Source organism: Cetorhinus maximus, chromosome 2 (genome assembly GCF_964194155.1).
Source record: "Cetorhinus maximus chromosome 2, sCetMax3.hap1.1, whole genome shotgun sequence".
NCBI lineage: Eukaryota > Metazoa > Chordata > Chondrichthyes > Lamniformes > Cetorhinidae > Cetorhinus > Cetorhinus maximus.
Window position 1 is genome coordinate 3,565,784 of NC_135880.1, and position 72,089 is coordinate 3,637,872.

General features: G+C 46.9%; 1 protein-coding gene across 2 annotated transcripts; it reads right to left on the reverse strand.

The window, feature by feature from the left end:
* Nucleotides 1-13,510: 13,510 nt before the first annotated feature.
* fbxo4 (F-box protein 4) lies at nt 13,511-45,808 on the reverse strand. Of its 2 annotated transcripts, none has more exons than XM_078560231.1 (7): nt 45,208-45,808; nt 42,280-42,506; nt 37,413-37,633; nt 30,538-30,613; nt 29,314-29,513; nt 27,172-27,347; nt 13,511-14,593 (listed from the first exon to the last, which is right to left on the reverse strand). In XM_078560231.1, the coding sequence occupies exons 1-7, from the start codon at nt 45,382-45,384 to the stop codon at nt 14,513-14,515; spliced, it is 1,158 nt and encodes a 385-aa protein (XP_078416357.1). In that variant the 5' UTR covers nt 45,385-45,808; the 3' UTR covers nt 13,511-14,512. The 2 variants fall into 2 exon arrangements, with proteins under 2 accessions (XP_078416357.1, XP_078416347.1); XM_078560221.1 differs by having other exon boundaries at nt 37,380-37,633.
* Between the last annotated feature and the right edge of the window lie 26,281 nt (nt 45,809-72,089).

Sequence of the window (72,089 nt, forward strand, 5' to 3'; positions counted from 1 at the left end):
ATAGCTCGGGAGGGAATAAACAAGCTGAGGCTTGGCTGGGCCACCAAACTACCCCACCTCCTGGATCTCAGCTTGAAACCAATTCAACCAACCAGGCGGAAGGGTTGACAGGGCCCAAGGTGAAATGAGTTTGGGGCAGCCTTGTAAGCCTAAGGGGTGGGAGACAGGAATGTGGACTTAAGGCCATAACCAGGTCAGCCATGATCTCATCCAATGGTGGAGCAGGCTCGAGGGGCTGAATGACCTACTTCTGCTCCTCGGTTTTATGTTCTTAACCAAATGCTTGTGACTGAAAACCTAAAATTGCCCTTAATTCAACTGTAATTGGCACTAAATTATCAATCAGCAGGGCTCTTGGGGGGTGGCTCATTATAGGATTGGAAATGGCACTCAAGTGTGGAAGGAAAGGGAGGGAGAAGCTCCTGAGGCTGTGGTTTATAGAGTCTTTGCAAAGGAACTTCAATGAAGTTGGAACAGCATGTCCAAAATTCTGAGCACTATTCCCTGTCTGCTCAGGCTGGGAGAGAATTGGAAACAGCTGCCAACAGCTCATAATCCAGTTTTACTCCCAGTTCACACAACCAAGACAGACGGATAATTTTTGCTGGTTTGCTCCCCAGGAGCAGTTTTTTTTTGTAATTTCATCAGGACCAAAATCAGCTCAACTGAAAGGAAAAACATTCATTGTTGTGCCAACAGGGGCAAATGAGGCCCTGGGTTTAATCACAGCTCACAGCCGATACCTGCAATGTTGCACAGAGTCACATGAGGGGACTTGTGTAATGACATTTTTCTTTTCTTTATTATTTTTTTACCAGCGCTTGGTCTCCCTGAGGCAGCTCTGTGGCTCGGGGAGATTAGGATGCTCTCACTCACTCACTCACTCACTCGCACTCGGCCCGCTCCCCCCCTCCACACCCCCCCTATCCCCGCCCGCACAGGCAGCACTCAGCACTGCCGCTCACGTTCCACACTGGAAGGGCCTTAATTGGCCACCCCCTCCCCCCGCTAAAATCGCAGTGCGGTGCCAATCGCAGTCGACTTCCGAACCACACCTCCCCCCCCCCCCCACCCACCCCTATTCGAATCTGGAAGCCTACCTGCCCTTTTCTTTTCCATTCCTCATGCCAGGATGTCTCAAAGATGGGGAAGTGGGGAAGGAATGGGAGGGGCTGGGCCCTGCTCCAGTGACCAGAGTCTACAGACCCTGGAGATGTCCAGGGGCACCGCAGCACTTATACCCCAGTATGCGGTGGATCCAGCCCACATTGACCAAGAGGACATGGCAGGAGGTAGCCTCCCAGTGAGCACAGCAGGAGCCCATGGCAGATTTTGGATTCAGTGCAGGAAGAGGCTCGACATGGTGAGCACAAGCACACAGAGGTCCCCAAATGATGGTTGACATCTGAATGCTGCATCTATATAGCGGGAGACCCGGCAAATACCCCTCCTATAGCAGGGAGGCGTGTGTGTCTGAGCTGCTCCTGTCGGGGTACACAGTAAAGATGGGGATGTACATTGTGATGCACTGCCACATTCAGGAGATGGTGGCATTATATATTAGGCTAACATCACCCTTTATGTTGTACCTGCAGGAAGAGGGCCCATGATGCCGGGGAACGGCCCAGACTGGGGGTGGGTCGGTGAGGCTCTGAGTGATCAGGAGGATGGAGGAGACGGCCATGGAGTTAGCCAGGGTGCCTGTCTGCCTGGTTATCGGGAATGGAGAATCACCTGTAACAGGTGCTGAAGGCTGTGGCAGAGGCACTTTGCAACATGGTGGTAATGGTGGAGGTGATGCTGTTAGTTTACTGAGCACAAGGGGATGTTGGTATGTGAGGGAGTGCAAAGGAAGGGTTGCATGATAAGGGCAGCACAATTATGGTTAAAGGCAATGATGTATATTAGAGCATACTCCCACAGTGTAAGTAGCCTCAATGACCAGATGGAGTTTAACAGGTGCTTCAGTCATGTTGAAAGCAGTTATCCTCACGCGAGTGCTAAACACTCATTTCTTGGAAGCTCTCTGCATGTCAAGGTGCCATGTATTCTCCAGGGAATTATGCCTGGGCGGTTTCCACACTGCAGCCTTTGTCTTCTAGGTGGTAGAGGCTGTAGTTTCTAAGGGAGCTGAGGTGTCTGGCAGCATTGCACGTTGAAGATGTCGCGCATTGCTGACACTGGATGCCTGTGCTGAATGAATAATTTGGAATGCTGCTAAAAGAGTTGTTTGAACACAGTTGTGGCCTCAGTGTGCAGAATGTGCATTAGCTGCAGTACTGTTAGCACATACAATCATATCTGTAGGGATTGAGTGTAAAGTGCTGCTTCCTATTGGCACTCTCAGCATGGTGGGCATGGTGTGAGTGGGCACAGGATGACGTCTGTGCCAACCCATTAGCAGCCACAAACATACCTGTGCAGGGTCCAACTGGTGAAGGGCTTCTCGAGGTCTATTTGTTCAGTATGTTGAGGCCAAGGGTTCTGATAATCCTAGTTTCAGGCATGAGGATGGTGCTGACTATCTGTATGTGCTGCTAGTTTTCTCTCTTGTTCAGGTTGGGCATTTCCCTAAGGATTTCATGTGAAAAGTTTATTATGTTTTTTTTTTATTCATTCATGGGATGTGGGCTTCGCTGGCTAAGCCAGCATTTATTGCCCATCCCTAATTGCCCTTGAGAAGGTGGTGGTGAGCTGCCTTCTTGAACTGCTGCAGTCCATGTGGTGTAGGTACACCCACAGTGCTGTTAGGGAGGGAGTTCCAGGATTTTGACCCAGCGACAGTGAAGGAACGGCGATATATTTCCAAGTCAGGATGGTGAGTGGCTTGGAGGGGAACTTCCCGGTGGTGGTGTTCCCATCTATCTGCTGCCCTTGTCCTTCTAGATGGTAGTGGACGTGGGTTTGGAAGGTGCTGCCGAAGGAGCCTTGGTGAATTCCTGCAGTGCATCTTGTAGATGGTACACACTGCTGTTACTGTGCGTCGGTGGTGGAGGGAGTGAATGTTTGTGGATGGGGTGCCAATCAAGCTGGCTGCTTTGTTCTGGATGGTATCGAGCTTCTTAAGTGTTGTTGGAGCTGCACTCATCCAGGCAAGTGGAGAGTATTCCATCACACTCCTGACTTGTGCCTTGTAGATGGTGAACAGGTTGATGAGTTGGTGTCCATATGGTGACGTGGGTGCAGTCAATAGCCCCTGTACTTGAGGAAATGAAAACAAAATACTGTGAATGCTGGAAATCTGAAATAAAAATAGAAAATGCTGGAAAAATTCAGCAGGTCTGGCAGAATTTGTGGAGAGAGAAACAGAGTTAACGTTTCGAGTCCGATATGACTCTTCTCCCAACTGGTCAGCTCTTAACTTGTCTTACTGGTCATCACTTTTTTTTTGTATTTTGAAAACAAAGGGAAATCTACTGATCCCAGAAGCATGAAATCCCAATAACACTTTTAGGATTTTAAAATTAAATGATTTATTAACAAGAAGTGAAAAAAACTTAAACACACAAGATTAAAATTACACAATTGAAACAGTCTTGCAAAACATTCCCCTCAAAAACACACGCTTTGTCAGAGCACACAAGTAAACTACTTGACAGCAGCTCCCTTATAGATTTTGAACCACAAAAATCCAGTAATATTACCTAAGGAAAAAACTGCTGCTATTTTAATAAAGTATTCCACACGACTTCTCACTGTCTTCCACTCTGCTATGGAACCGAAGGAAGTTCAGAAACAGACTGCTTTCTGAAAACAAGGACCTTTCTGGCTTGAAACTGGATGGTTGCTTCAAATTCACAATTTTTCTCAGCACAGAGCTGGTCTCAGGACATCTCCCCACACGGCCAACAACTCAACATCTTTCCTTAAATATCCTTTTCCCCTTTAATCTCCCCACACAGCCAACAACTCAACATCTTTCCTTAAATATCCTTTTCCCCTTTCATCCCAGACTCCTTTAGCACCTCTTTGAACTCAACTTTTCAAAAACATAAAAATTTTTCATGTTTCCCTATTGCCTCCCCTTTCGGGTCAAATAAAATTTAATAACCTTCCCTTGTTTGCTTATGAAATATTTGTATGTTATAAAAGTCCCTTAAACTCCCTTTGAAATTTAGCAGCTGAAAAGTCAGGTCCTTACCTATCACCTAATACAAATCTTAAAACCCAACCTATTTACTTGTAATTCCAACTTCACCATAGCCTCTCATTACAAATGCATGCATGTAGCTACCTTTACATTTCATCTCAGTTCCCATAGACAAGCTGTTTCTATCAACCTTCCCCCAGATTAATCAATCATGGGTATATACAAGCACGCACACTCTTCTTTACAGAATACCACCATTTTCCCAAAAATATAAACAAAACATCTATTTTCACAAAACACACACACACACTCACACACACACAAACACTCAAAAAAATACGCTCACACAAGCACTCACAGACGCACATACACACACACTCACAAACACACTCACAAAAACACACTCACAAACAGAACATACACACAAACACACTCATGCTCTCACAAGCACTCATAGACACACACGTAGACATAAAACATACTCACAGACACACACACTCTCTCTCTCACACACTCACTCACACACAGTCACACACACAAACATTCAAATTCAAACACATACAAACATACACACACATATATTCACACACGGACACACACAAACATTTACACACAAACATATGCACACACTCAAAAACACACTCACAAACACAAATTCTCACACACGTACACAAACACACACAGACACAAATGCTCACACACTCACAGACACACAAGCACACACACACATGCACACACAAACACAGACACTCACACTCACAGACATACACACACATGCACACACACACACACACAAACACTCAAAAACACACTCACACGAGCACTCACAGGTACACAAACACTCACAAACACACACACACAAACACACTCACAAACACGGAACATACACGCACACGCTCACACAAGCACTCATAGACATACACGTAGACATAGAACATACTCACAAACACACACACTCTCTCTCTCTCACACACTCACTCACAGTCACACACACAAACACTCAAATTCAAACACACATACAAACATACACACACATGTACTCACACACAGACACACACAGACACGCACACAAACATTCACACACAAACACATGCACACACTCAAAAACACAAAAACACACTCATAAACACACATGCATTCACACAGACGCTTACAAACACAAATGCTCACACACACAAACGCACATGTGCACACACATACAGACACAAATGCTCACACACACACAAACACACTCACAGCCACATATGCTCACACACACATACAGACACTCACAAACACACAGACATACACACACACACAAACACTCAAAAACACACACACACAAACACACTTACAGACACAAATGCTCACACACACACATACAGATACTCACAAACACACAGACATACACACACACTCACACACAAACACTCACACACACACTCACAAACTCACTCACAAAAACACACTCACAAACACAGAACATACCCACAAACACACACACTCTCTCTCTCGCACACTCACACACAGTCACACACACTCACACACTAACACTCAAATTCAAACACACATACAAACATACATACACACACATACTCACACACAGACACTCACACAAACATTCACACATGCACACACTCAAAAACACAACACACAAACACACACGCAATCATACACACACACTCACAAACACAAATGCTCACACAGACAAACACACACACACATGGACACACTCACAGCCACAAATGCTCACACACACACATACTTACAAACACATACACTCACACACACAAACACAAAAACACATTCACAAACACAGAACACACACACACACACTCACACAAGCACTTATAGACACACACATAGACGTAGAACACACTCACAAACACAGACACTCTCTCACACACACACTCTCACTTACATACACACACTCACACACAAACATTCACAAACTCCAACACACACACACACACACGCACACATACTCACGCACAGGCACAGGCAGATAATCACACATACTCTCACACACGCACAAACACATATACGTGCACACACACACACAAACTCACACAAACATTGACAAACTCACACACACAAACACTCACACACACACACAGACGCAGGCACACACAGATTGAAGTTGTTGAAGTTCTGTGGGACTTGCTTAATTTTTTTAACGCTCTCCAAGAGGGTACCTGAGCTCCCTAAAGAGCTCCAGTAAGTTTGGACCTTCTCCTGAAAAGTGTAAAGTCCACAAGTTCTGTTTCAGAAACCTGGGTGACGCAAATCACAACTGACCGAAGGCAGCTGCCAGTTGTCACGATGTCCCTGCCCCTGTGACCTGAGCGTGTCGAAAGTACGACACATCCCCCCTCCACCTCCCCCACAAACCACCCCCCCCGCCCCCTGGTGAAAATGTTGGGTGCCGGGTCCAGGGGCAGGGTTTCTGAAATCAGGGCTCTATTTTGGATAAGGCGCATGCCCTTTCTGAGCGGCGCTATTAATTGTTTACACTGTGGTTTTTATATATAGGCATCAACAAAACCTACAGCTGCTGCATGAAACTTAGTTCCACATAATTCAAAATGGTGCAGAGTCGGGAGTCACTCAGATTCCCCTGCTGACTGGTTAGTTGCCAAGGAGAGTTGTTGTTTCGTTCCTCAGCTGATTTTACTGAAGCCAGTTGCCTCATATTAAATCTCACATCACCATCATGTGGCCTAACATGGTCATAACACACAATTCATACTCCAAAAATTTCACACAACTGTTACAGCGCAGAAGGAGGCCATTCAGCCCATCATGTCTGTGCCAGCTCCTCGAATGAGCAACTCACCTAGTGCCATTCTCCCATCTTCTCCCCGTCACCCTGCTGAGCCCGAAATTCATTGAGATGAGGGCGTAAGGGTATGAAACAAAGTCCTTTGCTGAGCACTGAACGTTCAGCGTTGCAGAGGGGAAGGTCAGGGGGTATAGTGAATACACGGCCGGGGCTGGGATTGGAAGATGGGGTGGGGACGGAGGGACAGGCAGGGGTGGAGGGTCCTAGATGGGTGTTGGTGTCGATGAGTTGTTGGAGCTTGCGCTCCTTAGCACTTGAGAGAAAGAGAAAAAGTTTCTTGTTGAGGCGTCGGATGAGACGAAGAATAAAATGAAACTGGGGGCACGCGCAGCTTTGAAAAAGGGTGCGGCGGTGCTGCTGGAGGGAGAGGTCGAGTGTGTTCATATGGCGGCGCATGGACTGAGTGTGGATCTCAGAATGCGACAGGAATACGATAGGTTTTACGGAATTTTCATGCCAACAATTAAGGATGGGGGATGTGAGATTGCATCAAATGTTCTAGAGGTTTGTTTCAGTTACAGTTTGGACAAAGGGGAGTTGCAATTCTTCCTCTCAGGAGGTGAAAAGGTCAGTAAAGCCCGCGATCTGTGAACCACACGCACGGGCTGTGAAAGCAATTGAAATGAGCGGGTCACCTGTCAGTGTCCAAAAATCAACCCAAAAAACTGAGGGGAAAATCAGATGTTGAGAGTTTCGGACACTCCACTGAATTTCGGACACATATTGGCAGTGTCAATAGCCTCTGAAAATAGAGGCCCTGTGTCTAAAAGCTGCCTCCTCCAATCAGATAATGGTACAGTACTTCCAGGGGATCCCTTCTCTAAGCTACCGCCTTTCTTTGCTCTTCCTGTTTTTCTGTTCTCTCTCAGGTAAATAAGAACCGATAACACAATCCATACACCTGCATGAAACTCCAATCACTCCAACCATATATTACAGACAAAACGGAGGGGTGAACATTTCAAACACAGTTTTTTTTATTTATTGGATGCAGATGTCGCTGGCTAGGCCAGCATTTATTGCCCATCCCTAATTGCCCTTATTCAGAGGTCATTTGAGTGTCAACCACATTGCTGTGGGTCTGGAGTCACATGTAGGCCAGACCAGGTAAGGGCTGCAGATTTCCTTCCCTAAAGGGACATTAGTGAACCAGGTGGGTTTTTACAACAATCGACAATGGTTTCATGGTCATCATTAGACTTTATATTCCAGACTTTTACTGAATCTAAATTTTACCATCTGCTGTGATGGGATTTGAACCCAGGTGCCAAGAGCATTACCCCACATCTCTGGATTACTAGTCCAGGGACTACACCATCCCCTCCCCCATACTAGCCACATTAGTTGTACTAGCCATCACAGGGCACGAGAACACAGGAACAGAAGGAGGCCATTTGGTCCCTCCAGCCTGTTCTGCCATTCAATGAGATCATGGCTGATGTGCAACCTAACTCCACAAGCCCAACTTTGTCCCATATCCATAGTACCATCAGCTCACAAAATTCTGCCAATCTAAATTTTAAAATTAACAACTGATCGGTCATCCATTGCTGCTTGTGTAAGAGTTTCAAACTTTCGCCACTCTGGGAGAAAACTTCCCTAATCTCATTCCTGAAAGGTCTAATTTTTACACTGTACCCCTGGCATAAACTCACCAACTAGCAGAAATAGGCTTTCTCAATCTGGAATCAGAGAATGCTTGTAGCGCAGAATGAGGCCATTCAGCCCATCATGCTTGTGCCGGATCTCTGCCAGAGCAATTGACCTCGTCCCACTAACCTGCTTTTTCTCCGTAGCCCTGCAGATATTTTCCTCTTCAGATAACACCAATTCTCTTTTGAAAGCCTCGATTGGCCCTGCCTCCACCACACTCTCAGGCCGTACATTCCATATCCTAAACACTCGCTGTGTGAAAAAGTTTTTCCTGATGTCTCCATTGCTTCTTTTGCCAATCACCTTAAATCTGTCCCCTCTGGTTCTCGATCCTTCCACCAATGGGAACAGTTTCTCGCTATCCACTCTGTCCAGACCCCTTGTGATTTTGAACACCTCTATCAGATCTCCTCTCAACCTTCTCTTCTCTTAGGAAAACAGTCCCAACTTCTCCAATCTAACTTCATAACTGAAGTTCCTCATCCCCGGAACCATTCTTATGAATTCTGCACCGTCTCCAATGCCTTCACATTGTTCCTAAAGTGCAGTGCCCAGAACTGGACACAATACTCCAGCTGAGGCCAGACTAGTGTTTCATACAATTCAACATAACCTCCCTGTTTTCGTCTTTAATGGCTCTATTTATAAAGACCAGGATCCCGTATTCCTTTTTAACCACCTTCTCAACCTGTCCGGCCACCTTGGATGATTTATGCATGTATACACTGGGTCCCTCTGCTCCTGCACCCCCTTTAAAATTATACCCTTTATTTTATATCGTCTCTCCAATTTCTTCCCACCCAAATGAATCACTTCACATTTCTCAGCATTGAACTTCATCTGCCACCTGTCTGCTCACTCCACCAGCCTGTCTCTGTCTTTTTAAAGTCTATCATTATCCTGCTCACAGTTCACAATATTTCCCAGTTTTGTATCATCCGCTAATTTTGAAATTGTGCCCTGTACAGCCAAGTCCAGGTCATTAATATATATCAAGAAAAGCAGGGGTCCCAATACTGACCCCTGAGGAATCCCACTATATACGCTCCTCCAGCTCAAAACACAACTGTTCACCACACCTATTTCCCATCACTCAGACCATTTCATACCTACGCCGCCACTGTCCCTTTTATTCCATGGCCTTTAACTTTGCTGACAAGCCTGTCATGTGACACATTATCAAATGCCCTTTGTTAAATTCAATTGTAACCATATCAACCGTCTGATCCTCATCAGCCCTTACTATTACCTCATTAAAACTTCCTAAGGTGTGGTGCCTGGAACTGCTCCAGGTATCGTCTAACCACAGCCTGGCTTATCTGAAGAATGATATCTGCCCACTTGTACTCTGGTCAAACAAGTCAGAACTCCATGACCCTTTTTGATTATTTTCTGTACCTGTTTATGACATTTTAATGGTTGGTGTTTCTGGACTGCAAGCCTCTATGGAGCTCCACCATGTTCTATCCTGTTCAAATCTAAAGTGGATTGTCTTAGCTTTGCCATCCATTTGCCGCAGTTTGGCCCATTCAATTAACCCATCAATATCACTTTAATCTTACAATTCCACCTACACTGTTCACAATACCCAGCCTACATTTGTGTCATCAGGAAATTTGGAAATGTCACTTTCTGTTCCATTATCGAAGATGTTTTTTTAAAATTCATTCATGGGATGTGGGCTTCGCTGGCTGGGCCAGCATTTATTGCCAATCCCTAATTGCCCTTGAGAAGGTGGTGAGCTGCCTTCTTGAACCGCTGCAGTCCATGTGGTGTAGGTACACCCACAGTGCTGTTATGAACGGAGTTCCAGGATTTTGACCCAGTGACAGTGAAGGAACGGTGATATATTTCCAAGTCAGGATGGTGAGTGACTTGGAGGGGAACTTCCAGGCGGTGGTGTTCCCATGTGTCTGCTGCCCTTGTCCTTCTAGACGATGATGGTTGTGGGTTTGGAAGGAGCCTTGAAAGGAGGTGCTGTCTAAGGAGCCTTGGTGAATTCCTGCAGTGCATCTTGTAGATGGTACACACTGCTGCTACTGTGTGTCGGTGGTGGAGGGAGTGAATGTTTGTGGATGGGGTGCCAATCAAGCGGCTGCTTTGTCCTGGACAGTGTCAAGCTTCTTGAGTGTTGTGGGAGCTGCTCTCATCCAGGCAAGTGGGGAGTATTCCATCACACTCCTGACTTGTGCCTTGTAGATGGTGGACAGGCTTTGGGGAGTCAGGAGGTGGGTTACTCATCACACGATTCCTAGTCTCTGAACTGCTCTTGTAGCCACAGTATTTATATGGCTAGTCCAGTTCAGTTTCTGGTCAATAGTAACCCTCAGGATGTTGATAGTGGGGGATTCAGTGATGGTAATGTTATTGAATGTGAAGGGGCAATGGTTAGATTCTCTCTTACAGGAGATAGTCATTGCCTGACACTTGTGTGGTGGGAATGTTACTTGCCACTTGTCAGCCCAAGCCTGGATATTGTCCAGGTCTTGCTGCATTTGGACATGGACTGCTTCAGTATCTGAGGATGAAGACTGGCATCTGTGATGCTGGGGACCTCCGGAGGAGGCCAAGATGGATCATCTACTCGGCACTTCTGGCTGAAGATTGTTGCAAATGGTTCAGCCTTATCTTTTGCACTGATGTGCTGGGCTCCTCCATCATTGAGGGTGGGGATATTTGTGGAGACACCTCCTCCAGTGAGCTGTTTAATTGTCCACCATCATTCACAACTGGATGTGGCAGGACTGCAGAGCTTAGATCTGATCCGTTGGTTGTGGGATCGCTTAGCTCTATCACTTGCTGCTTATGCTGTTTGGCACACAAGTTGTCCTGTGTTATAGCTTCGCCAAAGTTGACACCTCATTTTTAGGTATGCCTGGTGCTGCTTCTGCCCTCTCCATTGAACCAGGATTTATCCCCTGGCTTGATGGTAATGGTAGAGTGGGGGTTATGCCGGGCCATGAGGTTACAGATTGTGGTTGAGTACAATTCTGCTGCTGCTGATGGCCCACAGTTCCTCATGGATGCCCAGTCTTGAGTTGCTAGATCTGTTCAAAATCTATCCTATTTAGCACGGTGGTAGTGCCACACAACACAATAGAGGGTATCCTCAATGTAAAGGCAGGACTTCATCTCCTGATACCTTGAGACTTCATGGGGTCCGGAGTCAATGTTGAGGATGCCCAGGACAACTCCCTCCTGACTGTACACCACTGTGCTGCCACCTCTGCTGGGTCTGCCCTGCCAGTGGGACCCAGGGATGCTGGCATCTGGGACATTATCTGTAAGGAATGATTCCATGAGGATGACTATGTCAGGCTATTGCTTGACTAGTCTGTGAGACAGCTCTCCCAATTTTTGCCCCCAGATGTTAGGAGGACTTTGCAGGGTTGTTGTTGCTGCCAGTGCCTAGGTCAATGCCAGGTAGTCCATCCGATTTCATTCCTTTTTTGAGGCTTTGTCGCAGTTTGATACAATTGAGTGGCTTGCTGGACCATTTCAGAGAGCATTTAGGAGTCAACATAGAGTCACATGTAGGCCAGACCAGGTAAGGATAGCAGATTTCTTTCCCTAAAGGGCATTAGTGAACCAGATGGGCTTTTACAACAATCGTTGAATTTTTATCAAATCCAAATTTCACCCTCTGCCGTGGCAGGATTCAAACCGGGGTCTCCAGAGCATTACCCTGGGTCTCTCAATCACTAGTCCAGTGAGTATACCACTATGCCATGATGATTCTTGTGGGCCATCACTAGTTAGTTCCTGCCCATTACCCCTACTCTGCGGGCTGGATTTTTTTGCAGAGTTGGGGGGACTTTGTGGACCTGTATAAATGGCACCTGGGACTCGATTCCTGAGTCGAGAGAGCCCGGACATCCATTAGTCTGTTGATATAGCTGTGCCCAATGGAAAACGTTGCTTGATTGATAGCTTTGTCTCTTAGATCTATTTCTCAATTGCTCATGTTTATTTACACAAGATAAAGACGTTTTAAGTGCTTGCAGATTCTGCTATTGATATTTTAAATGTCTGGTCGATTGACACTTCTGCAGGGCTGCAGAAAAAGCAGTTTTTAAAAGAAAGTTATGAATGAGTGACTTTTTTTTAAAGCTTTGTCACACATGACATTGTACAGTAACAAGGAATCTCACAGTAACAGAGTGTATGAAGGGCCTGAGGTTGGGGCGGTGGTGAGTAGAGGGGCATAGGTTGGCATGGAGGGGCATGGGGAGTTTGTGGGGCATGAGGGGATGTGTGGTGTGAGGGCCAGGTGACTGTTTTCTGTTTTGTTGCTTTTATTACAATGGGATCAAAACCTGCCTCAGCACCCAACAGCCCCAGTGCCTGCCTCCGAACTCTCTCCGAGGGTGGTGGGCTCGATTCCCACATGTACCTGCCCCTGCCCACTGGAATGAAAATCCCCCCTCTGGAGGCACTTTCTCCCAAGGTGGGTGTGCCAAGCCAGGAAATCTCCTGACTCCCACTACCCGCCTCTAGGGTGAAATCCAGCCAGTTTCCTGAACAGGTAAATAATTTTCTTTTAATTCCGTGCACTGCAACCTTAGCTTTGCCAACGCTCTTTGTCGAGGGACTTTTATCAAATGACTTCCCAAAGTCCATGTTAATAACCTCCACAGAGACTCCCCTGCCCATCACTTCAAAAGAAAAAATTCAACCAGATTTGCCAGGCAAGGTGTACCAATTATAATCCTGAAAGCAGTGAAAGGGAGCTGGGCACAGAGTAGGAAGTCGGATACAGAGAGCGTGGGGAGGGGATGGGCAAAGAGGAGAAGGGAACATTTAGCAGAGAGGAGGGAAGAGACTTGGCACAGGGAGAAAACAAGACCCAATTCTTGTTCCCCCAGCCACTGGTCAATAAACAACACAAATATCACAAGAATATCAAATATTAAAAACAGCGGAAAGAAGATTGAAGAGGCTTTTTTATCCCACAGTTCATTTTATTGAAGACATATTTCACTGTGTAAATTAAACAGAGATTTAGTAAACTGCAAGTGTAGATCCTGAAGACAGTGTGAATTCCTGCTGACTGAAAGGAAGAGAGGTGTTGTGTTACGGGTCACTCAGGGAGTCTGAGTTGCTAAGGAAACGTGCACGAGCATGTTGTAGTCTAGAGCTATGGATAGTGATGGTGGAGGTTCCAACGTTCTTTCCATCACATGGCCAACCAGGAATCCCTCCCGCTCTTACCACCTGCCATTGGCGTGTGTTGGAAGGGTTTAACACAACCTCTGTCACCCTCCTGGGTCATCGTGTCCTGGGATGGGGCTCGAACCCAGAGCTTCTGGCTTAAGGGCAGGGATGCTACCCACTGCACCTCATGACCTCCTACTCAAAGGAGTTACCACAGCACAGTTAAAATGCAGAGCCCTTTTCTGAGTTTCTGAATTCCTCTATTCCACTCCATGGCTGTGTGGACAAAGGCACTCTCCTGGGGGCCAAGGTAATTGCACTCTTCCCAAATTTGCTGTGCCCTGAGGTAAAGATGTCTGACCTCCAACTAAAGCCTCGCATCAGTGTGGGAAATGAGGGAAATGGAAATCAGGCCTGTGGCCCTCCACACCATTGGAGCTACGTATTAATGCCATAGAATACATTATATTAGCATCACCCTGCAGATAAATACTGCCCAAAGGAACAGAACATAATGGCAGCAAAAAACCCACCAGGAATATTTCTCTGTACTACTTCAGAATGCAGCCCAAGAGGAAAATCAATGTAGATAAAAAAAAGATTGATCGATGACCAGTACATCAGAGAAGTGGTATTCACCTTTGGTAGTATTCAGCCACTTCTTTGGGATACAATGGGTGTACCACAAGCAAGTTATCCTGTTGGAAGTGGGGTTTCAGGTTAGCTGAGCTGCTTGGATCTAACACCATTTCCCAAAGGATGGTCCCCTGCACCGCCAAGTCTCAGCTGGTGGTTCACAATCTCCCAACTTCCCGAAGAATCCATCCAATGCCCTCGAGAAACCCGCCAAGAGACTGTGCATCAGTGTCATGTGCCTGATCGAATAAACAAACAGTTAGTCCACACTCACCGAGCACAAAGACACACTCATCAAACATGTTGACACGCTGAATTATCTGGGGCTTTAGTGGTGTCAGAGGAGTGGGAGGCATTCAAGTTTGAGACAATGAGGGTTCAAAACAAATGAGTTCTCACAGAGAAAAAGGATGGGAGCCTTAAATCTGGAGCCACTGGATGTCAAGGAGCATACAGGGTGGGAAAAGGCAAATGCTCAGAACTCAATGCTGCAGGAAGCTCAAAGCAGCACAGATAGCAAAGGGGTTAAGTTAAAAAAATGAAATTAGGAAACCAAAGAGAGGGCATGAAAAGATATTGACAGATAAAATCAAGAAAACACCAATTAACGGCGCAATTGTCAGCGATTTTTCATGGTCTGTCCAACTTTATGGTTGGCAGACGGGCCAATCAGATAGACGGCCTTTACACTTTTGATGAAACCTCGGGATGAAATCTCCGTTAGGATTTAAAATAGAAAGAAATATCTGGGAGTTGAGGGCTATGAGGAGCTGGCGCGAAAGGGGAGTTGAGGCCTGGGGCAGATCAGCTATGGTCTTATTGAATAGTGGGGCAGGCTTGAGGGGCCGAATGGCCTACTCCTGCTCCTGTTTTTTATGTTCTTATGTTCAGCTGCTTGATTTGCTGCATGGACATTTTTTGCAGCATTTTTGGGCTTTTATTCTGTGGAGGTCTGCAGCTCCCTGAGGCAGCTCATAGAGTCATAGCGGTCTGCAGCACAGAAAAAGGCCCTTCGGCCCATCGAGTCTGTGCCGGTCAAACAAGTACCTAACTATTCTAATCCCATTTTCCAGCACTAGGCCAATAGCCTTGTATGCCATGGCCTCGCAAGTGCACATCCAAATACCCCTTAAATGTTATGAGGGTTTCTGCCTCTACCACCCTCTCAGGCAGTGAGTTCCCGATTCCCACCACCCTCTGGGTGAAAAAATTCTTCCTCACATCCCCTCTAAACCTCCTGCCCCTTACCTTAAATCTATGCCCCCTGGTTATTGATCCCTCCACCAAGGGGAAAAGTTCCTACATGTTTACCCTATCTATGCCCCTCATAATTTTATACACCTCAATCATGACCTCCCTCAATCTCCTCTGCTCCAGGGAAAATAACCCCAGTCTATCCAAACTCTCCTCATAACTAAAACTCTCCAGCCCAGGCAACATCCTGGTAAATCTCCTCTGCACTCTCTCTAGTGCAATCACATCTTCCAATAATGCGGATTCCAGAACTGCTTGCAATACTCTAGCTGTGGCCTAACCAGCATTTTATACAGTTCCAGCATAACCTCCCTGCTCTTATATTCTATGCCTCGACTAATAAAGGGAAGTATCCAATATGCCTTCTTAACCATCTTATCTACCTGTCCCGCTAACTTAAGGGACCGGAGGACATGCACACCAAGGTCCCTCTGATCCTCGGTACTTCCCAGGGTCCTACCATTCATCGTGTATTCCCATGCCTTGTTTGTCCTGCCCAAGTGCATCACCTCACACTTATCCTGATTAAATCTCATTTGCCACTGATCAGCCCATCCGACCAGCCCGTCTATATCCTCCTGTAATCTAAGGCTACGCTCCTCACTATTTGCCACCCCACCAATTTTCGTGTCATCCGCGAACTTACTGATCAACCCTCCTCCATTCAAGTCTAAATCGTTTATATATACCACAAACAGCAAGATACCCAACACCGATCCCTGTGGAACCCCACTGGATACAGGAATCCAGTCACAAAAACACTCCTCAACCATCACCCTCTGCTTCCTGCCACTCAGCCAATTCTGGATCCAATTTGCCAAATTGTCATGGATCCCATGGGCTCTTACCTTCGTTATCAGTCTCCCATGCGGGACCTTATCAAAAGCCTTGCTGAAGCCCATGTAGACTACGTCAAATGCATTGCCCTCATTTACACACCTGGTCACCTCTTCGAAAAATTCAATCAAATTGGTCAGACATGACCTCCCCTTAACAAAACCATGCTGACTGTCCTTGATTAATCCCTGCCTCTCCAAGTGTAGATTAATTCTGCCTCCCAGAATTGCTTCCAATAGTTTCCCCACCACTGAGGTTAGACTGACTGGCCTGTAGTTCCCTGGTTTATCCCTTCCTCCCTTCTTGAATAACGGTACCACATTGGCTGTCCTCCAGTTCTCTGGCACCTCTCCTGTGGCCAGAGAGTTTTGAAAATTATTGCCAGCGCCCCTGCTATCTCCTCCCTTGCCTCACTCAACAGCCTGGGATACATTTCATCTGGGCCTGGAGATTTATCTACTTTTAAGCCTGCCAGACCACTTAGAACTTCCTCCCTTTCTGTGCTAATTTCTTTAATTATATCACAGTCCTTCTGCCTGATTTCCATACCCACGTCGTCCCTCTCACTTGTGAACACTGACACAAAGTATTCATTTAGAACCCTACCTATGTCTTCCGGCTCCACATACAAATTACCACTATGGTCCTTAAAGTGCCCTACTCTTTCCCTAGTTATCCTTTTACCCTTAATGTACTTGTAAAATAACTTTGGATTTTCCTTTATTTTACCTGCCAATGTTTTCCCATTCCCCATTTTTGCTCTCCTAATTTCCTTTTTAAGTTCCCCCTACACATTCTATACTCCTCTAGGGCTTCCGGTGTTTTGAGCCCTCGGTATCTGCCATAAGCCTCCCTTTTTCTCTTTATCCAATCCTATACATCCCTCGACATCCAGGGTTCCCTGGATTTGTTGGTCCCATCCTTTGTCTTTACTGGAATATGTTGGCCCTGTACTCTCCCTGTTTCTTTCTTGAATGAGTCCCACTGCTCTGACGCAGATTTACCTAAAATTAGCTGCTCCTAGTCCATTCTGGCCAAATCATATCTGATCTTATTAAAATCGGCCTTCCCCCAATTTAGAACTGATTTCTGGCCCATCCTTGACCTTTTCCATAACAACCTTGAATCTAACGGAGTTATGATCACTACCTGCAAAATGCTCCCCCACTGATACCTCTACGACTTGCCCGGCTTCATTCCCTAAAATTAAGTCCAGGACCACCCCCTCTCTTGTAGGACCTTCTATTGGATGCATCTCTCCTGGATGCATTTTAAGAATTCCGCTCCCTCTAAATCAATCACACTATGACTAACCCAGTTAATGTTGGGGAAGTTGAAATCCCCCACTATTACTACCCTATTATTTTTACACTTCTCTGAAATTTGCCTACATATCTGCTCTTCTATTTCTCTCTGACTGTGTGGAGGCCTATAGTACACTCCCAGCAATGTGACTACTCCTTTTTTTGTTTTTCTACCCATATGGCTTCATTTGAGGAGCCCTCTAAGATTCATCCCTCCTTAATGCTGTAATTGATTTCTTGATCAATATTGCGAAACCCCCTCCTCTTTTACCTCCTCCCTGTCTCACCTGAAGACCCTATATCCTGTAATATTGAGCTGGCAATCCTGCCCTCTCTCAACCATGTCTCTGTGACAGCAATTACATCATTCTTCCATGTGTTAACTTGTGCCCTCAACTCATCTGCCTTATTAGTCACACTCCTTGCATTAAAATAAAAACCATCCAACCTTGCCAAACTCCCTTGTGCTTTAACTGGCCTATAATTTCTATGCCTTCCAGATTCACTTGCTCTCTCTTCTAATTTTGGCTGTACATCTCCCCCTGCTGAACCTCCTCTCAGGATCCCATCCCCCTGCCAAGTTAGTTTAAACTCTCTCCAACAGCACTCGCCAACCTCCCCGCAAGGATGTAGTTCCCATTCCGGTTCAGGCGCAACCCGTCCGCCTTGTACAGGTCCCACCAACCCCAGAAACGGTCCCAATGTCCCAGAAATCTAAAACCCTCCCTCCTGTACCACCTCTCCAGCCACGCATTCATCTGGACTAACCTCCTATTTCTATACTCACTAGCGAGTGGCACCGGAAGTAATCCAGAGATTACTACCTTTGAGGTCCTGTTTTTTAATCTGTTTCCCAGCTCCCTAAATTCTGCTTGCAGGGCTTCATCCCTCTTTCTACCTATGTCGTTGGTAGCAATATGTACCACGATCTGTGTCTGTTTGCCCTCCCCCTTTAGAATGCCCTGCAGCCGTTCAGTGACATCCTTGACCCTGGCACCAGGGAAGCAACACACCATCCTGGAGTCACGTCTACGGCCGCAGAAATGCCTGTCTGTTCCCCTTACGATCGAGTCTCCTACCACTATTGCTCTTCCCCTCTTTTTCCTCCCCCCCTGTGCAGCTGAGCCACTCACAGTGCCATTAACGTGGCTGCACTCCCCAGAGGAACCATCACTCTCACCATTTTCTAACTCAGAAAAATGGTTCTCGAGCGAGATGCACCCTGGGGATTTCCTGACTACCTGCCTGACACCTTTCTTCCAACTGATGGTTGCCCATTCCCTCTCTGTCTGCACTTCCATAAGCCTAAAAAGTTGCTATCCACGAAACTCTCAGCCTCGCGGATGTACCTCAGTGCCTCCAGCTGCCGCTTAAGCTCCAAAACCTGGAGCTCAAGTAGCTTCAGCTGGTGGCACTTCCTACACACGTGGTCAATCAGAGCGCAAGGAGCGTCTAGGACTTCCCACATGTTGCAGGCGGTACATAACACGGGGCTGATCTGCCCTGTCATGCCACTAGTTGAAAAAAAAACCCTTACTTTAAGTTAAATACTTAAAAAAAGTTAAATTACTTATGTACTTTAAATAAAAGCTTACCTTTCCTTAGCTTATTCTATTTTAAACTGGAGAAAAACTGGAAAAAAGACTGGAGAAAAACACTCACCTAATACTCACCAATCAGCTCTCACCTTTGTGCTGACGTCACTTTTTGAAACTTCCCCGCACTCGCACTGGTTCTGATCTCTTCATCGCTCTCTCACGCTGTCTTGTGATGTCACTCTTGTTATTTTCATCAATAATTGGCTGCAGGACAGTCTTCCCAGAATGCTTCACCACGATGCTGACTGCAGGACACCATTCACAGACTGCTTCACCGCCATGCTGACTGCGGGACGCTCTTCCCAGACTGCTTCACCATGATGCTGACTGCAGGACACTCTTCCCAGACTGCTTCACCACAATGCTATCTGCAGGACACTCTTCCCAGGCTGCTTCACCGTGATGCTGACCGCAAGACACTCTTCCCAGGCTGCTTTACCACAATGCTGTCTGCAGGACACTCTTCCCAGGCTGCTTCACCATGATGCTGACTGCGGGACACTTTTCCCAGACTGCTTCACCGCCATGCTGACTGCAGGACACTCTTTCCAGACTGCTTCACCATGATGCTGACTGCTGGACACTCTTCCCAGACTTCTTCACCGCGATGCTGACTGCAGGACACTCTTCCCAGGCTGCTTCAGCGCGATGCTGACTGCGGGACACCCTTCCCAGACTGCTTCACCATGATGCTGACTGCAGGACACTCTTCCCAGACTGCTTCACCACGATGCTGACTGCAGGACACTCTTCCCAGACTGCTTCACTTCCATGCTGACTGCAGGACACTCTCCCCTGTGGTCTGTCTTCAGGGAGCTCAGTGGAAGTGCTCACCAGCACCCATGGTGACATCGGCGCCCGGCCTCCTCCCACCCCTACCCTGGCAGCGCTGATCTTTTCAGCGCGCGTTTCACGCTGACTGGTCGTTAATCGGCCAGCCAGCATGAAATCGCGGTCGGGGGACCCTTTCCCATCCGTTCCCAGGCCCACTGATTGCGTGCACCTGATGAACACAAAATCCAGGCCCAAATTTTTTAATAAAGTACAAGAGGATAAGTGTACAGTAGGACCCATTAGAAACCAAAATGGTAGCCTGTGTTCGTGGAGACGGAAGACAAGGACATGATTCTTAATTAATATTTTGTCTCTATTTTCACAAAAAAGGGGACAGTGCAGACATTATAGTTAAGGAGAAAGAGCATGAAATATTGGATGGGATAAACCTAGTGAGGGAGGATGTTAGGAAATAGAGGTAGTTTAAGTAAGCTATATTTGTATTTGTGCATGTTAGGAATGAATTTTAGCTTTAAAGCTTAAGTTTGACTTGTATTCCTGTATCTCTGTGTTAAGAAAGGTCAAATGGAGTTTTAGTTTCACTTTAAAAGGCTGCTTGCATTTCTAATGAGAAGTATAGGAACCCTATAAAGTAAAAGTAAATACACAAGAGTAGAAAGAATCGTGCTGTTGCCTAGCAACAGGGGGCCAGATAAGCAGGTTCCTCCTACAGACGCACACACAGAACTAAAGAAACAGCAGTTTTAAGTTCAGTTGAAGCCAGGACCCTAGAGACACTGGACACTGGGGAGAGGGAACTGCAGATTTCCTCAGAAGAACAAAAAGACCCCAAGCTAAAGAAAAACCCCAAAAATCCAGGAGAGTGGAAGAGGGGAAAATCCAAAAGAGATCTTGTAGTCAAAGGAAGGACAGGAACCTGGAAAAAGGTCCTGCTAAGTGAAGTTAAGAGTGAGGGGCAGAGAGAAAGGCTCCAAGCTTCAGATTTAAAGTGTGAACAGCTTGCAAGAAGCAAGAAGGTTCAAAGAGACAATTGAAGGTCTGTAATCTTTGCTATGGGCATGTGAAGCAGTGGTGTACTTACTGTTAAGGCTGAGTTGGTGGGAGAGTGCATGGAAGACAGCTTGAATGCATGTGGTGACCCAGGGAAGAGGGACATCAGAAGGAGTGTTTGAAACCCTGGGGGTGAACCCTTGTGGAAGGCATCTGAGAGAAAGCATTGGTTTGGGAGAAGATTCCAAGGTGAGGTCCTGGAGAGAGGAGATTGGAATCCCTCGTGTGAAAGACGGAATTGAGTGAGACCGGTTGGCTCACGGTGGGACAAGTGTCTGGGGGTGGGGTGGTGAGGAGAGATCCATGGCATCTGGTTGAGGTGGCATCTGTCACTTGGTTTCAGAGTGTGGGGTGTCTGACCACAGGGTGTCATAGGTTTACATGGACTGTGTACTTAATGTCAACATTAGAGTATAATATAGCTTTTATAATTGTGTTATTCTTACAAATCTGTAAAGATATAGTTGTGGGTGAAGGAGTATTGTAATATAGTTCATCTTTTCTTATTAAATAAATGTTTTATTCTTTTGGTAAAAGTTCATCAGCTAACTCCTGTGACTGTTCAGTAGCTACTCTCCAGGTATCTAAACAAACAAATAAAAGTTAGGATCTATCAAGCTGGGTTCCACCCTGGGATCAGGCTTGTCCAGGGGTAACCTCAGCTCGGATCATAACAGAGGAAAAATAGTTAAGGGGGTTAGCACCATTAAAAGTAGATAAATTCCCAGGCCCAGATGATATGTATCCCAGGAGAAGCAAGAGAGGAAATAGCAGAGGCTCTGACCATCATTTTCTAATTCTCTCTGGCTGGAGAACTGGAGGACAGATAACATTGTTTAAATAGGGAGAACGGATAGACTGAGAAATCACAGGGCACTCAGTCTAACCTCAGTGGTTGGAAAATTCTTAGAAAATATTTTGAGCGGCAGTATTTATCATCATTTACAAAGGCGGCTATTAATCAAAGACATTATTCAGCTTAGATTTGTTAAGGGAATGTTGTAACTGACCAACTTAATTGAGTTTTTTGAGGAGATAACAAGGATTTGAAAACATGGATTTTAGCAAAAAATGTTGACAAGGTCCCACATGCCAGACTAGTCAAAGAGGTAAAAACCGAGGGAATCCAATGGAAAGTGGCAAAGTTGGACCTAAAATTGGCTCAGTCGCAGGAGGCAAAGGATAATGGTGGAGTCTCTCCTCAGTGGAGTTCCATAGTGCTCAGCACTGGATCCCTTGTGGTTTGTGATATTTATCATAGGTTTAGACTTACATGTAGGGGGCATGATTAAGAAGTTTGCAAATGATACAAAATTGACTGTATTGTTGATGGTGAGGAAGAAAGCTGCAACCTGCAGAGAGATATCAATGGACTGGTCAGATGGATGGAACAGTGGCAAATGGATCAATCTGGAGAAGTGTGAAGTGATGGATTTGGGGAAGGCAAACAAGGCAAAAGAATAGACAATAAATGGTAGGATGCTGAGGAGTGTAGAGGAACAGAGGGACCTTGGAGTGCATGTCCACAGGTCCCTGAAGGTGGCAGGACAGGTAGATAAGGTGGTTAAGAAGGCATATGGGATACTTGCCTTTATTAGCCGAGGCACAGAATATAAGAGCAGGGAGGTTTATGCTGGAACTGCATAAAACATTACTTAGACCACAGCTGGAGTACTGTGTGCATTTCTGGTCACTACATTACAGGAAGGATGTGATTGGGTGCAGAGAATTACCGAGGACGGTGCCAGGAATAGAGAGTTTAGTTATGAGGAAAGATTGGATAAGCTGGGGCTGTTTCCTTTGGGAGAGAATTAATTGAGGTGTATCAAAATATAAGGGACTTAAATAAAGTGGACAGGAAAGACCATGGGCAGAATTTTACATTTGTCAGGCGGACACGTACCCGAACCGATTGGGCGTAAAATCACATGCGATGATGCCCCTACATCATTGCGCACTCTCGTGATCTTTCGGTCAGCGGGCAAGCGCAAGAGTTGGCAGTGCGCCCGCTGACAATTAAGAGGCCTATTAAGGCCCTTAGGCAATTAATTAAGTTGTATTTTTCGCTGCCCATCCAACCGTTCGATTGGCGGGCGGGCGGGTGAATAGGCCAGGTGGCTTTTGCATTTTTATGAAACCTCATCCACGGGCGGGATGAGGTTTCCACAGGTGAAATTTTCCACTTAATGTTTTTAACATGTCCCTCTTCATGTGGCTGAGTCACATGTGGGGACATGTTTATATCATTCATTAAATCCTCTTGTTAATCGGTCAGCCAGCGTGAAATGGCGGTCCGAGCCCGATGGCGGGCAGTGTGGTCTGATCCGCAGCCACTCCCGGGTCCACACACCAAAGGCCAAATCCTGTCCCGTTTCTCTCAGCAGAACAGTCAATAACCAAGAGGCAGAGATTTAGAATCATTGGTAGGAGAGAGGAGTTGAGGAATAATATTTTCACCCAGAGGGTAGTGAAGATCTGGAACTCTCTGCCTGAAAGGGTGGTAGAGGCAGAAACCCTCATCATGTTTAAAAAATACTTGGATACGCAGTTGAAGTTTCAGAACCTATAGGGATACAGACCAAGAGCTGCAAAGTGAGATCAGTCTGGGTAACACTTTTCAGCCAGCACAGACATGATGGGTTGAATGGCCTCCTTCAGTGTTATACACCTCTTACGATTCTATGTTCCTTTTTTTTACTCATTTCTGGGATGTGAATATCGCAGGTAAGGCCAGCATTGATTGCCCATCCCTAAGGTGGTAGTGAATTTCCTTCTTTCTGGTACACCCACAGTGCTGTTAGGGAGGGAGCTCCAGGGTTTTGACCCAGTGACAGTGAAGGAACGGTGATATATTTCCAAGTCAGGATGGTGAGTAACTTGGAGGGGAACTTCCAGGTGGTGGTGTTCCCATCTATCTGCTGCCCTTGTCCTTCTAGATGGTAGTGGTTGTGGGTTTGGAAGGTGCTGTCTAAGGAGCCTTGGTGAATTCCTGCAGTGCATCTTGTAGATGGTACACACTGCTGCTACTGTGCATCGGTGGTGGAGGGAGTGAATGTTCGTGGATGTGATGCCAATCAAGCGGCTGCTTTGTCCTGGGTGGTGTCAAGCTTCTTGAATGTTGTGGGAGCTGCACTCATCCAGGCAAGTGGGGAGAATTCCATCACACTCCTGACGGAATACTAAGGGAAGGGGTTTTCCGAACTCATTGGTGGCAGGTGCCATGGTGGGCTGGATGGTAAAATGTGGACAAGGGCCAAAAGTCGGTTTCCTGCCGGCGATTGTCCACTCCCTACTTTTGCGCTATGTTGAGAACCGTATTTTCATTCATTTAATTATCATGAATATTCATGATAAAGGTTACCCGCCAGAATCAGGCCCCCACTCCAGATCATAGGGCCACACCGGTGGCTAATTCGACTGGCACGAATCCCAACCGGATAATACGTGACGTGCACCTGGTGAGCACCACTTCACTCGTGACCTTGAGGTTACTCTGCCCATCTTTCATTGCGCTGTTCTCACCACTGCTCCAACTCCGTGCCAGGCTGCACGGACAAGACCAGTGGGGAGGCCTGGGGGGTCTCTGAGCTAAGGCCTAACATTCCAGACCAGTGGGAGGGCAGGGGAGGGAGACAAGGAAAGAGGCCTGAAGGAAAAAGGCTTGACTGGGGGTGGAGGGGAAGCTGAGAAAAGGCAGAGGCAAGGGAGGGGATTGGAGGGAAAAGGCTTGGCTGCAGGGGCTGGTGAAGACTGGGCAAGGGTACACGCAGGCACATGACTGGGGGGGGGGGGGGGAGTGGGGAAGGGTACACACAGATACATGATGTGGGGAAGGCTGGGGAAGGGTACACACAGGCACATGATGGGGGGAAGGCTGGGGAAGGGTACACGCAGGCACATGACTGGGGGGGGGGGGGGGGAGTGGGGAAGGGTACACACAGATACATGATGTGGGGAAGGCTGGGGAAGGGTACACACAGGCACATGATGGGGGGAAGGCTGGGGAAGGGTACACACAGGCACATGATGGGGGGAAGGCTGGGGAAGGGTACACACAGGCACATGATGGGGGGAAGGGTGGGGAAGGGTACACACACAGACACATGATGGGGGGAAGGCTGGGGAAGGGTACACACAGATACATGATGGGGGGAAGGCTGGGGAAGGGTACACACAGGCACATGACGTGATTGGGAGTGGGGGTTGTATGGTGTGCAGCATTGAATGCAGTCGGGGTCAGAAAACTTAGGTAGTCAAGGCAGTTGGATCCAGACGGCTTAAGTGTGAGCGTTCCCGAATGGGGATAAACAGCGATAGCCGACAGAATATTTGGCTAACAGGAGCAGGGATCACAGCTAATTGTTACAGCTTCCATTTCCAGCAGGGAAGATGATCAGATAACAGTGCAGAGCAAGAATTACAGCTGACCTTCCCCTTTTTAGCCCAGGGAAAGCTAAGTTTTATCAGCGCATCAGTAGCAGCGGCCTAGCCGAGATCACCTCACCAGCCTATTCTTGACATGAAACCGGGAGCTTCTCACTCTCTTTGGCTATATAGGGGAGCAGTGGGATATTTATTTACCCAAAGAGCCAATGGGAAACTCGGAAGGGTGCACACAATACATGATGGGGTTGGGAGTGGGGGTGAAACTTTGTGCTATATCTCTGCTCCGCTCCATGAGATGTTCTGGGCTGAATTTTCGTACCTGGGTCCTGATCCTGTTGTCAGGAGGAAGCTGGTTCTGGAGCTCTCACATCCCAACACCAGGGCAGAGGGAGCAATTTTGTAAGGCACCTTCTGGGAGCCCCGTCCAAGTAACGATGGAGGGCGGGTTCCGTAGGCTGGAGGGCGAATAGGAGGCCTCCTCCAACACTGATAGATAGGCAGCCCCACTGTCAGGGGCGGTGGTGTAGGTACCTCCCTCTGAAGAAATGTTCAGATTTGAGAAATAAAAAGTGGCCACAGCTGTTACACTGCCTTTGTGGAGGGGGAGCCCCGCTACAGGACCCACCATAACCCACTAACAATCCGAGCTTGGGGGGGGTTAAAATCAGTGAGGCAGCAATGGCTGCCCTCCCCCACCCCATCCCAGTCTCACTGGGAACGGGAAGAGGTGGTGTCCGTCTGTCATCTGGAAAATTCCAAATGGCTCCTGACAATTGCCCTCAATGAGTAATGTAATTGGTTTCCATGGTATCCAGCCCCTGGTGGTTGGTAATCTTCATTCACTCGTTGCAGCCTCCATGGAGCTCTCTGGAGTTTAGAAGAATGAGAGGCGACTCATTGAAACTCACAAGATTCCGAAGGTGCTCGATAGGGGAGACGCTGAGAAATTGTTTCCACTGGTCGGAGAGTCTAAAACCCGGGGCTACAGTCTGAGGATAAGGGGCTGATCGTTCAGGACTGAGATGAAGAGAAATTCCTTCACTCAAAGGGTTGTGAATCTTTGGATTTCTCTACCCCAGAGGGTTGTGGATGCTCCATCGTTGAATATACTTAAGGCCGGGATAGACAGGTTTTTGGTGTCTCAGGGAATTAAGGGATATGGGGAGCGATCGGGAAAGTGGAATTGAAGCCCAAGATTTGCCATAATAAATTGAATGGCGGAGCAGGCTCGATGGGCCAAATGCTCTGCTCCTGCTCCCATATCTTGTGTTCCTGTGTAACATGAACATTTCCCAGAGTGGGCCCATGGCGGTAGGCCAGGCCAGGCCAATTGGAAGTGGAAAATTGTACATTTGTCCACCTCCAGTTCTGTCTCTGCAGCACTTTGAAAGTTCACCCCTCTGTCTCTGCAAAGTAGAACAGTCCATTCTCCTGTAAGAGTGACAGATACTTCTCTCGTCTCTTCCCAGGGACAAAGACATTTTTTTCAACTTGGCAATGGTGCAGGGCTGTGGTTTAAGAGCAGCTAGTCCCACGTTCTCTGTTTATTAATTCGATACAGGAATATTACAAGGGAAGCCTATCAGCACTTACCAACCAAGGTCTATCCAGCTGGCCTAACTGCAACTGGTGAGATACATAAACACATGGTATCCGATGGACATCAGGCTGGGAAATGCAGCACAACACCAGGAGTGGGCGACTTGAAGAGCCTAGAGCTGGATCAATCATGGCCTGGATCTGGAGCTGTTCCTGTTCTCGCTCATGCCCTGAGGGGGAAGAGGATGAGATGAGTGCATTGCCATGAAAGGGTATTAGACTTTACTTGGTGTTGCAGAGAGGAGCTCATGCCACAAAGCAGAGTTGTCTGACATGACTAACGGAGAATGGCAAGTGACCTCCCTGGCTCAGCAGAGGCGCAGATTGAGAGCTGGGACACCTGCAACTACATGGACACACACGGGGGCCTTCAGGGACACTGGAACATCCAACTCGCGTTTGGGGGTGGGTGGCCAGTGGTGTAGGGGTAATTTCACTGGAGTATTCCAGAGGCCCAGGCTAATGCTCTGGGAACACGGGTTCAAATCCCACAACAGCAGCCGGTGGAATTTAAATTCCATTGATAAACCTGGGATATAATTAGTAATAATGATCACAAAACTATCATTGATTGTTGTAAAAACCCATCTGGTTCACTAATGTCCTTTAGGGAAGAAAATCTGCCATCCTTACCTGGTCTGGTCTACATGTGACTCCAGACCCACAGCAATGTGGTTGACTCTTAACTGCCCCCTGAAATGGCCCAGCAAGCCACTCAGTTCAAGGGCACTTAGGGATGGGCAACAAATGTTGGCTCTGCCAGCGATGCCCATGTCCCATGCAAGAATTAAATTGCAGCTCGACACTCCAGCCTTATACAGGTTAATAACGCAAGGCTCAGAAAATAGCTGCTGATTGTGTGGTCCCTTGTGTTATTCTTCCACCTGAGATTATGATGTTGAATCTTGCATCAAGTAACTGAAATTTTATTCAATGTTTTGGCAATAGACTCATACGGCTGGAGATGTCTTGGGCAGAGACCCTGAAGGGCATTGGGTAAAAGTTAGGCATTGCTATTAAAGTGACGGTCATACTCAGAGAGGCCACTTTGATGGCTTCTGAACAAGGTGGAAGGATTTGCACTGGACCTTTACTCTGTAGCTAACCCATGCGATGCTGCTATCTAGGGACTGCTTCATAAGAACATCTGCACACAACATCCTGCAATGAAACATTCCTACTCCAGCCGCTCGTAAAGATGTTTCTCCACATCTGCCTCCTCATTTGTAATTTTAAATGGATACGTACGAACATATGAAATACCGAACTCTATTTCAGTGGGCCATTCAGCCCCTCGAGTCTGCTCCATCATTCAATAAGATCATGGCTGATCTGTTTGTGTTTTGAATTCCACATTGCCATCTATCTACCTCTGCTTTAAAAATGCTCGACTTCACTGCATCCACCACCTCATACCTCATTACTGACTCAGGGAGCAGGGTAAATAGTCTTTCACATCTCATTCGATTAGGATTTATCATTTTAAAAAGGAATTTTCTCTTAATCCTGGATCCTCCAGTGAAAATAGTCCCAGGACTTCGGGTCTCTGTCAGAGAGTTTCCCATCCCTGTGGCATTCACAGTGAACCTAATATATACAATCATTACGGCGTTAATGTCTTTCAGTGGGATATCTTAGCCAGAGTGCATGACACTGACTGTAGCTTAAACGTCGACTTATACAAATATATCATTATTTCTTTCCTCTCTTGTCCACTATCTGTATCTGTCCTGGGAGTGTTTGATGGGGACAGTGTAGAGGGAGCTTTACTCTGTATCTAACCCCGTGCTGTACCTGCCCTGGGAGTGTTTGATGGGGACGGTGTAGAGGGAGCTTTACTCTGTATCTAACCCCGTGCTGTACCTGCCCTGGGAGTGTTTGATGGGGACAGTGTAGAGGGAGCTTTACTCTGTATCTAACCCCGTGCTGTACCTGACCTGGGAATGTTTGATGGGACAGTATAAATCGCTCTGTCAGCTACCAAGCTGTTAAGAGGTGCAGAAAGTGTCCTGCTATTCCCCAGTTGTTGGAGGGTGTGCTGTTCATTCACATTCTGTCATGGGTCCACACACCCCCAGCATGCCGATTTCCACAGTGGCTCAGCCAATATACTGAATGTGTAAGTGTTTCACTAACTTCTCTTGGCTTCAGCATTTGCCACGTAGATGAAGCCGTCCACCAGCCTGCAGGCTCTCTGTACCTGAGGGATGATACTGTAAGATGCTCGCTGCCCTTGTGCACTCTCTGCATCACCCTGGGCCACATGAGCACCTTGCTGTACAAACAGTTTATTAACAACTTCATTTTCTTCTATTCTTGCACACTCTCTTTCCTTCCTAAAGGAGATGGAGATAAAAGAATAAGCTGGTCATGTTTTTAGTATTTTAAGGTACCTGTAGCGCACATACAGGGTCTGTGCTGGCCCTAGTGCTCCACATGAGCCTCAGAACATTACTTCATCTCAGAATCAAGATTATTCAACTATCTTTGTAAAGCAGTGTAGAGGGAGGTTTACTTTACTGGGGAAGTGGCATTGAAGGGTACATGGGAGGTATGAGGGGGCATGGGGGGTTATGAAGGAACGTGGTGGGCATGAGGGATATGGGGGGTATGAGGAGTTTGGGAGTTATGAGGGGCACGGGGGTAAGAGGGGACATGGGGGGTAATGAAGGAACATGGTGGGTATGAGGGGCATGGGGGGGTATCAGGAGTTTGGGGGTTACAAGGGGCATGGGGAGGTATGATGCAGTGGGTGAGGGGGGAGAGGGTCTGAGGGCCTGACATTCATCGCTGAAACTGGGCTGATGTTCCAGAAAATGGAGCTGGGTAGTTCTATCCTGCCGGCCTCATCAGCCACGCACCCCCATTGCCACCTCAGGCTTGGGTCTGGAGGAAGTGGATCCAACTCCATCCCACCCCCGCCTCCCTGCCGGGGACCTTTTTAAAGGAGTTTGGCCTGTCCGGTTGGGAAACTCCGACCTCCCTGTCTCCTCCACAAAAATCCAGCCCTAGGTCAAGAAAGTTTGATGTGGTCAATAGAGAGAAACCATATTCTGTGGTGAGGGGGTCCAGAACAAAGGGGGATAATCCTAAAATTAGGACCAGGTATTTAGGGTGATGTCAGGAAGCACTTACTCACACAAAAGGGAGTAGAGGTTTGGATTCACAAAGCTTGTTGATGCTGGGGGTCAATTGAAACTGAATGATATTTTTCTTAGGTATTAAGGGATATGGAACCTAGGTAGATAAATGGGGTTAAGCTACAGATCAGTCATCATCTACCGGTAGCTAATGACAGAACAGGCTTAAGGGGCCGAATGTTCCTAGACCAGCTCCTTGTATTCTGCAACAATTACTTACCAGGTTGTTGAATATAAAGTCAGAATGTTAAATTTGTATTCATTGTTGAATAGGAAGCTGATTCCTGATCCAATTCCTGAAACAGGAAAGATTACAGTTGGGAGAATGATTTCACCATGTCAACAGAAAACAATCAGCATATCTGGATTTTATGAAATAAACACTACATGACAAAGCCATTTCCACGCCGCTCCTTCACTGATTCCTCCTCTCCTGGAGGCGTTATCCTCGCTGAAAAACGTTCAACTGTAGCCGAGTGCCCGCACATAATCTGCCCAAGTGTAAACCGGGGTAAGTGAGTGTGATTACTGGGTAGGAGCGCTGTCATGAAAACATGATAATTTTCTTAATGTTATTGGGATTTATTGTAGCAGGAATAGTGGGGTCTGAATTGTGTGTGTGTGTGTGTGTAGGACTTGATTGAATTAAAGACAGCTGGTCTGGAGGCTTTGATGTATCTGAAGAGAAGCTAGGTTTGAAATGCTTAATAAGTAAACATGGCTGAAGTTTTAGAATGTGAGGTGTAAAGGAAAATTAGCATTTTTAGATAAGCCAGAGTGGTTTGAATTTCAAAAGAGGTGGTGAAATGTTACACTTAGCCAGAAGCCAAACAGTGTGTTTATTTTTCCCAAAGCTTACTGATAATATTGGCACTATGAAAGATTTTTATTATTTGAAAGGTAAAGTCCAAAGACACATTAAAACAATGAAATTTGCATTCAAAGGGGAAAATATGTATAAAGGAGAGAAGGTTATATTTAAGAAGAAGGCATTCTAAGATCTAACAAGCATGAAAAACCTCCAGCATCTATGTACCAAGCTGCTGCCTATAGGAATCGAAGCTGAGAATTCACTGTGAATATCCCTGTCCAGAATATCATGTGCTTTGCCTGGGCCTGTTAAAATCTATTTTGTTTTTACTGTTGCCTTAACGGGGGTGTAACTGGGAGTCAGATTAATTAGGGGAGCTAGGAGTTATTATAGTGGCAATGTATGTGCTTAAAATTATTTATTTTATTAATAAATGTTTAATTTAGTTTTGTAAAAAAAACTCTTAAGACTCGCTGGCACGCATCTCGAAATAAAAATGCAAATTGCAAAACAGCTATGGCAGTTGTTTCAAGTTGTCCTCCAGGATTTGAGCAGCCTAGCATTTACCATCCTCTGTGCTATAACAGTGGATAGGAAAGCTCCCTCTACACTGTCCCCATCAAACACTCCCAGGACAGGCACAGCACAGGGTTAGATACAGAGTAAAGCTCCCTCTACACTGTCCCCATCAAACACTCCCAGGAGAGGTACAGCACGGGGTTAGATACAGGGTAAAGCTCCCTCTACACTGTCCCCATTAAACACTCCCAGGACAGGTACAGCACAGGGTTAGATACAGAGTAAAACTCCCTCTACACTGTCCCCATTAAACACTCCCAGGACAGGTACAGCACGGGGTTAGATACAAAGTAAGGCTCCCTCTACACTGTCCCCATTAAACACTCCCAGGACAGGTACAGCACAGGGTTAGATACAGAGTAAAGCTCCCTCTACACTGTCCCCATCAAACACTCCCAGGACAGGTACAGCACGGGGTTAGATAGATACTATCTTATCATACTATATTAATTTATACTATATATTATAAAATGATGTTTAAGAGGCAGCTTAACAAATACATGAATAGGATGGGAATAGAGGGATACGGACCCCGGAAGTGCAAAATGTTTTAGTTGACGGGCAATATGATCGGCGCAGGCTTGGAGGGCCGAAGGGCCTGTTCCTGTGCTGTACTTTTCTTTGTTCTTTTTAAACCTCTCTCCTTTGTTACTTCCCAACAAGTGCAAGGAGCTCATGGACTTCTGGTGTCATTAAAATTGAGACCATCTGATCAGCTGCCTCTGTCACTTCCTTCCCTCCCTTTAGCCCATCCGGTGATTCTTCCTCCAAGATTCCCACTTGCCCTAGCCTTGGACTCCCAACTCTCTTGACTTTCTAGCCAGTCTCCCTTCAGGACCCATCACACTTACCTTTTCCGTGAGACCCACTTCGATTTCCACTTCCAGCCCCTCAACCCTGGACCCACAAAACTGCTGACCACCATGGTGGCCTAGTGGTCATCTCACTGGACTGGTAACCAGGGGCCCAGGCTAATGCTCTGGGAACATAGCTACAAATCCCACCAGAGCAGCTGGGGGAGCTTAAATTCTATTAATAAAAACCGTCTGGGCCATGAAACTATCATTGATTGTTGTAAAAACCTGGCTCACTAAGGCCCTTTAGGGAGAGAAATCTGCCATCATTACCTGGTCTGGCCTACATGTGACTCCCAACAGACACAGTAATGTGGATGACTCTTAACTGCCCTCTGAAATGGCCTAGTAAGCCATTCAGTTCAAGGGCAATAAGGGATGGGCAACAAATGCTGGCCTTGCCGGTGACACCCACATCCCGTGAAATGAATAAATTAAAATAAAACTTCCCTGTGCAATGTTATTTTTAAAACTTTCCCTCTTCAGGTCCGCTTCTCCTTCAAATGTCCCTTCAGCACCTCTCACCTCAGAAAAACTCACCCCTTTGTCCTTGTAAATTACTGCCCAATCTCTAACTTTCCTTTCCTCTCTGAGGTGCTATTAATCTATTCTTCATCTATTATCAGTCATCTATTAATAAGGAAGTCTTAACAACGCACTTTGAAAAGTGTAGGGTAGAAATATTCACCCGGCGGTCGGGCGGGCGGGCGGACGGGCGTGAGCTTGGCCTGCTCGTGTGTGACATGACGCGTGTTGATGTTGGCTGAGCGTGCTGACGTCAATGCTCAGACACACCATAGTCCAGTCGCTGGGCACGCTGCTGGCTCCAGAGCACCCGCCGACAATTAAAAGGCCTCTCAAGGCCATTAAGTTATCAATTAACCTAAATTTTTCACTGCCCGTCCAACCTAATGGTTGACGGACAGACGAAAAAGCCTTTGCACTTTTTCAGAAACCTCATCCTCGGGCAGGGTGAGGTTTCCAAAAAAAAAATCAAAATCAAATAACTCTTTAATTTTTCATTCATAACATGTCCCTGCTCATGTGACAGAGTCACATGAGAGGATAGGTTTTATTACGTTTTTATTTTCTTTATTTATTTTTTAAATATCCCTCCATCTCCCTGAGACAGCTCTGCGCTGGTCAGTTTCCCGCCCGCCCCGCCAAGGGCAAAATTCTGCCCCTAGTAAGGTTAGAACAAGCCAACATGGATTTTCAGGCAGGCCCGGGAGTGGCTGGGAAACGGTCCACTGCCCACGATTGGCCTCCGATCGTGGTTTCACGATGGCTGGCCAATTAATGCCCAGCCAGCGTGAAAGGTGGCGCTGAGAGGCTCAGCACTGCCAGGGTTGGAGGGCGAGAGCAGGAGTCTGCGCATGTGCGGGGGGGAGAGCACACTGTAAACTCCCTGGAGACAGGGAGCTGCCTCAGGGAGCTCAACAAATTTAACATCAAATATCCTGACATAGGACTCACTCACAATAACATAAACAGAATAAAAATTCTGCCCCAAAATTATTTATTTATTTAATTGTGGAAACCTGTGGATGAGGTTCCCTAAAAAATCCAAAGGCTGCCTGGCTGATTTACCCGCCCGCTAACTGGAAGGTTGGACAGGCAGCGAAAAATAACTTTAATTAATGGCCTTAATAGGCCTCTTAATTGTGTGCAGTTTTAGTCTCCATATCTGCATTGGAGGCAGGACATTGAACTTTCACTAAATTGCTCCCTGATATGACGGGGTTGTCCTATGATGAGAGGGTTGAGTAAATTGGGTTTAAATTCTCTGGAGCTTAGAAGAATGAGAGGCGACGTCATTGAAACACACAAGATCCTGAAGGGGTTTGATAGTGTGGAAGCTGAGAGATTGTTTCCACTGGTCGGGGAATCTAAAACCCGGGGCCACAGTCTCAGGATAAGGGGCTGATCATTCAGGACTGAGATGAGAGGAAATTACTTCACTCAGAGGGTTGTGAATCTTTGGATTTCTCTACCCCAGAGGGTTGTGGATGCTCCATCGTTGAATATATTTAAGGCCGGGATAGACAGGTTTTTGGTCTCTCAGAGAATTAAGGAATATGGGAAATGGGCGGGAAACTGGAATTGAAACCCAAGATCAGCCGTGATGGTACTGAATAGCGGAGCAGGCTCGATGGGCCGAGTGGTCTGCTCCTGCTCCTATTTCTCATGTTCTTGTACCCTTGAACGTGTTGCTGCCTCCCAAACACGAACTGCATGATCGAATCCCTCCAATCAGGTCTCAGCTTTTATCAAAGTCACAAATCCTATGTGACTGTGACTAAGGTGAATTTTCCCTCCTCATCCTTCTCGGCCTGTCTGCAGCCTTTAACACGGTTGACACCATTCTCCTCCAACACCTCTCTACTGTCATCCAGCTGCTCTCACCTGGTTCCATTCTTATCTATCTAATCATAACCAGAGAATCACTTGAAATGGTTTCACTTCCTTCTCCCCACACCGTTAGCTCTGGTGTCCCACCAGGGATCTACCCTTGGTCCCCTCCTATTTCTCATCTACATGCTGTCCCTCAGGTGGTATATAGAGCTAGATGGTTGATCAACCATCATCTCACTGAATGGCAGGAACAGGCTCAAGAGGTTAAATGATGTTTTCTAGCTCCTATGCCTCTGTTCCTTGGTTTTCATTGCTTCACCATCGGTGACTTCAGCTGCCAAGGCCCTAATCTCTGAAACTACCCCCTTAAAACCAGCCTGTTTGACCAAGCCTTTGGTCACCTGCCCTATTATCTCCTTGTGTGACCTCCCGGTCCTTATATTCCAGGTCTCAACAAATAAAAGAAAGTGTCCCAAACGCATTCTTAATCACTTTATACACTTGTCCTGCTACCCTCCGGGATCTATGGACATGCTCTCCAACTTTACTCTCTTCCTCTACATTTCTCAAAATCCTATTATTTATTGTCTATTCCCTTACCTTCTTTGTCCCTCTCCAGATGCACTTCTCTGTATTAAATTCCACTGCCACTTATCCGTCCATTCTCCTTCACCGTTTGCCACACTTCCAAATTTGGTACTGTTGGCAAATTGGTCGCAGGGTGACCATTGTCACTGGGGGTCCCTCTGTGTGCCACAGAGTGCCTGACTAGGAGGGTCCTGCCCCAAACCCACAGCTGGTGGTCTCCCAAAGCGTCGGAGGAACCCTCGTCCATTAGTGAAATGTAATGGAGGCAGTTTTAATTGGCCACCAGGCAGCAGGACTGTCCTCCACCTCTGCTGCCGCTGGCAGAATGCCATGGAGGCACGAAGGTGATGGGCACTCAAGCCCCCCCTTGCCCATCTTCTGACCTCTCCGCCCACCTCATACCTCATCCCTGCAGGCCCCATATAATTCATCCCAGAGTCTGAGAAACAAGCTAATGTGTGGTAGGTGCTCACACAAAAACAAAAATAGCTGGAAAAGCTCAGCAGGTCTCACAGCATCTGCGGAGAGGAACACAGCTAATGTTTCGAGTCCATATGACTCTTCAACAGAACTGAAGAAAAATGGAAATTAGGTGAAATATAAGCTGGTTGAGGGGGTGGGACAGGTAGAGCTGGATAGAGGGCCACTGATAGGTGGAGGCAAAGAGATTGCCAAAGATGTCATAGACAAAAGGACAAAGAGGTGTTGATGGTGGTGATATTAGCTAAGGAATGTGCTAATGGTGACATTAAGGGTAGAAAGCAGGACAAACAAGTGACAGATGGCCCTAGTGGGGGTGGGGTCAGGGGAAGGGATCGAAATAGGCTAAAAGGTGGAGATAAAACAATAGATGGAAATGCATTTTAAAATAAGAGAAATAGATGGGAAAAGAAAAATATATATTTTAAAAAATTATTAGAAAAAAGGGGATTGGAAAGGGGGTGGGGATGGAGGAGAGAGTTCATGATCTGAAGTTGTTGAACTCAATGTTAAGTACGGAAGGCTGTAAAGTGCCTAGTCGGAAGATGAGGTGCTGTTCCTCCAGTTTGTGTTGAGCTTCACTGGAACAATGCAGCAGGCCAAGGACAGACATGTGGGCATGAGAGCAGGGTGGAGTGTTAAAATGGCAAGTGACAGGGAGGTCTGGGTCATGCTTGCGGACAGACCGAAGGTGTTCCGATGAAAACAACCCAAGTCTATCCAACTCCCTTCATAACTTAAATGTTTCATCCCAGGCAACACCCTGGTGAATCTCCTCTGCACCCCCTCCAGTGCAATCACATCCTTCCTATTGAAAGAGTAGCAGAGCCAGAAACCCTCAACTCATGGAAAAGAGTCTGGATATTCACCCAGAGTGCCGTATCCTCCTGGGCTACAGATCAAATGCTGGAAAATGGGATTAGGCTGGGTGGATCTTTTTTTTTTTGGCTAGCACTGACACGATGGGCAGAGTGGCCTCCTTCTGTGCTGTATATTTTTCTAAAATTTCTAAATATCTGAAGGGGAGGAATGTGCAGGGATGTGGGGAGAGAGTGGCGGAGTGGGAGGGCAGTGAATTGCTCCTTAGGAGAGCCAACACACACACGATGGGCCGAATGGCCTTCTTCTGTGCTGTAATGAGTCTGTAACTGCCCTACCTAAAGTCTGTGCTTCCCTACCTCACTTTCTTCCCTTAAGATGTTCAGTAAATGCTCCCTCTTTGACCAAGCTTTTGGTCACCCGTCCAATCTCCTTCATGTGACTCAGGGTTATATTTTGGCTGATTTACACTCCTGTCAAGTGCCTTGGGGTGTTTTACCAGATTAAAAGGTGCTGTACAAATCACATGTTCTTCTTGTTAAATCTTTTTGCCGAGGCTCAAACACGAAGCTTAACTATTTGGGCAGCCGCTGGTGTCAGAAAACGCACCGTCAACCTGGCGCTGAGGCAGACTCGCAAGAGGCAGGAGCCTCGGTGAATTCATCATCTTTGTGACCAGGGAGGTATCCAGTTGCTCCAAGCCAGGCCCGAACATGGCAAACCGAGGTTCCACCTGGGGTACCAGCGAGTAGAAGAAGGAAGTCACCGAGTTGTAGACCGGGTGACTCCATTTCCAGTGCTTCCTGCTCTCAGGAGAGCTCCTTAAATATCTGTCCAGAAAGAGACGTGCGGTTATAATTTACTCATATTCTCGTCCCACTTGGTTTTATTGTTGAAAAGTCACAAGTACAAAGTGCAAAACACAACAAGGAGCAAAGGAGGGAAATTAGGAGATAGTCACTATCTGCCAGCAACTAGCTTCAAACGCCACAGGCTGTAGAACAGAGGGACAGGAGGAGGCCATTCAGCCCCTCGAGCCTGTTCCACCATTCAATAAGATTCTAGCTGTTCTGCATCCTAACAACATTCTCAGCTTGGCTCCATTTATCTCAATGCCCCTGTCTAGCTACAATGTATTGATTGCAGATTTAAAATGATTGACTGAGCTGACACCTACTCTGCTTTTTCGCTTTTCCGACTAATTTCCCACACTACTCATTGCATGAAGACATGTTTCCTACCTTCTCTCCTGATTTTGGTCATATTCCTGTGTCCCAGACACCCCACATCAGCAGAAACTGTTTTTCCTCGACGAAACCTATCAACTCCTTCGAAAATCCTAAAAGCCTGAAATCACTTGTTAACCTTTTGTATTCCAAAGCCCTAGATTCTAGGGGGTGAAGGCGGTGTGATGGTCATGTCACTGGACTAGTAATCCAGAGGCCCAGACTGATGTTCTGGGGCTGGGGACACAGCAGCTGGTGGAATTTAAATTCAATTAATAAAATCTGGAGGTGAAAACTATTCTCAGTAATGATGACCATGAAACAATTGTCAATTGTTGTAAAAACCCATCTGGTTCACTAGGGAAGGAAATCTGCCATCCTTACCAAGTCTGGCCTGCATGTGACTCCAGACCCACAGCAATGTGGCTAACTCTTAACTACCCTCTGAAAGAAAGCCACTCAGCTCAAGGGTATGTGTGCCCACACCCCATGAAAGAATAAAGAAAAACATATATAATTGATCCTCCTAATTTAACTCCCAGAACCCCAGTGACATACCGCGACACTGTGCTGCAGTTCCGTCCAGGATGAACATATCCTTTCTAAGATTCAGTGCCAAAAACCCATACACAATACTCCAGATGTAAGGGACGCGCGATGAGACAAGTGACTGCGCCAGAGTGAGACGGAGACTGAGTGAGTAGTGAATTAGGTTCATGTGGTAAGTTCTGGTAAGTCCTTTTCAGGTTTTAACTATAGATTAAGAATGAAAATCTGACATAGTACTAACCTTCAAGTAAGTTAGGTTAACTTGCTAAAGAGAGAACTGCCTAGAATGGCAGCTATCTGTCAATCATCTGAAAGCAGTTGACTCAAGTGGCATTATTTACTGTAGTAGGAAACTAAACTAGCTAGAGACTCATCAGAGGGTCTATAAAAGAGATAGGCTTTTCAAACTGCAGAGTCAGTAAGGGGCGCGCAATGAGACAAGAGACTACGCCAGAGTGAGACGGAGGCTGAGTAAGTAGCGAATTAGGTTCATGTGGTAAGTTCTGGTAAGTCCTTTTCAGGGTGTTGTCTATAGATGAAGGATCAAGATCTGGCATAGTACTAAACTTACACCCAATTTGAAAGGGAGAAGAGTGGGTCTAAGACTAGTATTTTAAGCTTAAATAAGTGCAACTATGTGGGCATAAAAGTGGAGCTAGCCAAAGTTAACTGGGATACTAGGTTAGGGATAAATCAATAAAGAAGCGGTGACAGTCATTAAAGGGGATATTTCCGAATACTCAATAAGTATATTCCTACTATAAAGAAAAATTCTAAGGGGAGGACCCACCATTCATGGTTAACTAGAGATGTTAAGGAAAGCTTCAAACTTAAGGAAAAAGCATATAACTATGCAAAGATGAGTGGCAGGTCAGATGATTGGTCAGAATATAAAGAATGGCAGAGAGTGACTAAAAGGTTAATCAGGAAAAATAAATTAGAGTATGAGAGGAAGCTAGCTAGAAATATAAACATGGATAGCAAGAGTTACTACAGTGTTGGCTCTCTAGAGAGTGACAGTGGGGAGTTAATAGTAGATAATAAGGAAATGGTGGATGAAATGAACAAATATTTTGCTTCTATTTTCACGATAGTGGATACAAAAAACATTCCAGTAATAGCTGCAAATCAGGAGAGGGAGGGGAGAGGGGAACTTGGTGAAATTACAATCACCAAGGAAGCAGTACTAAGCAAACTGATGAAGCTGTGGGCTGAGAAATCTCCCGGTGCCAATGGACTTCATCCTAGGATCTTAAAAGAGGTGACTAATGAGGTAGTAGATGCATTTATGTTTTAATCTTTCAAAATTTGCTGGATTTGCATGAGAACAGGATGGTGTGTCGAAATGGGGCCAAGTGACAGGGCCATCTGTTACTTGCTCCATGTTGTTCATTCACACAATGCTAACCGTGTTCTGCTATAATCACATTCTGCTCTCTTACCTTTACACCACTATCAGCATAAAGGAAGACATGCCAGAAGCACTGTTTTGGAAAGTGGCATCATCGGATCAGATGCGATGGAGGTGAAGGAACTGAGAGAATGGGATGGAGTCCTTACAGGAAGTGGGTGTGAGGAGCTGTAGTCGAGGTAGCTGTGGGAGTCAGTAGGCTTGTATTGAATATTGGTGGACAGCCTATCATCAGAAACGGAAACAGAGAGATCAAGATGGTCACTACCATCAACACTCCCCTTGTCCTTCAGTTCATGACATCTTTGTCAATCCCTCCTTTGTCCCCACCTATCGTTGGCCTTCTATCCAGCTCCACCTACCCCACCACCCCCCACCCCCCTTAAACAGTATAAAAATCTTCACATTTCTACTTTTCAACTCTGAAGAAGGGTCATACAGACTCAAAACGTTAACTCTGTTTCTCTCTCCACAGAAGCTGTCAGACCTGCTGAGTTTTTCCAGCATTTTCTGTTTTTGTTTCAGATTTCCAGCATTCGCAGTATTTTGCTTTTATCCTTACTTTAATGTTCGTCTTGTAATAAAGGATAGCATCCCATTAGCCTTCTTAATTACTTGCTGTACCTGCATTCTAACTTTTTGTGACTCATGCCTTGGAACTCCTAGATCCCTCTGCACCTCAGAATTCTGCAGCCGTTCTCAGTTTAAGTAATACTCTGCTTTTTATTCTTCCTGCCAAAGTGAACAATTTCACATTTTCCCACATAATACCCCCATCTGCCAGATTTTTGCCCTTTTACTCAACCTATCTATATCCATCTGCAAACTCATGTCCTCTTCACAAAATACTTTCTGACCTATCTTTGCGTCATGTGCAAGTTTAGCTCCCATGTCTTCACTCCCCTCATCTAATTCATTGTAAATTGTAAAAAGTTGAGGCCCCAGCACAGACCCCTGTGGGACTCCTCTCATCACATTCTGCCAATCAGAAAAAGGCCCATTTATGCATACTCTATGCTTTCTGCCAGTCAGCCAGTCTTCTATCCAGGCTAATACGTTACCCCCTACACAATGAGCTTTCATTTTTCACAATAACCTTTGATGTGGCACCTTATCAATGCTTCTGGAAACCCACAGCGCATGTTACTCCTTCAAAGAACTCCAATAAATTGGTTAAACACGGTTTCCCTTTCACAAAACCATGCTGACTCTATTGATTACCTTGAGTTTCTCTACGTGCCCAGCTATAACCTCCTTAGTGATCAATTCTAACACCTTCCCCACGACAGACGTCAAGCTAACTGGCCTATAGTTTCCTGTTTTCTGCCTCCCTCCCTTCTTGAATAGAGGGGTTATATTTGCTACTTTCCAGTCTGATGGAGCCTTTCCAGAATCTAGCGAATTTTGAACGATTAACATAAATGCATTAAAATAAAAAGGCAGAGTATTACTCAAGGATAGAAAATGGGATATAAAAGGAGGTAAAACCACGGATAAACGAATAAAAATAAAATAACAGGATAAAAGATAAAAATGAATGTAGAAAAATGGGGATTAAAAAAGGTGTGGGGATGGAGGAGAGAGTTCATGATCTGAAGTTGTTGAACTCAATATTCAGTCGGAAGATGAGGTGCTGTTCCTCCAGTTTGCGTTGAGCTTCACTGGAACAATGCAGCAGGCCAAGGACGGACATGTGGGCATGAGAGCAGGGTGGAGTGTTGAAATGGCAAGCGACAGGGAGGTCTGGGTCATGCTTGTGGACAGACTGAGGGCGATTTTCCACTGTTTTATGAGCTAGAGAATCAGAGAATGTGCCTGCACAGAAACAAACCATTCAAGCAGTCAAGTCTGTGCTGCTTTTTCTCTCTACGTGAACCAGCTGGTTTAATCCCTCTTGCTTCCTCCCCAAATCCTTTAACAGTCTTTCATCTCAGGCAGTACCCAATGCTCTGTTAAAACATTTACAGACTACACAATGGCTCATGGCACAGAAGTCCATATCTTAACCACCCTCTGTAAAGGCATTTCCTTCTAACCTCTTAATTATTTTTGTGATTATTATAAATCCTTCAGCCCTACTTTGACAAAAATATAATGCATTATACATTGAAAAGACTTAATTTGAGCTAGTCACAGCAAATTCTGTAGCGCTGACTACAGGTGGCACTTTACCAGGCAGCGGACTTACAGCATAGAGAGCCCTGGAGTGGCCTTCTCATGGTCGAATACCTGGTGAATTCATTGGCTGACACAGGAGTAATGATTAGTTCCTAGAGGTCATCTCACTTACGCTGTCATGTAGTCGTGCTCTGTACTGTCCGTAAGAGGTTTTCCCAGTAATGCTGCATGCGGCAGAGAGAGACGGTCCACAGAATTCCAGTGAGGAAGATCGCGCAGGAGGAAGTAGCGCCACAAAAGTGGGTCACGGACCATGGCATTCCAATAACGATTAACGCACCCCAGCCGGCACAGATCCCACGGAGACAGTAAGGCCACGATGTACAGCTGCACCTCCACCTAGAACAGGAGGACAGCGATTTCAGCCTGTCAAATCCATCCATTTTAAAATGTTGCATAGTTCAGGCGAGGAAGAAAATAGCAGCTCTGTTTGGCTCCGCAGAGAAAAGTAAATATTGTTGTATGGTTGGAAGCAGACTAGCGGCGGAGAATTCAAAGCATCAAAGCATGTCAGCAGTTTGCTTTAGACAAACACTTGCAGTTCACAAACTTGCATATTTTGTGCAGTTTAAATAGTGCCCTTCCCCTCTGGGGACTGGTCTGAACCTCAGCCACACCGATGCAAGTAGCGGATCCCCTTTCTCCTGGCTGTAAGAGTCCTATATGAAATTATTTCTCCATTTGACCCAGTTCCCACATTTAGAGCGTGTGTGTGTGTGTGTGTTGAGAGTGTGATAAACAAGGTTGGTAAAAACTACAGGCTCCAGTTACCACCCAGGGTTACAATGTCCAGCAATAACGGAGGAGAGGTTCAAACAAGGGGAGGGAGGGATAGCAACGTAATATTCCTAGCTACAATGTATTCAGAAAAATAGGAAGAGGAGTCGGCCATATACCCCTGGAGCTTGTCTCGCCATTCAAATAGATCATGTCTGATTTACAAATTTAATCCCATGTACACATGAACAAAAGTCTATCCATTTCAGTTTTAAAATGAACAATCTATCTACCATCATTGACGGAAGAGAGTTCCAAATTTCTACCACCCTCTTTGAGTGGAAGTGTTTCCTAATTTCACTCAGGCACGGTCTGGTTCTAATGTTTAGACCACACCCCCTAGTCCGAGACTCTCCACACAGCAGGAATACTATCTCCCTGTCGACCCTATCTGTTCCTCTTAATATCTTAAACTTTGATCAAGTCACCCGTTAATCTTCTAAATTCCAGGGACTACAACCCTAGATGGTTTAACCTCTCCTCGTAATTGATACCTGGACTCCATGGTTTAATTCTGGCAAGAAATCACTACACTTCCTCCAAGGACAAGATATCGTTGCTAAAATGCCCAGAAGAGGTTGCAGTGCTCCAGTTTAACCAAAGCTGTGTACAGCTGAATCATGGGAAACAAAGGAGGGACAGACAAACATACAAAGTAGGAGTAGAGAGACAGTGCAGAGGGAGCTTTACTCTGTATCTATCCCCGTGCTGTACCTGTCCTGGGAGTGTTTGACGGGGACAGTGTAGAGGGAGCTTTACTCTGTATCTATCCCCGTGCTGTACCTGTCCTGGGAGTGTTTGATGGGGACAGTGTAGAGGGAGCTTTACTCTGTATTTAACCCCGTGCTGTACCTGTCCTGGGAGTGTTTGATGGGTACAGTGTAGAGGGGGCTTTACTCTGTATCTAACCCCGTGCTGTACCTGTCCTGGGAGTGTTTGATGGGGACAGTGTAGAGGGAGCTTTACTCTGTATCTAACCCCGTGCTGTACCTGTCCTGGGAGTGTTTGATGGGGACAGTGTAGAGGGGGCTTTACTCTGTATCTAACCCCGTGCTGTACCTGTCCTGGGAGTGTTTGATGGGGACAGTGTAGAGGGAGCTTTACTCCGTATCTAACCCCGTGCTGTACCTGTCCTGGGAGTGTTTGATGGGGACAGTGTAGAGGGAGCTTTACTCTGTATCTAACCCCGTGTTGTACCTGTCCTGGGAGTGTTTGATGGGGACAGTGGAGAGGGAGCTTTACTCTGTATCTAACCCCGTGCTGTACCTGTCCTGGGAGTGTTTGATGGGGACAGTGTAGAGGGAGCTTTACTCTGTATCTAAACCCGTGCTGTACCTGTCCTGGGAGTGTTTGATGGGGACAGTGTAGAGGGAGCTTTACTCTGTATCTAACCCTGTGCTGTACCTGTCCTGGGAGTGTTTGATGGGGACAGTGTAGAGGGAGCTTTACTCTGTATCTAACCCCGTGCTGTACCTGTCCTGGGAGTGTTTGATGGGGACAGTGTAGAGGGAGATTTACTCTGTATCTAACCCCGTGCTGTACCTGTCCTGGGGAGTGTTTGATAGGGACGGTGTAGAGGGAGCTTTACTCTGTATCTAATCCCGTGCTGTACCTGTCCTGGGAGTGTTTGATGGGGACAGTGTAGAGGGAGCTTTACTCTGTATCTAACCCCGTGCTGTACCTGTCCTGGGAGTGTTTGATGGGGACGGTGTAGAGGGAGCTTTACTCCGTATCTAACCCCGTGCTGTACCTGCCCTGGGAGTGTTTGATGGGGACGGTGTAGAGGGAGCTTTACTCTGTATCTAACCCCGTGCTGTACCTGTCCTGGGAGTGTTTGATGGGGACAGTGTAGAGGGAGCTTTACTCTGTATCTAACCCCGTGCTGTACCTGTCCTGGGAGTGTTTGATGGGGACAGTGTAGAGGGAGCTTTACTCTGTATCTAACTCCGTGCTGTACCTGTCCTGGGAGTGTTTGATGGGGACAGTAGGTGTAAAGACACATCAATGCCAGCACCGTCCCTCTCCCACGGGTGGATCTGATGTTAAGGTCCCAGCAGTAAATCTCCTGTATTCAGCAATTCAAACACATCACTGATTGATTAAAATGTAGATGAAATCTTTATTTGAAATTACACAGGCCATTAGAGTGACAGGTTAGTGAGGGGAGATGTATCAGGTAGGCGGTTGGTTTTACAAACACTCAGGAGAACCCCCTGCACCAGGAGAGGAGCTGGGACAGAGGGACTGGATATTCAGTCCTTACCGGCAATCTCTGTAAAGGGGTCGCTTCTGTTGGCTCTGACTCTACCTCCAAAGGCGTCTTCTCTTCCACCAGGCGCCTGCTGCTCCGGAGATACCTGTCTCGTAAATGCCTTAAACTCGTAACGATCGCGTTTTCAATCCTGCTCCACTCATTCCCCACGTCCTCACCCTCTGCCATTTCTCAGCGCTTCTCTGTGACCTCTCCCTGTCCCGGACTGTTCATTGGGGAAGCTGGTAAACACTGGTCTGGCTGCAGGAAATCCCTGGTTTGAAATCTTATCACTAAACAGAATTCAATCTTCTGGAACCGCTTTGGGCACCAGTTCATTATTTCTGCCCTTTACATAACTTTTGAAAATACAATAACTTCAGGGGGAAAAAGCAAATCTTCTAAGCACATTCCAGGCTAAACACTCCAATCCCTGTCTCCAGACAGACTGGGAATCGCTGTCTGCTCCAGTCCTCTCTGCCCTTCCCTCTCTCTCTCTCTCTTTCTCTCTCTCGTCATTCACAACTTTCACTCCTTTATCTTTTTGTGTGTGTGTCAGTCACCCCTCATCTCACTGTTCTCTCTCTCTCTCTCCTCTTCCACTTCCACTTTCAGTCTGTCTTCGTCACACTCGCAATGTTGTCATTTTACACGTCTCAGTTTCCGAGTGGGAGGTCAGGAATGACGGGATTTTCTAGTGTTCTGGGAGTTGAAGTCCTGTGAAGCTGGTTCACAGTTTGGAATTTGTGGAATGCCCTCCCTAAACAGCCCCACCTCTCCCTCCAGCTCTACCTGAAAACCCCTCTCCTTTCCATGGTGACTTGGAAAACAGCACATTCATCCTTTCTTTTCATGTTTCTCTCTGTGAAATCACGTGAGATGTTTTCTAATTTAATGGTGCTCTATAATTTCCACCTTTGCTGTCTGCGGAGCATCATGGGCATGTCCTGGCAAGACAATGTCACCGATGCAGCCGCCCTCTCAAAGGCAGAGCTCCCGGGCGTGTTGGCGCCCATCAAACAGAGGCGTCTTCAGTGGGATGGAGGGCAGTCGCATACCCAGGGACTTTCGGTGTGGTCAGGTACCCGGAGCCGAACGACAGTGGGTGCTCAAGGCTCCATTTCAAGGATGCTCCTCAGTGTGACAGGAGGGCGACTGTCACACCTTGGAGTCACTCGCTGGTGAACGAGGGATGTATTGACACCTCCTGTGGTCCGACCTGAACCACCAGAATGAGCAGTGGCTACACCGGCTTGGCGACAGGCATCAGCACCGAAAACAACAACCCACGGCTCCTTTTCTCTGTTGCAAACAGTCCTCTTAAACCCCTTTGCTCATTCTCCTCAACCTCCACCACACACAATAAGTGTGAGGGAACTCATGAACTTCTTTGCCGCTAAGATCGAGACAGTCCAATCAGCTGTCTCTGCTGTGTCCCACCCTTCCACCATCCTGCCGGGACAAACTTCCTCGAATGTTCCCCCGCTCTATCCTGAACTCAGCTTTCTCTAGTTTCTCTCTCCTCCAATACACTCTCTGAGCTCATCTTGTCCTGAGACCCAGCTCCTATTCCCAGTAAATTGCTGATCCCCTGACTTCCCCCTCCTAGTCTCCGTGTTAGCTGATACTGTGATTGCTTCCCTCTCTCTCCTTTAAATCTGCTGTCATCACCCCGCTCCTCAAAAAACCAAACCTTCACCCCACCATTCTTGCAAACTACCACCCCCCATCTCGAACCTCCCTTCCCTCTCCAAAGTCCTTGAACATGCTGTCACCTCCCACATCCATTCCCATTTTCCCTGGAACTCCGTGTTTGAATCCTCCAATCAGGTTCCAGGCCCTACCTCAGGACTAAAATGGCTCTTATCAAAGTCAGTAATGACCTGTGTGACTGTGACTGAGGTAAACTTTCCCTCCTCGTCCTTCTCGACCTGTCTGCAGCCTTTGACCCGGGTGACCACACCATCCTCCTCCAATCCCTCTTCACTGTTGTCCAGCTGGGTGGGACAGCCCTCACCCGGTCCCATTCTTATCTATCCAATCGTAACCAGAGAATCACTTAAAATGGCTTCTCTTCCTGTTCCTGCACCGTGACCTCTGGTGTCCCCCCAGGATCTACCCTTGGCCCCTCCTATTTCTCATCCACACGCTGACCCTCGGTGACATTATCAGAAAGCACAGTGTTAATTTTCACACGTACACTGACAACACCCAGCTCTACCTCACCACCGCCTCTCTCAACACCACCACTGCCTCTAAATGATCAGACTGCTTATCCGACACCCAGTACTGGATGAGCAGAAATTTCCTCCAGTTAAATGTTGGGAAGATTGAAGCCATTGATTTCAGTCCCCACTCCAAACTCCGTTCCCTAGATACCGACTCCATCCCTCTCCCTGGCAACATTTGGAGAATGAGCCAGTCTGTTTGCAAATTAGGTCTATTATTTAATCCTGGGATGACATGTTCGTGTCATCTCTAAGACTGGCTATTTCCACCTCTAGGACATCAGGTGACTTTGCCTCTGTCTCAGTTCATCTGCTGCTGAAACCCTCATCCATGCCTTCATTCCCTCTGGGCTCGACTATTATAACAACACTCCTGGCTGCTCTCCCACATTCTATCCTCTGTAAAATTGAGGCCATCCAAAACTCTGCTGCCCGTGGCCTAACTCACAGAAAGTCCCATTCCCCTTTCACCCCGTACTCACTGATCTTCATTGGCTCCCTGTTGAACAACATGGGGGAGGTGGTGGTGTAGTGGTATTGTCACTCAACTTGTAATCTAGAGACCCCAGGGTAAAGCTCTGGGGCCCAGGGTTCAAATCCCACCATGGCAGATGTTGAAGTTTGAATTTGATAAAAAATCTGGAATTGAAAGTCTGATGATGACTCTGAAACCATTGTTGTCATTAAAACCCATCCTGAATGTCCTTTAAAGAAGGAAATCTGCTGTCCTTACCTGGTCTGGCCTACATGTGACTTCAGCAATGTGGTTGACTCCTAACTGACCTCTGAAATGGCCCAGCAAGCCACTCAGATGTATCAAACTGCTACAAAGTCTATAAGGAATAGAACTGGATGGACCACCCAGCATCAACCTAGGCACCAGAAATGACAACAGCAAATTCAGCCATGTTGACCCTGCAAATTTCTCCTTACTGACAACTGGGGGCTAGTGCCAAAATTGGGGGAGCTGTCTCACAGATTAGTCAATTCTCACAGAACCATACCTTACAGATAATGTCCCAGACACCACCATCACCTTCCCTGGGTATGTCCTGTCCAGGCTGATGTTACTACTGGACAAGCCAAAGCCCAGGTTGATGGAACCTAACTTTTATTTTTTTGTTCAGATATGTGGGGAGTAGCTACTGAACAGAGTCACAGGAGTCAGCTGATGAACTTTTAACAAAAGAGTAAAACAGTTATTAAACTAAAAAGATTAACTACATTACAATTCTCCTTCACCCACAACTATACCTTTACAGATATATACAGATTTATAAGGATAACACAAGTTACAAAAGCCATCTTATACTCTAAGGCTCACAGTAAGTACACAGTCCATGTAAACCAATAGGTGACCTGTGGTCAGACACACCACACTCTGAAACCAAGCGACAGATGTCATCCCAACCAGATGCTATGGATCTCTCATCTCCCCCAAATGCTTGTCACACCGTGAGCTAACCAGTCTCACTGAGTTCCGTCTTTCACGTAAGGGTTTCCAATCTCTACTCTCCAAGAACTCACTTTGCAATCTTCTCCCAAACTGATGCTTTCTCTCAGATGCCTTCCACTCACCATCCTGACTTGGAAATATATCACCGTTCCTTCACTGTCGCTGAGTCAAAATCCTGGAACTCCCTCCCTAACAGCACTGTGGGTGTACCTACACCACATGGACTGCAGCAGTTCAAGAAGGCAGCTCACCATCACCTTCTCAAGGGGAAATTATGGATGGACAATATTTGCTGGCCCAGCCAGCGACCCTCACATCTCATGAATGAATAAAACAAAAACATGTCTGCTATTGCCTCACAGTTGTACATTAATCTGTAAATAGACTTGCCACAGCCATTGTTGCTCCTCACTTACTGCTCCTCCAAACACTCTGCCAGACTAATCATTCTCCAACTATGGCCGCTGATCCTGCAGCCTGTGTCATCATTTGAGACTGAAGACAGAATCGAGTCTTAAAATATGTTTCCCATGGGAAAGCTGCAAAGGGGAGGATGGGCTTCATGTTCACGGAGACCACAGCCATTGTGAAATCCATTAGGATCCATTGGGATTGTGTACAATGGAAATGAATGAGAAAGGTATTGAGTCCATTGGGATTGTTTACAATGGGAGTGAATGAGAAGGTGTTTGGGTCCATTGGGATTGCTTACAATGGGAGTGAATGAGAAGGTGTTTGGGTCCATTGGGATTGTTTACAATGGGAGTGAATGGGAAGGTGTTTGGGTCCATTGGGATTGTTTACAATGGGAGTGAATGGGAAGGTGTTTGGGTCCATTGGGATTGTTTACAATGGGAATGAATGGGAAGGGAACAGAGGTTGCTGTCCTAGACGACCATTCATGTGAACATACGAATTAGGAGCAGGAGTAGGCCACTCGGCCCCTCGAGCCTGCTCCACTATTCAATAAGATCATGGCTGATCTGTTTGTGTTTTGAATTCCAAATTCCCACACAATACCCGATAACCTTTCACCCCCTTGCCTAACAAGAATCTATCTACCTCTGCCTTAAAAATATTCAATGACCCCGCCTTCACCACCTTCTGAGGCAGAGAGTTCCAAAGTCGCACAACCCTCTGACAGAAAAAATTTCTCCTCATCTCTGTCCTAAAAGGGTGACACCTAATTTTAGAACAGTGACCCCAGTTCTGGACTCACCCACAAGAGGAATCAACTCCAAAACTGGTCCCAGTGCCTCAGAAATCTGATGCCCTCCCTCCTATCCCAGTTTTCCAGCCACATGTTTATTCACTCAATTCTCCTATTTCTATACTCTCTAGCATATGGGACTAGGAGTAATCCTGAGATAAATGCTTTAGAGGTCTTGCTTTTCAATCTCCTTCCCACCTCCCTAAAGCCTGCTTTAAGGACCTCAACCCCTTTCCTACCACAATCTCTGGCTGATCACCCTCCCCCAGAAGAATGTCCTGCAGCCGCTCTGTGACATCCTTGACCCTGGCACCAGGGGGGCATCATACCATCCTGAAGTCACATCTACGACCATAGAAATACCAGTCTGATCCCTTAACTAACGAATCCCCTATTTCTACTGCTCTTCCCCTCATCTTTCTACCCTCCTGTACAGCAGAGCTGCCTGAGGTGCCACAAACCTGGCTCTGACTACACTCCTCCGAGGAACCAACACCTTCACTGGTATCCAAAACAGAAAACTGATTGGTGAGCTGCTGTCTACTTCTTCTGGATTGCCAGGGAGTCACCCAATCCCTTTCTGCCTCCAGGCTCCTAAGCTGTGGTGTGACCACCTCCCTGAATGTCCTATCCACGTATCTCTCAGCCTCGTGGATGAGCCACAGTGACTCCAGCTGTCACTCGAGCTCTGAAACCCGGAACTCGAGATTCCAAGGCTGGTGACAGATGCTGCACATCTTTAACCAATTTATTGGAGTTCCTTGAAGGAACAATATGTGCTGTGGATAAAGGGGAGCCTGTAAATATACTGTACTTAGATTTCCAGAAGGCATTTGATAAGGTGCCACATCAAAGGCTATTGTGAAAAATAACATTTCATGGAGTAGCGGGTAGCATGTTAGCATTGGATAGAAGATTGGCTGGCTGGCAGGAAACACAGAGTATGCAGAAATGAGTATTTTTTCTGATTGGCAGGATGTGGTAAGTAAAGTCCCGCAGGGGTCTGTGCTGGGCCCTCAACTCTTCACAGTTTATATCAACGACTTAGATGAGAGGAGTGAAGGCATGGTAGCTAAATTGGCTTAAAGAGGGGCAAAAATGGCAGCTCAACATCCCTGGATATAGAGTTTTCAGGCAGGGTAGGGAAGGGGTTAAAAAAAGGCAGGGGTGTAATATTATTGGTTAAAGAAACAATTACAGCTGTGCGGTGGGATGATATACGAAATGAAGCATAGAATGAGACCAAAAACAAAAATAGCTGGAAAAGCTCAGTAGGTCTGATAGCATCTGCAGAGAGGAACACAGTTAACGTTAACTCTGAAGAGTCATACGGACTCGAAACATCAACTATATTCCTCTCCGCAGATGCCGTCAGACCTACTGAGCTTTTCCAGCTATTTTTGTTTTTGTTTCAGATTTCCAGCATCCGCAGTATTTTGCTTTTATCATAAAATGAGACCAAATGGGTTGAGCTCAGAAATAAAAAAGGGGCAGCCACACTGCTAGGAGTGTACTATAGACCCCCAAATAGTGGAAGGGAGTTAGAAGAGCAAATGTGTAGGCAAATTTCAGAGTGCAAAAACAGTAGGGCAGTAATAGTTAAGGGCTTCAACTACCCTAGTATCAATTGGAATACGAACAGTGTGAAGTACATAGTGGGTGCAAAACTCTTGCACTGCATTCAAGATAACCTTTTTAGCCAGCACATAAGAAAGCCAATGAGAGGGGGCACAATTCTAGATTTAGTCTTAGGAAAGGAAGTTGGGCAAGTGGATGAAGTAGCAGTGGGGTCCATTTTGGAGCTAATGACCACAGTACAGTTAGATTTAGCATCATTATGTAAAATGATAAAAATAGAACAGGAGTAAGGCTTCTAAGTTGGGGAAAGACAAATTTTACGAAGCTGAGAGATGAGCTGGCGAGAGTGGACTGGATACAGTTACTTGAAGGGAAATCAGTGACTGACCAGTGGGAGGCATTCAAAAGCGAGATTTTACAGGCACAGTGTAGACATGTCCCCCGACAAATCTAGAGCCCCCGGTTATCTAGAAGCATACAGGGTAAGATAAAGTAGAAAAAGAAAGCTTATGACAGTCACAAAAAGCTTAACATTGTAGAAAGCCTAGAGAAGTATAGAAAGTACAGGGGTGCAGTAATAAAGGAAATTAGGAAAACAAAGAGAGGATATGAAAAAATATTGGTAGGTAAAATCAAAGAAAACCCCCTAAGAACAGAATTCTCCCCCCGTTGGAGGGGAAGTTCAGGAGCGGGCGCGCGGAGACATGCCTATGATTGGTGCCCCCAATCGGGAACGCGCTGCCATTTTACATGGGCGGGTCAATTAGGGCCCACCCAGCGTGATGTCTGCCCGGAAGCGCTATGCGCTCCCTTTGCGGGCAGGGGGAATCCCTAAACCCGAGAATGCACTGTTTCGCGCATGCACATGAAAGAGCGCGCTCATCACCCTGAGGCTAAGTGCAGCCTCAGGGAGATCGCCTCTACTGTCAAAAACACTAAAAATAGAGAAAAAAAAAATTCCCTGACACGTCGCCTCATGTGACACTGTCGCATGAGTTAGGACATGTCCATCACTTTTAAAAACACTTTAATTAAAATTTTTAAAAATTACATGAAACCTCATCCCACCCGTGAATGAGGCTTCATGCTTTTACTAATTACCACCAGGGCTCCTGGCCTGCCCACCAACATTAAGGTTGGACGGACAAGTCCATTAATTACTTCAATGACTCTGTCAATGGCATCAATTGGCCATTGACAGGTCGGCGGGCACACAGCTGATTTCACTGCTCCCCCGCCTTCCTGAAAATTTTAATGGGGTGCGGTGACGTTGAGAGTTCCGCCCAACATCAGCGCGTGTCATTTTACGTGTCGGCAAGTTGGCCCTGCCCCCTACTTGCCGATGGGAAAATCCTGGCCTAAGATGTTTTACCAGTACATTAAGAGCAACAGAATAACTAAGGAATTTTTTTTAAAAATTCATTCAAAGGATGTGGGCTTTGCTGGCTGGACCAGCATTTATCAACCATCCCTAGTTGCCCTTGAGAAGGTGGTGGTGAGCTGCCTTCTTGAACCGCTGCAGTCCATGTTGTAGGGCCTATCAGAGATGTACAGGATTCGAAGGGTTGATTTTGATCGATGTCTTCCAAGTTCCTTTCAGTTCTTGTTGATGACATGAGGTGGTCTTCCAGCACTTTCAGTATTTAGTTCACTGGTTGAACACTTGCCTTTCAATGTCTAGCAGTGATTTTCCCCTTTGTCTCTTGACAGGAGTTTTCAGAGAGAGAGCAGGTTATAGAGATATGAGGAGGAAAGAAAAAGCAACTAGGTATTATTGTGGAATTACTGGAATCTCCTACACACAAGAGAAAGAGGTTTTTGGCCTTGTTTCTTTCAGGCTAGGAGTTATTCAGCTGCATTGCTTCTCGCATAAAACCTGGTCAGGAGCCAATTAAAATGTTGTCAGGCAGCTCCTTTGGTCCAGGACTCCTTTCCGGCACGATCCTGTCTTTCACAGTACACTCTGTTCCAGGACTGCAACATTATATATATCTCTCATTTTGTTCCAGTGGACATGTCTTTCAAACTGCAGCCATTGTAATTCTAACCCACAGTCCAAAAGAAATAAAAAGATATGTTCCTTACAATAAGGATGATCATCGACGATGTCTTTAATCTTTAATTTCTCGTTCTCCACACATTCCCAATATTGCTCGAAATCTTCATCACTAAGGAAATTGGCCCAACCATCTTCAGCTGCTTCATCAATGACCTTCCTCCCAACATGAGGTCAGAAGTGGGGATGTTCGCTGATGATTGCACAATGCTCAGCACCATTCATGACTCCTCAGATACTGAAGCAGCCCATGTCCAAATGCAGCAAGACCTGGACAATATCCAGGCTTGGGCTGACAAGTGGTAAGTAACATTCCCACCACACAAGTGTCAGCCAATGACCATCTCCAGCAGGAGAAAATCCAACCATCGCCCCTTGATGTTCAGTGGCATTACCATCACTGAATCCCCCGCTATCAACATCCTGGGGGTTACCATTGACCAGAAACTGAACTGGACTAGCCATATAAATACTGTGGCTGCAAGAGCTGGTCAGAGGCTAGGAATAGTGTGTCGAGCAACTCACCTCCTGACTCCCCAAAGCCTGCCCACCATCTACAAGGCACAAGTCAGGAGTGTGATGGAATACTCCCCACTTGCCTGGATGAGTGAACTCCCACAACACTCAAGAAGCTGGACACCATCCAGGACAAAGCAGCCCACTTGATTGGCACCACATCCACAAACATTCACTCCCTCCACCACCAACGCACAGTAGCAGCAGTGTGTACCATCTACAAGATGCACTGCAGGAATTCACCAAGGCTCCTTCAACAGCACCTTCCAAACCCACGACCACTACCATTTAGAAGGACAAGGGCAGCAGATAGATGGGAACATCACCACCTGGAAGTTCCCCTCCAAGTCACTCACCATCCTGACTTGGAAATATATCAACATTCCTTCAATGTCACTGGGTCAAAACCCCGGAACTCCCTACGTACAGCACTGTGGGTGTATCTACACCACACAGGAACATAGGAGCAGGAATAGGCCATTCAGCCCATCGAGCCTGCTCTGCCATTCAATATGATCATGGCTGATCGAGCACTTCAATGCCTTTTACCCACACTATCCCCATAACCCTTTACATTATTGTTAATCAGAAATCTATCAATCTCTAGCTTAAACTTACTCAATGACTGAGCTTCCACGGCCCTCTGGGGTAGAGAATTCCAAAGATTCACAACCCTCTTAGTGAAGAAATTTCTCCTCATCTCGATCCTAAGTGGCTTCCCCCTTAATTTGAAATTGTGTCCCCTGGTTCTAGACTCTCAAACCAGGGGAAACATCTTATCTGCATCTACCTCGTCTATTCCTTTAAGTGTTTTGTAGGTTTCAATGTGACCACCTCTCATTCTTTGAAACTCTAGAGAATATATTGTCAGGACTCGCTGGGTATAGTGCGCTGTAATATCCAGCCCCACTGCTCCCTGAGCCATGACAAATGTGAAACGTTTGATCAAACCACCAGATTGCCCCAGTTCTACCTAACTGTCTAATTTAGGTTAACAGAATACGAGCACCAGCTTTGTAAACTTAATAAGTAAATAACTACAAGCTACAAAGCTCTGAGGAAGTCATACGGACTTGAAACATTAACCCTGTTTCTCTCTCCACAGATGCTGTCAGACCTGCTGAGGTTTTCCAGCATTTTCCGCTTTTATTTCAGATTTCCAGCATCTGCAATATTTTGCTTTTATCTTAGAGGTTATGTTAAACTTGTATAAAACACTGGTTCAGCCTCAACTGGAGTATTGTATCCAGTACTGAGCACCACACAAAATTACACAATCACAGAATTGTTACAATGCAGGAGGCCATTTGGCCCATCATGTCTGCACCAGCTCTCTGGATGAGCAATTTGCTCAGTGCCATTTTCCCGCCTTCTCCCTGTTACCCTGCACATCCCTCCTTGACTGATGTGGGAGACGGTGGTTAATGGTAACGGCAGTGGATTAGTAATCCAGAGGTCCAGGTTAAAGCTCTGGGACATGAGCTCAAATCTAGAATCAAAAGGTAGTCTCAGTAATGGTGACCACGAAACTATCACCGATTGTTGTAAAAACCCATCTCGAGCTCTAACGCCCTATAGGGAAGGAAATCTGCCAATCTTACCTGGCCTGACCTACATGTGACTCCAGAACCACAGTAATGTGGTTGACTCTTAACTGCCCCTCTAAATTGGCCTAGCAAACCACTCAGTTCAAGGGCAGTTAGGGGTGGGCAATAAATGCTGGCCTAGCCAGCGATGCACACATCCCATGAATGAATTTAAAATAATCCTCTCCATGCTGTTACACAGTCTCTGCAAAGAGATAACTACCACTAAAGACAATCACACACCTCCCTGTTCTTGCCTGCCTCCCCCACTCTCTCTCTCCCTCTCTCTCTCTCTCTCTCTCTCCCCCATCTCACTCTCTCTCTCTCTGGCTCTCTGTCCCTCCCTATCTCCCTCTCGGTCTCCCTCAATCTCTGCCTGTACATCTCTCTTCCACTCTCTCCCTCTCTCTCAATCTCCATTTCCTTCTCTGTCTGTCCACTGTCTCCCTGTCTCTTTCACACTCTCTCTTTCTCAGTCCCTGTTCACTGCCTCCCTTTCCCTGCCTGTCTATCATTCCCTCTCTTTCTCTGTCTGTCCCTCTCTCCCTGTTGCCCTATCTTTCTCTCTTACCCTCTCTCTTAAATTGGAGATGGAGGGAGTGAGACTGCAGTGAGGGAATGGAGATGGAGGAATAGAGACACTGAGAGAGTGGAGATGGAGGGAGAGAGAGAGAGGGTTTGGAGAGATGGAGAGAGAGATACTGAGGAATACTGAGGAGATGGAGGAATGGAGATATATATAAAAGAGAAATATATATCACTGAGTGAAGAATCAGAGGAAACAGTTGTGGGCCTTAACCTTGTGGAAGTCCCCTAACCCCACCACCTCCCTCACCCACTTCCACCCCACTGCTGTGCCCCACCCCAGCGCACCACCCCCCTAACCTCCTCTATCCACAATCCCTTGGCTTACCCGACAATGCAGGGTCGATGATGGTCTAGGGTTACCAGCAAAGCCCCCATTGCCAAGTGTACAACCAGCAGCCCATAGCATTAATATTGTCAGGAAGTCACATCAGGTGAAGATTAGATCATCACAAACTCCTGGTGACAAACACTGAACAAGTCCAGGGTCCAGAGAGTGAATTTTGTAACCTCCTCTCTGATCAGTTCCTGAACAGGGATAGCCAGGTATTGTTGAGGGGGTGGGTGGGGATGATCCAATTGAAGAGGTCAAATGCGATTAAAGGAATTGGATAGAGGAATCAGATTCCAACTGGAGAAACTGGGTTCAGCTCTGAGCCCCACAGCTCAGAGAGGATATATCGCCCTCCGAGTGGGTGCAGCCCAGATTCCCTGGACTGATACCCGGTGGCTAAAAGGGTTAACTTACGAGGACAGGTTACACAGACTGGGCTTGTAACCCCATTCGACAATTAAGTGATGAACTAATCGAGGCGTTTTAAGAGATTAAAGTATCTGATAGGATCAATAGAGAGAAACAATTTCCTCCGGTGGGGAGGTGGGGAAGGGGGGCAGGGAGGGGAGGCAAGGAGGGAAAGCGGGGAGGGGAGGGGAGGGGAGGGGAGGTGGGGTGGAGTCCAGGACAAGGGGGCGGGACCTTACCATTGGAGCCAGGCCATTCCGGGGTGACACCAGGACACAAAGGGCAGTGGAAATCTGGAACTCTGTCCACAATCTGGGGAATTGAACATTTTAAGACAGTAATGTGCTGGTTATTGTTGGGCACTGAGGGATTATGGAGCCAGCCAGGGAAATGGAGCTGGGGCACAGGGTGGGGATCTGACTGAATGTTGGAGGGACAGGGTTGAGGGCCTGAATGGCCTCCCCTGTTTTCCTGTGCAACACAGTCTTTGATGCTCATTTTAAAATCTCAGTTCATCCCGGATTTCCCACCCAATGACAGTGACGATATTCCAGTTAGTTTTGGGTCCCTTCTATCCCAGCACAAACATCTTCAACATACCTGAAGAGGCCTAACCACTGGGCCCAGGCAGTTTTCAACAGAGCTTTGAACAATATTGGAGTGAATTATCACAGAATTATAAACAAAAAGCTGAGCCAAAAAAGGATAATTTGTCGAAACAAAGTTTTTTTGCAGCAACCCCAACTTGACATATTTCAATCCACAGTGTCCACAGTGAGGCGTGCGGAGCTGAGAGTGCAGGAAAGGACCAGGCTCCAATCTTGGCCTAGAGCAGAGTTAGCCCATCTCACATGTGGATAGGAGCAGAGAGTCGGAGGGTCGGTGGGGGAAGGGGTGAGTGGGAGGGTCGGGAGGGAAGGGGTGAGCAGAGGGGTCGGGAAGGTAAAGGGGTGAGTGGGATGGTGTGGGGGGGAAGGGGTGAGCGGAGGGGTCGGGGGGGACGGGGTGAGCGGAGGGGTCGGGAAGGTAAAGGGGTGAGTGGGAGGGTGTGGGGGGGAAGGGGTGAGTGGAGGGGTCGGGGGGGGAAGGGGTGAGCGGAGGGGTCGGGGGGGAAGGGGTGAGCGGAGGGGTCGGGGGGGAAGGGGTGAGTGGGAGGGTCGGGGGGGAAGGGGTGAGTGGGAGGGTCGGGAGGGAAGGGGTGAGCAGAGGGGTCGGGAAGGTAAAGGGGTGAGTGGGATGGTGTGGGGGGGAAGGGGTGAGCGGAGGGGTCGGGGGGGACGGGGTGAGCGGAGGGGTCGGGAAGGTAAAGGGGTGAGTGGGAGGGTGTGGGGGGGAAGGGGTGAGTGGAGGGGTCGGGGGGGGAAGGGGTGAGCGGAGGGGTCGGGGGGGAAGGGGTGAGCGGAGGGGTCGGGGGGGAAGGGGTGAGTGGGAGGGTCGGGGGGGAAGGGGTGAGCAGAGGGGTCAGGAGGGGAGGGGTGAGTGGGAGGGTCTGGGGGGAAGGGGTGAGCGGAGGGGTCGGGGGGGGAAGGGGTGAGCAGAGGGGTCGGGGGGGGAAGGGGTGAGCGGGAGGGTCGGGGGGGAAGGGGTGAGCGGAGGGGTCGGGGGGGAAGGGGTGAGTGGGAGGGTCGGGGGGGAAGGGGTGAGCAGAGGGGTCGGGAGGGGAGGGGTGAGTGGGAGGGTCTGGGGGGAAGGGGTGAGCGGAGGGGTCAGGGGGGGAAGGGGTGAGAAGAGGGGTCGGGGGGAAGGGGTCAGGGGGAGGGTTGGGGGGGAAGGGGTGAGCGGGAGTGTCGGGGGGGGAAGGGGTGAGAAGAGGGGTCGGGGGGAAGGGGTGAGCGGGAGGGTCGGTGGGGAGGGGTCGGGGGAGGGTCGGGGGGGAAGGGGTGAGTGGGAGGGTCGGGGGGAGGAGGTGTGAGCGGGAGGGTCGGGGGGTTCGGGGGGGTAGGGGTGAGTGGGAGGGTTGGGGGGGGAAGGGGTGAGCGGGAGGGTCGGTGGGGGGAGGAGTGAGCGGGAGGTTTGTAAAAACATGGAGTTTGGGTGAAGAGACACTAATGTGAAATGTTTGAAAACTGAGCCGAGTTTTTGGGTGAGAGATTAGTCGGAGTCGGGGATGTTTTACATCTGATCAAGTATAAGGTTGTAAAATAAGAAATGTGTCACCCTCAGAATACCAGTTGAACTCAGATCTTTCCTGAATTATTACAGTAAATTCATACCAAACCTGGTAACCTTGTTGCCTGAATGAACTCTTGAGGAAGGGGTTTCCATGGAATTGGACCAGGGAGTGGGACACGGCATTCCAGATGTGTAAAAGTGAGTTGGTAGATGATACAATGCTGGTACATTATGATGTGTCCGAGGGGTTACGCTAGAATGTAATACCTCTCCACACAGAGTAGGTGCTGTGGTCTCCCCTGTGTTGGTTAATGGTGAGGGGAGGCCGAGGGCATTTGCCTCCTGCACCCTCAGTGTCAATGCGTGGAATTATGCTCAGATAGAACATGAAGCATTGGCCTTGTTTTTTGGAGTCAGAAGGTTTCATTATAAACTTCTACACTGATCATAAGCCAGTGAGGGGTATTTTGAATCCAAAGTCTCCAGTCCCCACTTTAACTGGAGTCCGAATGCCAAGAGGGGCTTTGATATTTGTCTATTGACAATGTCAGTATGACATTGAATACAGACGATCAGAAAATGGTTGTCATGCCGATGTGATGTCTCGGTGACCATCGCCATTTGAGAAAGAACCCAACAAGGAAGGTGTCTTTTTCTTTTTACACATGGATGAGTTGCCAGTCCCAGCGGATAATGTCAGTCGACATTCACAGGGACACTGTACTGGTGATGGTATACGACTTTATAACCAGTGACCAATACAGATACTGGATTTAGAAATCAGGACACTTTTTACGTGTAAGAATGAGTTGTCAGTTGATAAAAGTTGTATCGTGTGGGGAGCCAGAGCTGCGATTCCTGAAACGTAAGGATTGTAGTTGCTTTGTGATCTTTATCTTCATCTTCATACTTTTCCAAACCTCCCGCTTGCTGCTTCTCTCCCTGACGTAGGGATGGGCTTGCCAAAGAGTCAAGCGAGAAGCTATCTTTGGTGGCCAGGGTTAGATAAGGAAAGGGATAACACAATGTCAAGCTGTAGAAAAGAAGCTGCCATCAGTTCCTTTTTTATAATCATTCACAGGATGTGGGCTTCGCTGGCTGGGCCAGCATTTATTGCCCATCCTTAGTTGCCCTTGAGAAGGTGGTGGTGAGCTGCCTTCTTGAACCGCTGCAGTCCATGTGGTGTAGGTACACCCACAGTGCTGTTAGGAAGGGAGTTCCAGGATTTTAATCCAGTGACAGTGAAGGATCTCCAAATTTGCAGATGACACAAAGCTGGGTGGGAGGGTGAGCTGTGAGAAGGATGCAGAGATGCTTGAGTGTGATTTGGACAAGCTGAGTGTGTGGGCAAATGCATGGCAGATGCAGTATAATGTGGATAAATGTGAGGTTATCCATTTTGGTAGCAAAAACAGGAAGGCAGATTATTATCTGAATGGCTATAAATTGAGAGAGGGGAATGTGCAACGAGACCTGGGTATCCTTGTACACCAGTCGCTGAAGGTAAGCATGCAGGTGCAGCAGGCGGTAAAGAAGGCAAATGGTATGTTGGCCTTCATAGCCAGAGGATTCGAGTACAGAAACAGGGATATCTTGCTGCAATTGTACAGGGCCTAGGTGAGACCACACTTGGAACATTGTGTGCAGTTTTGGTCTCATTATCTGAGGAAGGATATACTTGCTATAGAGGTAGTGCAGCGAAGGTTTACCCGACTGATTCCTGGGATGGCGGGACTGACATATGAGGAGAGATTGAGTCGATTAGGATTATATTCGCTGGAGTTCAGAAGAATGAGGGGGGATCTCACAGAAACCTATAAAATTCTAACAGGCCTAGACAGGGTAGATGCAGGAAGGATGTTCCCGATGGTGGGGGAGTCCAGAACCAGGGGTCACAGTCTGAGGATACGGGGTAGACCACTTAGGACTGAGATGAGGAGAAATTTCTTCACCCAGAGAGCGGTGAGCCTGTGGAATTCATTACCACAGAAAGTAGTTGAGACCAAAACATTGTATGTTTTCAAGAAGGAGTTAGATAGAGCTCTTGGGGCGAAAGGGATCAAAGGATATGGGGAGAAAGCGGGAGCAGGCTATTGAGTTGGATGATCAGCCATGATCATAATGAATGGCGGAGCAGGCTCGAAGGGCCGAATGGCCTACTCCTGCTCCTAGTTTCTATGTTACTATTTTCTATGAACGGCGATATATTTCCAAGTCAGGATGGTGAGTGACTTGGAGGGGAACTTCCAGGTGATGGTGTCCCCATCTATCTGCTGCCCTTGTCCTTCTAGATGGTAGTGGTCGTGGGTTTGGAAGATGCCGTCGAAGGAGCCTTGGTGAATTCCTGCAGTGCATCTTGTAGATGGTACACACTGCTGCTACTGTGTGTCGGTGCTGGAAGGAGTGAATGTTTGTGGGTGTGGGGCCAATCAAGCGGGCTGCTTTGTCCTGGACGGTGTCAAGCTTTTTGAGTGTTGTGGGAGCTGCACTCATCCAGGCAAGTGGGGAGTATTCCATCACACTCCTGACTTGTACCTTGTGGATGGTGGACAGGCTTTGGGGAGTCAGGAGGTGAGTTACTTGTCACACGATTCCTAGCCTCTGACCTGCTCTTGCAGCCACAGTATTTATATGGCTACTCCAGTTCAGTTTCTGGTCAATGGGAACGCCCAGGATGTTGATAGTGGGGGATTCAGTGATGCCATTAAACATCAAGGGGTGATGGTTGGACTCTCTCTTGTTGGAGATGGTCATTGCCTGACACTTGTGTGGCACGAATGTTACTTGTCAGCACAAGTCTGGATATTGTCCAGGTCTCGCTGCATTTTGACATGGGCTGCTTCAGTATCTGAGGAGTCGCAAATGGTGCTGGACATTGTGCAATCATCAGCGAACATCCCCACTTCTGACCTTATGATGGAAGGAAGGCCATTGAAGAAGTAGCTGACGATGGTTGGGCCGAGGACACTACCCTGAGGAACCCCTGCAGTGGTGTCCTGGAGCTGAGATGACTGACCTCCAACAACCACAACCATCTTCCTTTGTGCTAGGTATCACTCCAAACAGCGGAGAGTTTTTCTGTTGATTCCCATTGACTCCGGTTTTGCTAGGGCTCCTTGATGCCACACTCGGTCAAATGCTGCCTGGATATCAAGGGCAGTCACTCTCACCTCACCTCAGAAGTTCAACTCTTTTGTCCATGTTTGAACCAAGGGCTGTAATAAGGTCAGGAGCTCAGTGTCTCTGACGGGACCCAAACTGAGTGACAGTGATCAGATTATTGCTAAGCAAGTGCTGCTTGATAGCACATGGACAGATGCATCTGTGGCAGGCAGGTTGGTGAGGATGAGGTCAAGTACCTTTTTCCCTCTTGTTGATTCCCTCACCACCTGCCGTAGACCCAGACTAGCAGCTATGTCATCTAGGACTCAGCCAGCAGTGGTGCTACCGAGCCACTCATGGTGATGGACGTTGAAGTCCCCCACACCCTTGCCACCCTCAGTGCTTCCTCCAATGATGTTCAACAAGGAGGAGGAGCACTGATTCATCAGCTGAGGAAGGGTGGTACGTGGTAATCAGCAGGAGGTTTCCTTGCCAATGTTTGACCTGATACCATGAGATTTCATGGGGTCTGGAGTCGATGTTGAGGATTCCCAGGGCAACTCCCAGCTGACTGTATACCACTCTGCCCATACCCAGGGATGGTGATGGTGGTGTCTGGGACATTATCCATAAGGTATGATTCCATGAGGATGACTATCTATGTCAGGCTGTTGCTTGACTAGTCTATGAGACAGTTCTCCCAATGTTTGCATTAGCCCCCAGCTGTTAGTAAGGAGGACTTTGCTGTGTCAACCTTTGCCCTTGTCATTTCCAGTGCCCTGGTTGGTCGGTCCAGTTTCATTCCTTTGTAGCGGTTTGATACAACTGAGTGTCTGGCTCGGCCACTTAAGAGTCAACCACACTGCTGTGGGCCTGGAGTCACATGGAGCCAGACCAGGTAAGGACAGCAGATTTCCTTCCCTAAAAGGGCACCAGGTGGGTTTTTACAACAGATATTTTGTTTGTTTGCTGCTTATCATCTTTTAATTCCACATTTTTATTGAATTCAAATTCCAATTTGGTGGGATTATGAACACAGGGGCACTGGGGAGGTCTCTGGATATCTAGTCCAGCAACAATACCACTACACCACCACCTCCACATGCTGTGGGAGCATGGAGATGGCCAGCTGGTGCGCGGCAGAGGCTGCACATAGATTTTACAGCATTTGAAGGACAACAGCTCTTCATTGTGATAGACAACACTTCACAGTGGGTTGAGGGCTTTCCACTGAATCAAACAACAACAACTAGCAAAATCCTAGATATTTTGTTTGTTTGCTGCTTATCGGTTCCCAGACAAAATTGTGCACAAGAATGGACCTCATTTTTGGTCAGAAGAGTTTGTAAATTGTACCTTTTGATCATGTTTTACCTTCATGGGGGGTCACAAGGAAGGAGAAAGTTGAGGAGAATCCAATGAATCAAGTGGGGAGGCAGTTGGGGTCGTGGTAATGTTATGGGATTAGTAACCCTGAGTTATAGACTAATTCTTTGGGGTGGGGGACCTGGGTTCAAATCCCACCATAGCAGCTGGTGGGAAATAAAGCTAGTCTCAGTAATGGTGACCTTGAAACTATCATCAATTGTTACTTTTTTTAAAAACCCATCTGGTTCACTAATGTCCTTTAGAGAAGGAAATCTGCCCTCCTTACCTGGTCTGGCCTACATGTGACTCCAGACCCACAGCAATGTGGTTGACTCTTAACTGCCCTCTGAAATGGCCAAGCAAGCCACTCAGCTCAAGGGCAATTAGGGATGGGCCACAAATGTTGGCCTTGCCAGTGATGCCCACATCCCATGAAAGAAAAAAAAGAGTTCAATAAATTGGCTAGTTGGAATGCAGATAGTCCTAATGGTTACTGCAACACAAACTGTACATGAAACCTGTTCAGGTCAGAGTCAGACAAACACATCTGATGAAGTGGGAAATTCAATTGAAGGTCAAGGGAAAATCGATCCTTGTTGGGGTAAATGTCTCCTCAGACTCAGGCCCTGATGGGTCCAGGTCCTTCCCCAAGTTCTAAATGTTTGGGTCAAGAAAGAAGGTATCCTCTGCTCTGAGGAAGAGCCACAAAGACTCAAAACGTTAACTCTGTTTCTCTCTCCACAGATGCTGCCAGACCTGCTGAGTTTGTTCAGCGTTTTCTTTTTTTATTTAACCAGTGGTTAAATTGGATTTGTAAATAAATGAAAAACAAGACATGTATCTGAGTTGTATGGAGTTTGAACTTTGTGCAACTTTTTCTTAAGGAGGGGGGAGTGTAATAGCACTCTCTTGTGGCCATTTGTGTATGTCTGTATATAAATCAAAACTGGACTAAACCAGTTTGGTTGGGTAGTTGAACTCCATGTGCCTTCATCAGTCTTTTTTTTGTCCTGCAAAGACAACAGACTTGTGAGAAAGGTTATTGCTTATGGAATAAAAAGGACCGTAGCAACGTGGACACAAAATTGGCTGAAAGATAGGAAGCAACGAGTAATGGTCAATGGACATTTATCAGGCTGGAGGAAGGTTTACCCAGGGGTTGGTAAGGGGACCCTTGCTTTTCCTGATATACATTAATGATCTAGATCTTGGTGCACAGGGGACAATTTCAAAGTTTGCAGATGATACGAAGCTTGGGATTGTTGTAAACTGTGAGGAGGACAGTGTGGAACTTCAAGAGGACATAGAAAAGTTGGTGGGGTGGGCAGATAGGTGACAGATAAAGTTCAATGTGGAGAAATGTGAGGTGTTGCAGTTTGGTAGGAAGAACGTGGACAGACAATATAAAATAAGGGGTGAGATTTCGAAGGAGGTGCAGGAGCAGAAAGACCTGGGTGTATATGTTCATAGATCATTGAAGGTGGCAGGACAGGTGGAGACAGTGGTTAATAACCATATAGTATCCTGGGCTTTATTAATACGGACAGAGTACAAGAGCAAGGAAGTCATGCTGAATTTATATAAGACACTGGTTAGACCTCAGCTGGAATATTTTGTACAGTTCTGGGCACCACATTACAGGAAGGATGTGAACACATTAGAGAGAGTGCAGAAGAGGTTTACAAGAATGGTCCCAGGGATGAGAAACTTCAGCTATGAGGATAGATTGGGGAGGTTGGGACTGTTTTCCTTGGAGAGAAGAAAGCTGAGAGGAGATTAGACAGAGATGTTCAAAATCATGAGGGGGCTGGACAGAGTAGATAGAGAGAAGCTGTTCTCGCTTGTAAAAGGATCAAGAACGAGAGGACACAGATTTAAAATGATTCGCAAAAGAAGCAAATGCGATGCGAGAAAAAACTTATTCACACAGCGAGTGATTTGGGTCTGGAATGCGCTGCCTGGAAGTGTGGTGGAGGCAGGTTCAATCGAGGCATTCAGGAGGGCATTAGATGATTATTTGAATAGAAACAATGTGCAGGGGTACAGGGAAAAGGAAGGGCAATGGCACTAGATCATAATGCTCATTTGGAGAGCTAGTGCAGACATGATGGGCCGAATGGCCTCCTTCTGTGCTGTTAAAATTTGGTGATTCTGTGATGGGCAATAACCATGCTAAAACAAAACTGGACCTATTCAGGAATTTCCCTATTTAAAAACCATGTTCAAACATAAACACGCTATTAGAAGGTGCTTTAAACAGGCGATGCCTGTACATTAATGACTATTTTGTAAATCTTCTCTGCAATCTCTCTAAGGCCTTCACATTCTTCCTAAAATGAGCTGCCCAGAATTTGACACAGTCCTCCAGCTGAGACCAAGCCAATGTTTTACACAGGTTTGACATAGCCTCCTTACTTTTAGATGCTACGCTTCATTTTCTAAAACACGGGTGCACAGGGCACAGTTTCAAAATTTGCCAATGACATAAAGCTTGCAAGTATTGTGAACAGCGGGGAGGACAGAGAAAAACTTTGAGAGGACATAGGCTGGTGGAATTGATAAGAGGTGAAGTGACGCAACTTTGGCAGGAAGAAGGTGGGGAGACGATGGGCAGGATTTTCTCCACCCACCCACCTTCAGGATCCTCCGGTCCCACCACAAGTCAATGGGCTTCTGGCTGGGGCACAGCCAAACCCGCGGTGGGTCCCACCCAACGACAGGGCCGGAAAACCCTGGCCGATAGAGAATAAAGGGCACAATTCTAAAGGGGGCAGAGGAGCAGAGGGACCTGGAGGTGTATGTGTGTAAATCATCGAAGGGGGCAGGCAGGGGGAGAAGCATATGGGATCTCTGGAGTAGAGAAATCTAAATGTTTGCAACCCTCTGATGAAGGAATTTCTCTTTGCCTAATTTCCCTAAAGGGTCGACCCCATATCCAGACTCTCCAGTCAAAGAAATATCCTCCCAGCATCTGTCGGCCCTCTAAGAATTTAGTATGTTTCAATGAGATCCATCCCCATTGCACTCAATCCCTGTGATAAAGAGAAATATAAATGACCTGAAGCCAGCAGATGGCAGTCCACACTTTCAGTAATGAGGAGTCGGATTTTTTTCATTGTACGATTCTGAGATCGGGGCTGTTTTGTGGCGCAGGTGTAGGCCTGAGGCCTCAATCACCAGTCTTTGCAATTTTATATTTTTGCGTTTTGTTTCTGTTTTGCTCCCGATTTTAAGAGAACCTGTGTTGAATTTTTCAAAGTTACTTTGTGGGCCTTGATTTAACAGTAAATGTGACTGTGCTTTAATTAAGTCAAGTAATTAATCAATTATGTAATCAAGAGTAATCGGCGGTGATATTATTAACTTGTTTTTCCCCAAGGTTTTCTTTTCATGCAGATCAGGCCCACCTCACAGCTGTTGTTTTGCCTTGTTACGATCCTCGGACAGACCCCAGGGGAGTGAGGGGAGGTCCGGTTAGGGACCACTTTACAAATTCAGAAACATAGAATAATTTACATAGACTCACATAAACTGTATGAGGTACATGAGGGGCAGAATTTCACCCTTGTTGGGCGGGGGGCGGGTGGGTGGGGGCAGGTGGGGGCAGTCGGGAAACCAGCCACTTGACCGCGATTGAGGCCAGAAGGGGATTTCACGCTGGGTGGGCCAGTTAAGGCCCTGCCCAGCATGAAAGGTGAGCGGGAGCGCTGCCTCTGCGGGCGGTGTGGTGGTGGGGTAGTGAGGGCGGGGCGAGTGCGAACTTCGTCCATGTGATCGAGCGCCTGAGAATCTCCCTGAGGCACGGAGCTGCTTTAAAAAAAAATAAAGAAATTAATAATGTGATCAAACATGTCCCCTCATGTGACTCTGTCAATAAGCAGGGGCAAGTTATTAATTACATTTTTAATTTTTAATGTTATTTTATTTGCTTTAGGAAAGCCTCATCCCACCCGTGGATTAATTTTCCTAAAAAAGTGCAAAGGCCGCTTGGCCTTTATGCCTGACCACCAACTGTAAGGTTGGATGGGCAGCGAAAAATTCTATTTCATTGACCCTTTAATGGCCTTAACGGGCCTTTTCATTGTTGAAATATCGCACAACTGCGCGTTGACGTCAGCACGCTTGCCCGGTGTCAACGCCCGTCATTTTACCCTCGAGCGGGCCGGGCACATGCCCACCCACCGAGCTAAACATTTTACCCGTGAATTAACTGACCAACTGTGGCTGAACAAACCACACGGCAGAGTAAATGACAGATGCAACCAAGGCAGAGTCCATGGATTTCTCATGAACCCACCCAGCCATCAGTAAGCACAAAGTCAAACAATCTCGTTGAAAATCTATCTCATGGGGGATTCCCAGCTTCACCTTCGGAGACCTCTCCTTGGAATTGTCTCCAAAGGTCATTCCCACTCAGATGGCTTTAACAATGGCCCACCTCACAGGGTTTCAATCTCACCCTCTGAGATTCCTCCCTGGATTCCTGAGTACACTCAAACACGAGCTCACAAGCACACTTTCAGATCTATGGCTGTGCCAAGCAGAACACCACTGCTCCAAAGGGGCACCTTTTCCCAACTTAAAGTCTGCTCCCCCGCAACCCTTCCTCTAACTTTTTAACTCAACCTAACTGGGACCTGTGCCTGCTCCTGTCCCTGTGTCACCTCTTGGCTGGCAGACTGCCAAAAAACTGACTGACCCAAGAAGAGTTGTTCACTGACCCTTGACCTATCAAAACACTCCCAGAGGGTCCCACCCTTGTTACTAGGCAGGAGCCAGTGTAACAAGCATTGGAACATCCTGTACCTTAAAGATTACAATCTCCACAGACTCCTAATTTAGTACCAGGGACACAAGAGCCAGTGATTTCCTGCCCAGCCTAAACTACTGGTTTTTTCTCCTTCTCCTCGCTAGACCTGCTATAATAGAAGTCTATTGTTTAACAGATGCCAGTTCTTACTGCACTCAATGACCTTTGAGCTAAAAGCTAGGACAATGGATAACCATGCACATGGGGTGATCAGCTATGGCATGGGATCAGGAGATGGAGTCTGATTGATGGACGGTAAATAACCTGACTGATGGCAGATGGGAGACACCGTCAAAGCGATGTATACACAGAAAGCCAGGCAGTGCCTGTAAGAAGAATTTGATAAGGACTGATGGTCGTCAGCCTCTTGTTTTGAGATGGAGGCTTTGGAAATGTGGAATGGAGCCAGAAATTGGACTTAAAGGGGCACAGGTCCAACATTTGAGGCTGCAGCCAGAGAATAGCCATTGACAGAGTGAGTGTTCACCCCTGTGTAAGGTCATTTGGAGGTTCGGTGATGTATGAACCAAGGGGAATTGTACCTTTCTCAGAACTGTCTTGAACAGACTAATTTGGGGATACCGTTTGTGCTGCAATAAAGTTGCCTTTGTTCTGTTGTTTAAAGATATATACAAAGTGTTTTTTCTCCCTTCCTTCTTTTTAATAAAGTTACCTTTCTTTCCTTTTTTTATCAATGTTTGATGAAAATTGTTGTTTTCACACATTATTTGGTATTGAGTCACTCATTCCTGTTCTGGCCAGAGTATGGCCCTGAGCCAACGTGAGACTCTGCGAGCGTCTCCCCCACCATTACACAGCCATCCGACCTCTGAGCCCGAAACTTCAGGTTCAAGTCCCACTCCAGGACTGGATGGCCAATGAAAGGTGCGTGTGTAACAGCAGCCAAGCAGGTGGATTATCAATCCATGATGGACCCGGAGACAGTCAGCAGCACTTAGAAGAGGGGGTGGAAAGAGGACCGAGAGGCAGTAACCACCAGCTAGAAGAGTTATCCGATCCAGTCCAGCCTGTGGCTCCAGAGCAGAATGGCCGTGTTCTGAGTGAAATCAAATTGTGACGTCACAGGAGCACAGATAAGTGATTAGTTGGTGAACGTTTTGTTTGTTTATCATCAAAACTAACACGATTTATTAATAATCATAAGTTTTTATGAGTTGTAGTAAGGTTTGCAGCAGTAGTAAATGTTATTGGGAGCAGCAGCGTTTATTAATTAAAATTAATTTAAAATAAATAATTTAATACATAATAAAGATGGCAGGTCAGGTAATGAATTGTGACTGCAGAACGTGGGGGTTCCTGCACGCCGGGGTGGTCCAGGGGGAATAGGCCTGCAGTAAGTCTCCGTGGCTCGAGGAGCTTCGGCTCGGAGTAATTGAGCTGGAGGCCGAGCTGCAGACACTGCAATGCGTCAGGGAGGGGGAATGTTACCTGGGCACCTTTGTGTCAGGAAGCAGTCAAGCCTCTTAGATTTGGTCAGTGGTCAGGGACAGGAGGGTGTGACTGCGCTTGAGGTATGGGGACCCGGAAGGTAGAGGTGGAGGAGCCTCAGCCTTTGCAATGGTCCAATAGGTTTGAGGTTCTTGCAGTCTGTATGGATGAGAGTGGGGGCTGCAGGGTGGATGAGTGAACTGACCATGGCACTGTGGTACAGGGAGTCACTCAAGCGGTGGGGGGAGTTAATAGGAATGTAGTGGTGATAGCAGACAGTATAGTAGCAAGGGATAGAAACAGTTCCCTGTAGCCGAGAACGAGAGTCCAGAAGGCTGCATTGCCTGCCTGGTTCTAGGGTTCAGGACATCTGCACTGGGCTGGAGAGGAACCTGCAGTGGGAGGGGGAGGATCCAGTGGTCTTGATCCATGTAGGTACCAACGACATAGATAGAATTAGAAAAGAGGTTCTGCTGAGGGAATATGAGTAGCTAGGGGCTAAAATTAAAAACAGAATCTCAAAGGTACTAATCTCTGAATTCCTACTTGAGCCACAAGCAAATTGGCATAGGGTCAATAGGATTAGGGAGCTAAATGCCTGACTCAGAGACTGGTGAGGGAGAAATGAGTTTCGATTCACGGTGCACTGGTACCAGTGCAGGGGAAAGTGAAAACTGTATCATTGGCACAGTTTTCACCTGAACTGTGGTGGGACCAGTGTTCTGGCGGGTCATATAACTAGGGCAGTAGAGAGGGTGTTAAACTAAATAGTGGAGGCAAAGGATCAAGTTTGGGAAGATTCTTTTTATCATTTATGAAGCAGCTGATGTTGACGTCGTTGGCTAGCCCAGCATTTATTACCCATCCCTAGTTGCCCTTGCGAAGGTGGTCGTGAGCTGCCTTCTTGAACTGCTGCAGTCCATGTGGTGTAGGTACACCCACAGTGCTGTTAGGGAGGGAGTTCCAGGATTTTGACCCAGTGACAGTGAAGGAACAGCGATATATTTCCAAGTCAGGATGGTGAGTGGCTTGGAGGGCAACTTCCAGGTGGTGGTGTTCCCATCTATCTGCTGCCCTTGTCCTTCTAGATGGTAGTGGACATGGGTTTGGAAGTTGCTGTCAAAGGAGCCTTGGTGAATTCCTGCAGTGCATCTTGTAGATGGTACACACTGCTGCTACTGTGCATCGGTGGTGGAGGGAGTGAATGTTTGTGGATGTGGTGCCAATCAAGCGGCTGCTTTGTCCTGGATGGTGTCCAGCTTCTTGAGTGTTGTGGGAGCTGCACTCATCCAGGCAAGTGGAAAGTATTCCATCACACTCCTGACTTGTGCCTTGTAGATGGTGGACAGGCTTTGGGGAGTCAGGAGGTGAGTTACCCATCACAGGATTCCTAGCCTCCGACCTGCTCTTGTAGCCACAGTATTTATATGGCTACTCCAGTTCAGTTTCTGGTCAATGGTAACCCCCAGGATGTTGATAGTGGGGGATTCAGTGATGGTAATGCCATTGAACTTCAAGAGGCGATGGTTGGATTCTCTCTTGTTGGAAATGGTCATTGCCTGGCACTTGTGTGGCGTGAATGTTACTTTCCACTTGTCAGCCCAAGCCTGGATATTGTCCAGGTTTTGCTGCATTTGGACATGGACTGCTTCAGTATCTGAGGAGTTGTGAATGGTGCTGAACATTGTGCAATCATCAGCGAACATCCCCACTTCTGGCCTTATGATGGAAGGAAGGTCATTGATGAAGCAGCTGATGACAAGGCTTGAGGCCAAGGTAGAAATAAGGGAAATGATGATCAACGTGTGGCAGGAATGGACAGAATGTACAAAGCTAAGAGTGCACCAGCAGATAAGGCTAGAGGTTACCAAAAAATTAAAAAGACAGAACTAAAGGCTCTGTATCTGAATGCATGTAGCATTCATAACAAAACAGATGAATTGACAACACAAATAGAAATAAATATGTATGATCTGTTAGCTGTTACAAAGAAATGGCTGCAGGATGACAATGTCTGGGACCTGAATATTCAAGGGTTCACAACATTTAGGAAGGACAGGAAGCTAAGAATAGGCGGAGGGGTAGCTCTTAATTAG

Bases quoted from the DNA above. Each gene is read 5' to 3' on its own strand.
- fbxo4 (XM_078560221.1), bottom strand. From the start codon at position 45,384: ATGGCAGAGGGTGAGGACGTGGGGAATGAGTGGAGCAGGATTGAAAAC. The intron at 37,634-42,279 runs GTAAGTGAGATG...CTTTCTGGACAG, and splicing joins GAGCACGACTACATGACAGC to ATATTTAAGGAGCTCTCCTG. The intron at 14,594-27,171 runs GTAAGTGCTGAT...TTATTCGATCAG, and splicing joins AGCTGGATAGACCTTGGTTG to GCACATGACACTGATGCACA.